The sequence below is a fragment of the Juglans microcarpa x Juglans regia genome, chromosome 2D (assembly GCF_004785595.1).
Source record: "Juglans microcarpa x Juglans regia isolate MS1-56 chromosome 2D, Jm3101_v1.0, whole genome shotgun sequence".
Taxonomy (NCBI): domain Eukaryota; kingdom Viridiplantae; phylum Streptophyta; class Magnoliopsida; order Fagales; family Juglandaceae; genus Juglans; species Juglans microcarpa x Juglans regia.
The window spans coordinates 34,148,052-34,219,780 of NC_054596.1; the positions used below are offsets into that span (position 1 = coordinate 34,148,052).

Below are 71,729 nucleotides of genomic sequence, written 5' to 3' on the forward strand. Positions count from 1 at the left end.
CACCCAATAGTGCCTTGATGTGAAGGAGAAATCCACTCCATCAACTTTCATCTCTCACAGCTGCTGCAGGCAGTCCGTGCCTCTCACTATTCTCCACTTTATGTCAGATATCCAACTCCAATCAAGGGTCTTTCAAGCCCATAACTTCCCCCTCCAGGAGTCTAAAGTCGTGCAATACACACTTCTCTCCATTTTACCACTTCTTTTCCCTGTTCTTAGAGAGAAACCCAAAAGTACTCTCTCGGGCAGATTTCTATGTATTTTTGCATGGCTATTTTTGACCCTTTATAAGTATTTTTTCATGATAACTCCTTCATAAAAGTTGTTCGTCTTTGAGTCTAGTTTTGGTGAATATCTTATTAGTCTCAATCCATACTCATTTGGTCAGTCAAAAATATTTTTAACCATGGAAAGGTTATTCTGGGCGTGAAACTGGAGAGTATGATATGTTTTGGAATTTTGACCAAGCTAATGGACATATCTTGGTCCAAAACTTTTATGGAGGGTTTCTAGCATGTGTTTAAAAATGTTCATTGAGTTTTTTTTTGCTTGAATAAAACTTTTGATGATAGATGTTCTTAGCTTTAGAAACTTGAAAACTGGAAGTGGAAAAATAGTTTTTGTTTTGTGAATGTTTGAATATTTCGTGGTTTAATCTTATTCCAAAGGCTTTGATATTTTTATATGATAATCCTAAGCCTCTTATATATGAGTTAGGATGTTATTTCGAAGATATTTAGTATTAGTTTTAAAGGTATGATTTTTCTATGCAAGAGGATTTCGGTTAGGCCTAAGATTTGATTTTTTTGGTTAGATCCATGTTTTATTGAGTTTTAGCTATGTGATTTTAAGTTTGAAGGTTGGATCTTCTTTAGGACACATTTTTAAACTATGAGATGTTTTAGTTTGAAGATCACTTGTGTTTAAGCCATGGATCAAGATATTGATCAAAGTTAGTGGAGAGAAAAGTTTCTGTTTTGGACTAAATTTAAAACCAAAAACTCCAAGTGTTTTTTTGTGATTTTTGGTGGCTTTTTTTTTTTATGATTTAAAGCATAGTTAATCTTAGGATGATGTTATGAATGTTTTAGAAGTAAGTTTTAAGACCAAAAATTGTGATTTAAATGTTTACTTTTTGTTAAAAAGTTTGGATCTTTTTACAAAAAGTTTGGTGTTGATAATTAGCTTTTCTTAATAGATATTTTAAGTGTTTTTTTTAACTTAGGATAGAAAGATCCTTATTAAAAATTTTTTGTTTAATCATGGGTTTTGAAGATGGAAGAAATTGCAAACAAAATCAAGAAAAATAGCCTATGAATGTTTCGGCCATTGTGAATTTTTTTATAGTTGTGAATGGTTTTAAATTTTTCTGAGTTGAAATTTGAGTTTAGGATAAAATTTACATAAGCAATGTAAATTTTGATAATTTTTGGAGTTAGGATGTGAAATCCTTAAGTTATAGGTAAAATGATCATTTTTCTACATGTAGAGGGTAAAATGATAATTTTACTCTAAGTTATCTCTTTTCAAATTTCTAATTGTTAGTAATTAAAGTTCTAACTTTTAGAATACCCTCTTACAGTTCCTCATGTTTCGCGCTTTAATCTCGTAAAACGCAACGATCGAGGTAAGTTAGCTCTTAACTTACTATCAGTTTACTGTGTATGTGTGATGGGTAAGAGAACTACAATTTATATTCGTATGTTGTTATATATGCCATGTCATCACATGTTTATCTATTACAGGAATTATTCTGTCACCAAAATCTTATCTATTATATAATATATTATGTCACATGTTATTATCTGTTGAAAGTACGTCACATTACGTATGCCATCTGTTACGTGTATATCATGTCACATAATATTCACTATCACATGTTATGCCATGTTACGAAATATTATATGTTACATGTTATGCCATGTTACGAAATATTGTCTGTTATATGTATGCCATGTTATAAAATATTGTCTATTATATTTTATGTCATGTCTATCATCTTACATTCATGTCACGTTAAGCTACATCAGGACTTCTGTCGTTTATATCACGTTCATGTCACGTCACTTTACGAAATGTCATGTATGTCAGTTAAGTTATTCATATCAATCACGACCCTAAGCACTAAGATGGGGTAATATCCTAGTGAAACTCCTTTGTTCACGCTGGAGTGTCTAAATAGATGTGAAATTCTCTAGGTTGACGAAATACAGTCAACATGTTGCGAATGAGGCCTAACTAGCTGGTCACCGGAGCGCGCCATGCAATAATGCCGATAGAGCCACACATTATGTTACGTGTGTCCACAACAAGTGTGACACAAACAATTCATGGGACCACAACAACTGTGGAGCATGAAGTATGGGGCCACAACAACTATGGAGCATACACTACGTGAGACACAACAATTGTGACACGTAGAATACGTAGGGCAGCAATAACTGTGGAGTACGCATTAACACACTCACAGCTGGTATAGACACCTGAGTTGTGATGCGGTAATCGGTAGGGACATACGGCTCAAGGGGACCCGTGTAGCACCCTTATGGTCACTTTTATTAATTAATTCTATTGAATAAGAATCCAAGTTCATGTATTTCACGTTCAAGTCATGTTTCACGTCATGTTATGTTCAAGTTTACGTCCATGTCAAGTTTCAAGTTCATCTCAATCATGGTAACTCCAAAAGACAAGAATATATTTCAAGTTCATGTTTATGTCATGTTATGTTCAAGTTCATGTCATGTTTAAGTTCACGTTCACGTTATGTTCCAAGTTCACATTGATGTTATGTTATGCTCAGGTTCATGTTATGTTCAAGTTCACATTCATGTTATGTCATGTTTACGTTCACGTTATGTTCCAAGTTCACATTTATGTTATGTCATGCTCAGGTTCATGTTATGTTCAAGTTCACGTTCATGCTATGTTCAAGTTCACGTTCATGCTATGTTACTAGTCCATGTTATGTTTTAAGTTCACGTACATGCCATGCCACGCCAAACTAAGTTTCAATTTCAGTTCAAGCTATGTCATTTATGCCATGTTGTATATCAAGTTATGATATGCTTACTTATGACTTTGATTATGCATTCATACTTTTACTGCCATACATCCATCATTAACCTGTGTGAAAGTTTCCTATTAACTTGCTGAGATTTATAATCAAATCTCTCCGTGGTAGTCCCAACTACCATTCCCCCAGAATGGTAGGCGATGTGTCAGGATCAGAGTAGGGAACAGACACTGGCAGACTGGAGGAGGTTGACTAGATGTCCTAGATGCAACCCGGAGCTTGCAACCTCCATAGTTAGGTCTTTGGATAGTATTCTGGCATCGTTAGTCGAGTTACGCGAGTTACTCAACGAACTAGTCCAATAATATATTTTGGCAATGTAATTATGGACTCAGGTCTTCGTTATTTTGAGATTACACTCTTCTGAGACCCGAGCTGTAATCGTGGATGTTTTAAGTAAGCATGGTTTATGTTTTAACTATTTGAGATATTATAAGTTTGGTGCATAGTATTGCTAAAAAAAAAAAAAATTATCCGCTGCGAATATTGCATAATGCTAGATGCATGTTAGGAACATTGCATCTTATATGTCATGAACGGGGGCAGGTAACCATGTGTTGCATGTCCCAACGCTTCATATGTCCGTCCAATCCCAAGTGGAATCTGGGGGCCGTCACACTCATATCCCTTTCTCTCCGTAGAGATATGACACACAATACTCTTGGACTTACGTTTTATATTGCTTTTCCTTTAAGAACTTTTATTTTCGAATTAGAACTTTGTTTCAATGCTTTTGTTACTGGGTTGTGCTTTAGGCTTTTGAGTTTGTGATGACTTCTTTTTTTTTTTTTTTCGTATTATGGATTTCGATTTTTCTTTCAAAATGGTGTTTTAGATTTTTCTTGAGTTTGTAATGGAATTACGTAGATTGTAAGAGAATGTACCAATTGAAGAGGTTTTTCATACGTTAAGGTGCAATAAAGATGGTCTCACAACAGAGGCTGCTAAGGAGAGGTTGGCCATTTTCGACTACAACAAGCTTGAGGAAAAAAAGGTACACCACTTCTATAATTTATTCTCTATTTGTTTCAAATGAAAAATATTTGAGAAACTTTTTCATTTCAGTTTTAAGCAAAAATGATATTCTTCTGGTGTGAGATATTCACTTTGAAAGTTTCCAACAATTTAGCTGAAAGGAAAATAAGAGGTCTTTCATTATCTTTACTCTGAGTTTTGCACCAATATAGAAGGAAATTCTTCAAAGTATTTACGAATGGAACAAACAAATTGCTTTGGCCTTATTGGTTGTTTTCATATTTTGAGTTCACAGGAAAGTAAGATATTGAAGTTCTTGGGCTTTATGTGGAATCCTCTCTCATTGTCCTTTTGTTAACCGTGTTGGCGGAGCCACATGGCAATGCCGGAAGTAGACAACCTCCTGTAAAAAGGATGGGTGATGTGGAGTTCAAGAATGGAGGTGGAGAGGTTAGGCCGTGCAGAAGGACAACAGGCTGGGAGAGAGAACGCGGAGGGGGAACGAGGGAAAATGAATTTGGATCTCAGCAAACAAAACACATCGTTTTATATTAAAAATAAATTAAATAAATGTTACGTAGATTGGTGTGTGGAGGTTGAAAAAGAATGAGAGATTAGTGAAATATTATTATTATTTTGAGATTTAAAAAATTGAACTGTTTATTATATTTTGTGTAAAAATTTGAAAAAATTATAATGATTAGATGATATGAGTTGAAATGACTTTTGTATCCAAACCAGGCCTTAGTAGCTTCTTCTTCTTCTTTTAAAAAAAATTATGAGTAATACTAAATATAGTCTTAAATTTTATTTATCTTTTTCGAAGAGTGTGGGGGACTTACAAACTCTAAAAATGTAAATATCATTTCTAATTAAAAAATTACATTTAAATAATTTTTTAATTTTATAATATTTTTATTCAATTTTTTTTTCTCATTTTCTAAAATCCAATTAAACGTCTTAACTCAAACAAATTTACTATTATTAACAGATTTCTGAAATACTCCAAGTGTCCAAACCATCCTAAGACTTTAAGAGTTTTCTAGTGGGTTGTCTAGAGGTCAATTAATTGTTGGTAGGGAGTTAATAACTTAGAAGAAGTTATTTTAATGTTGAAGAATTATCATGATGAGCCATTTTATTCTCATGATCTATTTGTAGAACACATCATCTATATAACTTAAAATAGTATAGTTTGATTTGTAAAATTTAAATTTTGAAATTAACATTTCAAATCAAATTTTACCATATATACATTTTACTAAATATATCATCTACGCCGATTTATAAATAAAATTTATCTATATCTACGTAATTCATCATCTTAACATACGTGAACGCTCCAAGAGTTAGACCGAGGTTTCAACCCAATTACCATCAACGGTGCTGGCACTTCGGCATCATTACACACTGGATGCATGCCAATCTTTTATCGTGAGTAAGTATCTTCAAATATCACCCATAATAATATATTAAATAAATGTTTTATTACATGTGATGAAATTATCTCGAGTAAATTTCCTTAATTTTTCTTTATGAACAAATTTCTAGACCTGATAAAGTTCAAGCTTGTGAGTCTGTGACCAAACCAATGATCCACATACAGACAGAGTCAGACCAGCTAAAAGCAGCGAGCCCACTCAGAGATAGCACCTGGTTTCTGATCTAGGATCTATCCTCTCTCTCTCTCTCTCTCTCTCTCTCTCTCTCTCTCTCTCTCTCTCTAAGTTGGTTTATCGAATACTAGATTGGGTTGAGCACCAACTGCGGCAAACACCTTCTTCTTCTTCAGCAATTTTCTTTTTCTTTTTCTCTTTTCCCTCCACAAAAAAAAAAAAGAAAAAAAAAAAGAAGAGGCCACTAGGCTATAGCCGAGCTTAGAATTGGCCACAGTATTTGAAAGTTGCGTATGTTCTGAGCTCTACCAAACAGCTCAACCCTCCATTAGTGCTGATCTTTGGCAGCTCGGAATTCTCAACGAACAAAGTAAAAGCGAGAGCCAATTTTTATTTTTGATGTTTTGTACGTACAAGCTAGTGCTTTTGAGCTAAGTAATTAAAAGGATGCATATAATATTATTAAGGATTGAAGAAGGAACTGCGGCACTTGCATTTCCATCCTTCTGGTTCATAATTGGCATAATGAAGTCCTACATGATCAGTGGTTGCGGGTATCTGTATTGGATAACAAGGAATGCAGCCTTCACATTTATGCAGACAGCTTGGCGGTCTTGACCCCAGCCTACTCAGCAACCTCATGTATTTCTCTTCTTCTCCATTAACTTCTTCTTCAGTACCACTTTCCAGCCCCTTGAGAGAGAGAGAGAGAGAGAGAGAGAGAGAGAGAAGAAAAGAAACCCAGATCAAGCAAGGAGACATACCAACAGATTCCCCACTTTGTACACTTTATATTGAGAGAGAGAAAGAGAGAGAGAGAGAGACCTGTTTTGAGCCATAGGCAGGTTGAGGGAAGTGTGGACTTTGGCCTGTTAGATCAAGCATAGGAAATAATCATTATAGCACGAAAGGTAAAAGAGTTAACATTTGTACAAGGAAATAGTAAAAAAGTTGCAGCAGTCTTGAAAAGGAAAGGAAAAAGGATTTTTGGTAGAAATAAGGTGGAAATCAGAGCAATGGGTTGTGGAGTATAAAGACAAGTGTGGATAGCTAACCGCGTTGAAGAAGAGCAGCATGATATGATTCCAAAGGCCTGATTGTTGTCACCAAAATACTGGTCATTATGATGATCTGCAGGGTACCACATATTAGGAAACAGCACATTGTTTTTTCCATCTCTTTCTTATAATCCCAACTGATGATGACTGCGATCTTCTCTTCTGTGTGTGTGTGTGTGAGAGAGAGAGAGGGTCCCTTCAAGACACTGATCACATTGAATTGGCCAAACAAGGGTGTTGAAATAGAAGAGTGGTGGAAGAGAGGACAAGAAACAAGCTTCCCAAGGCAAGGCAAGGCAAGGCAAGGCAAATGGCAGAGACCAGAATTAGCCAGAAAACATACCTCACATCCAGCGCTTCACTCTCACTGTCTCTACCTGTCCGAGAGAGAGATTTGCCTGATCTCAATCAAACTGATTCTCCCTTCTTGTCAACTTTTTGTCCTTTTTGTCTTCTTTCTTTTTTCCTCGCCCAATCGTCAAAGTAATTAAATAAACAAGGAGTTTAACATAATATTAGTTTGTCTGAGAAGGATTTGGAATTTTTTACTTTTAAATTTTAATAATATTAGGCCTAGTTTATTTTTTCAACTCATTTAATTTAATTTAATTGTTATGATTTTTTTAAATCTTTATATAAAATAAAATAAATAATTTAATTTTTTAAAATATTAAATATATATATATTCTAGTAATAATTTAATTTATTTTTAATTTTAATCTCAATACATCTCATCTTATTTGTAAAAATAAAATAAGCATAAATTAGTTCTTGGTGTTAGAAACTTCACGTTACTATTTAATCAACATTTGATAAAAAAAAATAAACACTTTTCATGTAAAGATTAATTTTTAAGATAGAAATACAATCCTTTTTATATTTACTAAAATCAAAAGTATAAAATTTAATTAAATAGGCAATTTTCATTTCATATTCTTTTGTGTTCTCTTAATTTCCCTCTTGGCCGCAGAGAAACATTGCTTTGAATCCGGTGAAATTTGGCATATTAAAGAAATATATATATTTTTTTTAAAAGAAAGAGATGGCTGATAAATTAAAGTCAGTTGTTTTGAGAAAGAGAACTTCTATATATATAAAAAAATTATACAAAATAAATTTATAAATTAATATGATTTTATATAATTTATTAGATCTACTTTATAATAAAAATAATTTTATAATCTGACGTACAACATCAATACACATCAGTTTATAAGTTTATTTTGATATAATTATTTTTTAACTAAAATATTTTCCTTTAAGAAATCATATAGGATGGTTTATGAGGAAGGATAGTTCTCTACTCTAAAGAATAAGTCAATCTCATCTTATCTCATTTATTTTTAAAACATCATTTTAATACAATATTTTTTAATTTCAAATATTTAATATTTTTCATCTAATTATTACTTAATAATTGTAATTTTTTCAATTTTCTAAACAAACAAATCAACTTTTTCAAATATCAAAATAAAAATAATATTAAAAATTATATTCTAACAATATTTTAACTTTATAATATTTTTATTAAATATTTTCTCTATTATTTTTCAAAATTTCATAAAATATCATGACTCAAATATATTTATTACTATTTACAAATCATTTCATTACTATTCACGAAATTTTCATCCCAATTTATTTCCTAAGCATTTTCTAAAAACTGGACTATCCATCAAGACAATGGATGTTTGACGATTGAATACACAAACTCTGCCGCCTGAGTAGCATCGCTCGGTATTACCGTTAGTTGTAGAACTAGTTTTTTTTTTCATTTTTCTATTCACATTTTTTTAATGTCTTTAAATCTTTTTAAAAAATAAAAAATACATCAATATATTTAAAATTATTTTCTTCATCAATCGATCAAAAAAAAAAAAATACCGAACAGTCAAATCAAGCGGTATAGTTTAAGCGAATAGAGTTTTCCAATTGAAAATAGTAATGCTTGATTGTAAGAATTCAAGTTAGCAACTTTAGCAAAATGAGTTTTCTCTCATTTGAATTTAAAACTCACTTCAATTCATCTCAATTTATCATTATAATTTTTTTAAATTTTTACATAAAATATAATAAATAATTTAAATTTTTTAAAATTTAAAATAATATTATTAAATTTTTATATAAAATATAATAAATAATTTAATTTTTATTTTATTATTTATAAATCATCTCAATTTATTTTTCAATTCTAATATGGATTGAGTTTGAGGCCACGTTTAGACGTTAACAATATTTCAAATCATTCGTAGAGGGTAATTAAATAGTTTATATTCTATATAAAAAATGATAATTTATAAAAAATAATAAATAGTAGAAAGTTAGCATTCAAACTTTTTAAAAGCAGCATGTCACTCTCTCTGACTCGTTGGGATATGGGATTCCTGTCGATAGGGTGGTTGGACTATATAAATGCTGCACAGAGGCAGCAGGTACAAGTACAGAGGATATCTGCAGTTCTTTTGTTTTGTCAACCTGATTTGGAAGAGGTGGAGTTACAGGCAGTGTGTCCCTCTAAAAACAGCTTATTAACCCAAATTATAGGCAATAATTTTTTAGTAAGAATGTTTCTCCATCTCTCGCATATCTAATCTAAAAGCAATATGTTAATTATCTCTAAATTAAAATTTAACTAATATGATGACTTTTTAACTTTTAATTAATAATTCAAAACTCTCACTCTAAATTAACTATTTCATTTTTGATAATAATAAAATATTATTATTTTTTAAATTTATTTTTAATATAATTTTTTTTTAATTTCTATAATTTTATTTATTTATTTATTTTTTCATAATCTCAAACTCTTCCCAACAAATCCCAATAATTATTTTCTTTTTTATTTTCACAACTCTCTCCACAAGCATTTTTAGTTGAGCAACAAGTTGTACTACTACTATTATCATTTAAACACTACCACTCTTATTTACAATCTAACAATCTATATTTTCAGCACTTACACAATTGTTGCCCAAAATTTACAGATAAAATAAAATCACAACTGCAAACAAAACTTCTTAAAACAACTACAAATCAAATCACAAGCTTTACAAACAGATAAAAAGAACTGACAACTCAAAAAGAAGCACTAGTCAGCTTATAGTTGCTGACCACTATTACTGTCCATACATAACAGCAGCTCAAGAAGATGCTGCACACACATAACAGCAGCTCATAATTGCTGACCACATTTCTGCCCACATAATAGTAGCTCAAAATTATGATGCACACACATAACAACGACTCATAGTTGTTGACCACTATTACTGCCCACACATAACAATAGCTCAAAAAGATATTTCATACATAACAACAAATCATAGTTGCTAACCACATACAACAACCTAAAAAATATAACAACGGAAGCATATAGTTGCTCTTCAAAATTTACAAAAATTATCACAAAATCAAGAAGTTTCTTTCACATATAGTTGTTACCCACAAAATATAACAGCAGCAGTACCCATGAGGCCCACATTACAGCCCAAAATACAACTCTTCCTCTGCACATAGTGGCTGCCCAGCCACTAAAACCAGCTAAAAAGTGTTCTACTATAATATTAAATAGATAACAACAACGATCTAAAATATAAACAAGAAATGGCTACACACCCCCGAAAGGTTGAGATGGAGATGGAGATGGAGATGGAGATGGAGATGAAAACCGTCTCTTAGATTCCTCAAAAATTTCTTTTTGAAGATTTTGGAATTACTCTCGCTGCATTGCATTCATACCAGCAAGATCCAATTTCATTATTTCCATATCAGTCCTCCTTTTCTTTTCGGCTACTAATTCAGATCTATCAGAGTTCGCTTTGCTGGCCTCTTGCCTTCTCTCTCGCATGAACATGTCTCTATCCTCGTACATCTGAGTTAAAGAGGCATGAAATTCAGAGTCCGAAGCTTCTGTAGCCTTCCTCATTCTCTCCCTTTTTTTCTCAGCCTTCTTGCCTGGAGGTCTCTCAATAATGATCTCAACGTTTTCACCTACTGTGTCATCTCCTACTGGAGTCGAGTCTGCAATAGCTAAACGTTTCCCAGGCGGTTTCCTTCTTGTTGACAACATTGACAAATGATGCTGCCATTTTGGTTGGTGTCTTAATAGACACCAACAGTGTTCCATGGTGTAGCTGGATTTCTCAATCTCTCTATACATGATTTTGGCCTTTTCAATCTAAATATGCCAAGGGAGAATGTGAGAATATAATTTCTCTAAATAATTTGCATATTTGAAACAATTCGAAATTTATACCTTGTCTTGCTCCGTTGCACCACTTGGATGCAATGATTCTACTTGGGCTATAGCAGCACAAAACTTATTTATGCATTTTTGGATCACTGACCATCGATTGGTCAGTGACACAACAAAACGTTCTGGATTGCTAGGTTTCTTATACTCATTGTAATATTCCAAAATTCTATCCCACATTTGTGTAGATTTTTGGTCAGTTCCTCGAATAGAATCAATGCTAACGTTGAGCCAACCCGACACGAGCAGGTTGTCCTCCTCTACGGTGAAAGACACCTCGTGCATATTTCTTACTAGGTGGTCTTTTTTCACCTTCCAGTCGTGTTGGTTGGAGTACAACATTATCATGATTGGAATGTTGGAGATACCTTATTCACCACTTTCCAATAGGGTGGTGAAGAAGGGATCTTCATCAAATGTGGCATCCATCCTTAAAGGGATTGTTATTGTACAAAATCAGACGTATATTATATGTAGATAATGAGTAAAAAGGCAAACATTAATTCAGTGAACAACCAAATCAAATGTAGTCTTGGAAAACAAAGGCAAACATTCAACTCATGGATACATATAGTTGTTGCCCACATTATCACAGCCTATGTAATCACTAATCTCAAAACACATGCAGTAAGATCACTAATTTAAAAACACATATAGTAAGATCACTAATCTAAAAACACATGATGTTCATATGAGGGAAAGAAATATATTGATATTTACAACCATTATTTTTATTATTTACTAATCTTTTATGCAAAGAGGAGTCTGCATATTTAATGTATTCTAGTGTCTTATTGTATCAATGTTTTCATTGGTTTTCCTTTTCTCCAATGACATTTTTACTGGCAATTTTCGATACAATACCCTCATTTGCTTTTCCTAACTTTTTACAGTTTCTATACTCATCAGATGTGAATTACTAAGCATATTTTTCTCTTCAGCTATTATATTAATTTTTTGACTACTTTAGCAAGCATGAATGAGATCTCATATTACTTCTTATAATTGATAATAAAAATAAAACAATGTATGTATGATAATATATCATTAGTTCCAGTTTCCAACAAAATCAAAAACACAATTAGCTAGTCTACGGTGTTGAAATCTGAGAAAAATCCACATTTGCCGTTAGTGCTGAAACATTGCTATATCTAATATTTCTACTCATAAAGAAAAGTTAATCTAAGCTTTAGCCTTTCGGAATGTCTCTTTGTTGCAAAAGAAAATTGAACTCATTCGATATGTAATAATTGTTTTAACTCAAATAATTAGGTAGTCATTTGACCATTGACTTCAATAAGTTTCTTCCTGTAACCAAACAAATTCAGCAAATATTTAAAACAATATATCCAGGTATTAAGATTCTTGTTAATATCATTTTCTTTATAAGATTTATAAGATTGTAAGATTTATGATCTAGATTAGGATTGTAATAACTATGTTGCAGAGTATACCTTAAGGGCATGTCTTTCTTAACGATTGAATTTAATGTTATGGGTATTAAGTGATTTAGTTATTGTTCAATATCATTTATCATATTTGAATTTCTTTAGCAGTATTCTTACTCTGGTCCTTACTCTTTAATAGTATTCCCACCAACACAAACTCCAGGTCCTTACTCTGTTTCAGCCATGGACCACGACCTATCTTTAATTCCCACCAACCCATTAACTACAACAAATTTCACCCAAATTTTAGCCATCAAGCTCAACCTAGATTCACCCAAATTTCACTCACAAATTTTATCCAAATTTCACACAAGGAATTTCACTCAAGAACATGAAAAATGAAGAGAAAGAGAGTAAGAGAAAACTCAGAGCATTGGCATTGAATTAGCTAAATGTCTTTTCATCTTTAAATTTAGCAAATATCATCCATATTTACTCTACATTGAATTAGCTAAATTGTTTTCATCCAAACTATGAGTTACAGTAAATCTATTATTCTTTTCAAATATGAAAAGAACTATAGCAAGTCTAAAAATATTTTTTGAGATTATTATATTACAGATATGAAATTTTTATTCATATGAGATTTTATCATCTATATACATATGAGATTATTATATTATAAATTGTTAGATTGTGAAAATGAAAATGAAAATGATTGTTAGAAGTTATTGAAGATTATAAAAATAAAATATAAATTAATTTAAAAAATATAAATAATAAAAAATAATAATATTTTATTATTATAGAGAGTGATGACTAATCCAATGTAGACTTCAAGTTTTGAATGATTAGCTAAAAGTGAAAAAGTTACATATTAATCAAAATTTGAAGAATAAGATGGCCAATCCAATGCTAATGCTCTCACCTGTGAAAATGGGCTTTGGTGTGAGCAATGCGAATGAGGAGTTGGTGAGGAGGAAGAAGTGGGTTGTCTTGGATTGAGTTGCTTATGGAGATGGGGACAAGCTGGAGAGAAAAAGTATATTTTTTAAAGAAGAAATGTGTGAGGAAGAAAAATATAAAGACCCATTTTTTAACAACAAATACCTGATCCAATTGGGAGAAAGAGAAATGGTAGGATCAGAGAGAGAGATGAGAGGGTGCTGGGGTGGTGCCTTCAAAACCAAACAAAACTGTCGTGTGTGGACAGTGGTGATGTTCAATCCAGTCGTGTGGCTTGAAATGAGGGCATAGAAAGGGCTCCATTGAAGGGATGCCGGTGACAGAGGTGATGCTGGTTTAGTCAGAGTTGAACCTGTGATAATGGATGAGGATATTACCGGGAGAGCTAATAGTGGCGATCAGTGTAGAGAATGAAAAGAGAAATGTGAAATTTTTCATACGTGGAAAAGAAACTAAAGTTGAGAGAGATAGGAGAAATAGTGGAAAAGAAACGAAATAGAGAAAAGAGAAGTGAATTTGTTGAGAAATATTAATTAAAAAATAAAATAACTGAGTTACAATATTAGTCAAATATGAATAATGACTGTATATAAAAATTCGGATGAAAATATTATGGCTAATTTAAAAAGTGATTCATTTGTTAAAAGGCGTACTAATGAACTCTAGGGTTTGTTTTTTCCTTTTCTGAGTGTGTTTTTTTATGATGATGTTTGATTGAGTGATTTGATTATTCACTGCATCTGCGTGATTGATGGTGGTGGTCAGATTCAGCTTTATCTCCACCTATCTAATTGATATCATTGAATTTTTTTTTTTTTTTTTCACGTTAAACATAAGAGAAATACTAGTCCCCCGCTGGCCCCTCCCGCTTGACGTGGAATATCCACGTGTAAGAATATTAAATATAATAAAAACAAAACTTGGCTACAGCCCTTACCATCGTCCCCCTCTTACCCGTCGTCCAAAAACTACCTTCAAAATCCCAGGTCTACAGCCCTGACCCATCATCCACTTCTCAGAATCCAAATCCTTCTTCAAAATCTTGGCTAGAGGCCTTCTTCCAGCCTTCTTCCACATCGTTCAAAAGGCACTTCCATCCCAGTTCCTTCTTCTGCATCGTCTCTCCTCTGCATCGTCTCCTCCGCATCGTCTTTCCTCCACATATATTTTTGAGGTTGTGATTTCTGAATGTATTTCCACTGGATTTATTTTTTTGAGTTATTATTATTCAGAAACTGGGTCTTGAGCTCGAAGCCTCAAATGCCCTCTCTGGTATATGCTTCTTTATTTTTTTCTATTGCTTTTTGTGTGTTTGGTTTTCGAATGAAAGAAATGACTTTTGATCTGTTTTTATTTTTTTACGAATTGGACTTAAAAATCTAAGTCCAACAACAAATTTCAAACCAACAAAAAATCTAAGCTATTTTGCTATTTTAGCCCGTCATAATTCTGATGGTTGTACGTTTGATCCTTCTAATGAGCTGCATTGTTCGTCCTCTTTCACAATCCATACCCCTTTTAGATAAAGATTCAAGAAGATCATTCGGCAGCAAACGTGTTCAATTTACGTGTGTTTCAGTTAAATAATCCCCCCTCATTTTCTTTTCATTTTTTTCTATTGCTTTTTGTGTGTTTGGTTTTCGGATGAAAGAAATGACTTTTGATCTGTTTTTATTTTTTTCACAAATTGGACTTAATTTAATTTGTGTTCTGGGTTTACATTTGTGTTCTGTCTCGTTGTTGGCTTATAGCTTTTTATAATTCATCTTGTAGATTCCTGGAGGGTTGGAGCAATTCCAAACTTCCCTTTATACTGGTAATTGTAGTAATGAACCATCTAACATTGTCCAGCGGGATAAATGCAGTGGACAGTTAATCTTTCCATTATTGGCTAATAAGCGATATCAAGTTCCATTGAATTTGAATAATTCCGTTGAAAATGGGTTTTGCATGAAAGACAAATTTGAGAAATGAAGTACTCCCATAGAGGGTAAAGCTGGTAGGGAAGAGTCAAATTTAACGATGCATTGAGTACGAATCCACCACCAGAGTTCACAAATGGAGCCTGAGAGCCTTGAAGAGGAAAAAGTTGTGGAAATAGAAATGAATCAAGTGTCTCGGTCTTTACCAGATACCCCTCCTTCGTTTGGTGATGCCAATGGCTCAGATGATGAAAGCTTTTATCGGGGCAGTGTGCATGTATGGTATTAAGAGTTGTAGATTTGATAATGATTTTGTCACTTATATTTTACTTTTTTTGGTATTGACCTTGTAGTATTCTGGGAGAGTGTAATCAGTTCCAACAAATACACATTCGCTGATTTTTTTCATTACGTTCTGTTGAAGCATGTTTTGTGCTACTTCAATTTTTAGCTGGTATTGTGGCAAATAGATGCAGCGTGTGATTTTGAATGTAGTATTGGAAAATTTTACTTTTCACCCAAAACAACCACCTATTTTTCAATTTAGTATTGAAAAATTTAAACCTACAAATATTTTATAGGCTGGAAAACCTAGAGAGAGACGACACCTTTACATGAAAATAAAAAAAAAAAAGACCAAGAGAATTTTTTCAGTCCAACATGATATGAATTAATACTATCGCAAAATCACTAATAATTTACAAAAAAAAAAAAAGAAGTAAAAAATGTGATTATCATTACAAAAAGTGATCACAATTTACAGGAAAAGTGATGGTCATTACAAAAAGTGATCATCTTCAATTAAGATATATTCATCTCCACCAAAAAATTGACATCTCCACCAATAATGAAAATTCCAAATAATAGTCATTACAAAGAGTACTTTAGCAATTTCCACAAAAAAAATCCAACTCCACCAAAACTGCATCATTTATAATTGAATGTGTACATCATCGTCTTGGTTTGCTAGATGCAATAAAGAAGGCAATGCCTAGACGTCGGAAATGTGATTCAAATTTCTTAGGAAGCTTCTTCATTATATGCCACAAGCAAAAGTGATGCCTAGACGTCAGAAATACCCTTGAAATTGCAATTTGCATTGCCTTATCTTGGTCTGTGATGATTGCATTTGACGGTTGGTCATTCATACACTTCAACCATGCCTCAAATAACTACTCAAAGGTACGTGCGTCCTCATTGGATATCAATCCACACCCAAATAAGATTAACTGACCATGGTAGTTTACACCAACAAACGGTGCAAATGGCATCTTGTACGCATTAGTCAAGTATGTTGTGTCAAATGTAATCACATCTCCGAATGATTCATACGCAACTCTACTTCGGGCGTCTGCCCAAAAACACATTCTTTAACTGCAACTCATGGTCCACATCTATCGGATAGTAAAAATCTGGATTTTTACTCTGCATATCTCGAAAATAATTACATAGAGCTTCAGCACCTCCAACCCCGAGGCGAAGCTGACATGCTTTGTCAATCTAATTCCGACACTCTTTCTCCCCGAATGGCACATTCTCGTAACCTCCCGCCTCAACAACCACAGATTTGAAATTTTTTGACACTCGTATACCTGCCTCGTCATTTATTTCAAGTCTCTTAGCCACGCGAGTATCAATCTTCTTAAAGCATCTGAAATGTCTTGCCTTTCCTGGACTACAAACTTGTGTGTGATCCAATTTTACTTTAGTCAGGGTATATCCACCTTCATTATTCAGGGACGCATTAATCCTAGCCATACACCCTACCTTTTATGTTCCTCTTGGCTTCAGAATATTTGCAGCCTTACTCTTGGATGTGCGTTCTCGCACACATACCAAGCAGAGCCAACTAACATTCCCATCGTCATCTGGTCTAGAATTTCTTTTACACACCCCAAACCCCTTCTACTTACCATACTTTATATAGTAAGACCAAACTTCTTTAACAGATGAAAATGTCATTCCAAGCTTAGGAGAGTCAATGGTTTTATCACACTCATTATCTACATGTCTTACCTCATCACACTCATTATTTGCAGGTCCTACTTCATCGAACTCATAATTTGCATGACCTACTTCATCATACTGATATTCTGCACCTTCCATACCAAAATCCATTGCAGGTCTAAACTGGAAATTATTTGACAAGCTACAACCATATTCAAATAAATCATCATTTGAATATGTTGTTCATCATACTCAAATACTAATAAAATTTTTCCAAATCAAATGGTTAGTATTTAATACACATACAATTTTGTTTTTATGTGCAGAAGCTGACTAAGGCATATAACACTTGAAGAGTGTGCAGGTGGGAATTTCCAGTTTTTCACCAAAATAAAAAATTGAGGACTCTTACTGCATTGACATAATTTTTCTCTCTGTTTTGGGTTAAATTTATAAATATTTTTTGATCATTTCCCGTGCACCATAATCAATACCATTTACACATTTATATTTACTTGCACCAGAACTCTTCCTGCATGCATCTCTACATATTACATATACTTTTTTTTTTGTGAATAAATACATTTGCCACCAATTGAATTACAATTTGCACAAAAAATAAGAGTTGGTTCATCTTAATATTAAGTAATCAAGGCTGGAAATTTTCCAAACGTGCACAAGCATATATAGAAAAGAAAACTAAGATTGCAGAGAACAGCAAAAACAAACAGCAAAGTCCACTTATCCGAACAAGATAATCAAAAGCTAGTCCTTCTAACTACGAAAAACTCATTATGCTATTTACAATCTTTTTGCCTGCAATCTTTCACCTTAGTGCTTGTGCTCATAAATGTGTTAATGGCATGGAGAAGACCAAATGCCTACCTACCCCAAAAACTAGAGACAGAGAGATACATGCTTTAAGTAGAATATGTGGAATGATGAATCAGGTTTGTAAAACCAGACCAGGGTCCACACAATTTTTTTTTCTTCTTCACATGGTCCACACAATTTTTTTCTTCTTCGCAGGGTCCACACAATTGATACAAGCGCTTCCAAATTGTTTTCTTAATAGTTCAATCCACTTTTTATTTTGCATGCATCGCACAGTCTTAAGGAATCGGAGTGACCCAAATTGGCGAGGGCTAAAATAAATACAAAGAACATCATAAAAAAAATCTGGAAATCACTAGCAAATTATTAAATTGAACCCAATATACAGTCAAATCCGACAAGATAATCACATACACAAAACCCTAATGTAAGAGGAAATGATCAAATGTTAATGGAAATACTCACATAATAATAACTAGGAAACCTCGAACTCGTGGTAGCTGTAGATGCCGGAAATGGAGCTGCGGACTGCAGCTGCGTGCCGGAAGACTGCTGCACTTGGAGGCCGATGTTGGACTGGGAAACTCACATGAAGACCGTTGCTTTTGGAGGCCAATGTTGCTGGAGAACTCACACGGAAATGAGAAAAAAGCAATAACAAGTCCCAAAGGCAATGAAAAATCCCGATGTTGAGGCCGAAATCGCTGGAACTCGCAGAAAAGAAAAATGCAATGAAAAGTGAAAAAGTTACGTTTTGTTCCTTTCCTCCTCCACCCACGTTGAGCGGAGGACTAAGCGGGGACTGTAGAAGTACTCTAAACATAATGTAGATAAACTAAACAATTACAAGAATACAAGATTTAATAGAGTGAGAGTTTTCAACAATCTTTTCAAAACAAATAAATAGCAGCATCAAAATAAAAAAAAAAAATAAAAGAAATGGGATAAGTCAAAAGCTTGACTCCAACCCAGTCCCACAAAGGGATGCCTCTCAAAACCGGTTTTAACATTGTTTAATAAACAAACTATAAACCTACGACTAAACATCGTAGTCGAGAGGAGTGTGCTGCATTTTGTTGATCTGGTCCAACTGAAGGAGATTATCACGACCATATCATCTTGATCGCCGGTTAGGAAAAACAGGAACATTGACAAAGAAAGGAGCAGGCAGATTCGAAAGATCCGAGGCTGCTGGCCATTGTGGTACTGCACTTGGCGGCTGGAAACTCATTCTGAAGTGGAGGTGCGTGAGGCCTATGCGCATTGTAAGCCGCGCGAGAACCCTACGCGCCACTGATCTGGACAGTTTTCTTCCTCCATCCAATAGATCGGCGGCTGGGGAGACCATTGGAGAGGCGTGTGGCGGTCGAAAAATGCCGGCAAGTAGCAGATTGGAGCAACTTGTTGCTATCGCCGGAAAAAGTTTTAAAAAAATTGAAAATAAACCTATGAACTAAGGCTGGGCGATCAGAGAGGGGGAGGAGACGAAGCTCCACCCCCCCCCCCCCCTCTCTGAGTGGCGACACTGTGATAGTTGGAAATGGAAAAGATGAAAAAAAAAGAGAGAGAAATAAGAGAGAGAGAGCGAGAGAAACTAGCAAACCGTGTTACTTGCACATCCATGGTAGCAAACCTTTCATTGAACTTGACAAAGAAAATAATAGTATAATTATTAAGTTCTCGTATGTTTCTTAATATAAAATTTTAATATTATTTTTATTTTAAAATTAAAAAAAATTAAATTAATTATTATTTTTTATATAAAAATTTTAAAAAATTATAATAATTATATGATTTGGTCAAACCAGTCCTTAATAAGTCTATTAAAGGTGCTCAGATATATATATTAATAATTAATAAAGTGATTATTAATAAATTAATAATTTTTATTTTTTTAATAGTTAAGAATGTATAAAAAAATATTAAAAAAATAAAAAAATTATTTGTACTAGTATACACATTTGGTAGGCACATTTAATAGTTACCCTAACATTGTCATAAAGAAAATGACAAGAAAAATCCGAATTTGTCATTAAATTAACGTGGGTTGATATGATAAGTCAAATTGTACAGTTATTTTTATTGTAAAATAGTTTTAACGAATCTCATAAAAATACATCAATTTATAGATTTATTTTTTTATAATCTCTTTGTGTATATAAAACCACATTAATTTATAGATAATTTCTCTACATTTTCAGCTTAGCATTATAATCATGAACCTAAGGACTAACCACTACAGCCTAAATGGATTTGGCATAGAGTACTTCCGACTAAAATATCTACATTTATGTGGAAATGTATGTATAATGGTTTATCTTTTGACCAAAATATTATGAAGTTGCATATATCTATGACCTCTAAATGTGAATGTTGTAAAATAGCTGGTTGTGAGTCTTTAATCACTCGCTTCTTTTGAGGGAGATTCCAGCTTTTGTTTGGAGCTTTTTTGAGGCAATGTTGGGTCTAAAATTTGAGTCAACTCGTACATCAGGTGGTAAAATCCAACAATGGATATCCAAGGCTGAGTTAGTATCACAGATTAATTTAGTGATTGGTATTCATCCCTCTTTAATAAGTTTGGTTATATAAATGTAAAACTCGCATGAAGGGAATTATTGAAACAGGGGAGCAAGTGGTTTATAAAGTCAAGAATATGTTAGCTCAAATTATCCACACCAAAATGCATAAGCCTTTCATCAAATGTTTAGATGGTGTGATTTTACAGCAAAGATGGTTGTACGTGAAAGAATATTCAGATTTTAAAGTGGATGCGCCCGGCATAAGGCTTTACTAAACTTAATGTTGATGGAAGCAGTCTTGGTAATCTAGACAGAAGCGGAGGTGGTGTTATTCTTCAAGATGTGGATGGTCAAATGATTTTTGCATTTGTCAGATTCTACGGTATACACTTCAATAATTTTGCAGAGATTAGAGCCCTTTTAGATGGTCTTAGATTATGTGCTCAGATGAATATAACTCATATCGAGGTTAAATCTGATTCAAAGCTTGTGGTTAATTGGTGGGAGAAAGATGGGAAAGTTCCTTGGCTGAGTCAGAGATACTAGAACAAAGCAAGATTGATGGCTCACTCAAGGGTGGTGAGGTTTTACCATTCATTTAGGGAAACAAACCATATTACTGACATATTAGCCAAACTGGGCACTTAAGGTATGGATTTCTTCTTTAATAATAAAAATAGTCTTCTGAAGGACGTTCTGGGAGCTATTCGCATGGATCAAACAAGTTTACACATACTTTATTAGCGATAACAAGTATGCTACAAATTTCTTATTTTGTTTTTTCTTACAGGTATGTAATGTTATTTTGGTTTTGTCTTTATTAGGTTTTTTTCATTAACATTGTATAGTGGGTTTGCTTTGGGTCTTGCTGCCTTTTTTTGTTTTTTTTTTTTTTTACTTGGGTTTGGATTTTCTTAATTATATGTAACCTCCAAGTATCTGGTTGTAACCGCGATTTTCCTTCGTTATAAGTAAGAGTTATCAAATTTTCCGTCATCTTCTTAAAAAAAAAAATTTTTTTTTTGTGTACATAATAGTTCTCTTACCAAATTGGTATTTAAATATGAAATTTATTATAATTATCACTATTTTGTATATATAATTTAAAGATTTTGTGTATATCAATATTAAATATATTAAATATCATTAATATGCGAAGACAAATCTTTTCCTTGAGATATGTACTATTATTTCCTCCAATTTGTGTTTTTACAAGAAAAATCAATGAAACATCAACCCAGTATACAGGAGCCAAGACTGGGAGGATAAAATACCTATTTGGCCCACTTAAGCCATGTAAAAATAAAAAATAAAAATGAAACAATGAACTACATGAATAGATAAATAAAATTATACATTAAGAATCAAGCAGCCAAAAAAAAAAAAAAAAAAAAAGGTGGCCGTTTACCTCACTTGCTTGAATTGTTAGCACTAGAAGTTCTATTTGGGAGCCACAAATGTTAATATCCCTGCTTGATTATCTTTGAGTAATTCTAGATACAGTTTTAGAACGTATAAGTTATGCACATTCCTTAAAAAAAAATGAGATCCACCATTAAAAATTAAATTTTTTTCATGTGTCTCAATTTTTTCTATATTTTAAAGGAAGTGCGTGGAACTTATACATCTTACAACTGAATCTAACATTACTCGTCCTTGTGGTGAATTGGCTTAGCTGGCTGCAGGAATATGGGTCCTGGGACTCATGCATGCAATAGGGGACAACCTCATCTTTGGGCTGGGCCGTGGAGAGGGAATTGGGCCATAGTTACAAAAAGGCCCAGAAGGCACCTTTGGCGATAGGTTAACTTGTTCCAATGCTTTGAATTGTAGATCTGGGGGGTAATCCCGGACGCACCCAATACGAGGTCCAGCCCTTGTAGCCCACTTGTTGGGTTTGGGCTTGGGCTTGGGCGAGCAAAACACTGGCTGTGAGCCTAATAATGCATTAGCATCATTAGCATTCTTATTTTCTGGTCGATGAGCAGTCGTGATTGTGATCTCCGATTTAGCATAACCCATAATTGGTTCTGGGTTTGACTCTTCACCAGTGACCGTATATGAGAGTCTGTCATCATCAATGGCACACCTCTGCAAATGAAGATCATTATCAGTTATTTTGTACCAATTATGTGTTTGATAAGGGTAAAAATACATGAATATATAGATGAGTAATGCTATATGTAGTCGTTGAGCGCGCAAGTACCGTGCAGCCGTTTTGAAAAAGAGTAAGGTTTACTATTAAAAAATTATTATTTTTTCATGTGAGTCCCGTATTTATTCACTTTTTTCAAAGTGCTTGCACGGCGCTTGCGCACTCACGACTGCAACTATAATTCCTCTGTATATATATGTGCGCGCGCGCGCGTGTCTATATGTAGTACCTTCACATTTGTAAGGTCAACATGGTTCTCTTCAAGGAAGCAAATGAATTCTCTGAAGTTCTCTTTTGTAAGGAGATAGTGACCACTATATGGCCAAATAGCCTAAAATAATAGTTTTCAATAGTCAAGCGATTAAAATATAACATAACAACCATTGAAGATAATGAAATTTCACGATGAATAACAACATTCCTCTATATGCAATATGCATGCATGAAAACGTACCTCAAGAACCCCATCGTGGGGGACTAATCTTCCGGCTGCCGTTGTGGCACCCCCGGCGAGGAAGCTCGAATGTTGAAATATGCCTTTCTTCTTCTGACCCACATACAAAGCTCTTGTTGTGCTGAGAATGAATATCCACTTGGAGCCTTCCACGGTTTCCAGAAGAAGTCCACTCTGTCTATATAGAAGCTTCCCATTTTCAACTATTACTTCATATGCTTCCCTTTCTTTCTGATATGCCAACATAAAAAACACATTGCAAGCATACATCAGATACATGTTTTGTTTGATCTGACATGTCTATGTATGCAACATGCATTTGTATATATCTTAGAGAATAAGATTACAGGATTGTTCGACAGAAATATTACTTACAGGTCCAAGATACTTGATGCATTGGCGCTGCATGACATTCTTGGCACATTTGTTGATATTTATTTCTTTGCCATCTCCAACATCCAACCTTTATGTCAGAAAGCAAAAGTTAATAGATAGATTGATCCCATGTGCTCCTTTTGGAGGCCGAGAAAAACGACAGCAAAATGATGAAAATTTTGTTATTCTATAGTTTCTTTTCCATGGGATTGTATGCAAGCAACTGAAATATGTTGAAATCACAAAACAAGTTGAGAAAGCTAAACAAAACATGAGATTCCAATCTATCTATTTTTTTTTTCCCTACAGTCACCACTTTCAACCAAACAGAGCAAAAAGAAAGAAGAAATTCTGAAAGAAATACATACCAAAAGAAGAAAGGCTGAGTGCTCTCGCTTGCATACCAGATATCATAGTACAACTGGAGATTGTGTCCATACCGATGGCGTGGGTCAATCTGTAGATAAAAGATGGAAAGACTGATTAGATTTAGACCAGTGGCTCTCCAGCCAAAGTTCCTAAGATACAAGTCCATAGCCGTATAATGTTTACTACACCCCTTCTTTGAATTGATTCTCAAACAGAAAAGCAATGTCGTGGGGTGAGTTCAAACTTTGATTTTCAAAAACCTGGATCCACCCGGGTTCGGGCCTCGGGTCTGACCCGAACCAACCCGGACCGGGTTCCAGACAGGGTTTGAAACCTAGGTTCCGGTCTGGGTATACCCGGGTTCACGGGTTGAAACCTAGTGAACACCCCTAGTTCAAATTCAATTTTGACAACAATAATGTACCTAAGTTTCAATGAAACTTTTCAATTTTTATTTGCATGATATATCATCAAGCAAAAACTAATATCATGACCACATAATTGCATTATGAATTTTGTTAAAAAGCATCTAAAAGGGTTAGAGAACTCACAGCTTCAAGCCAGTGTTGCTGGGCTAGTTTTTGAGCCTTCTCATCCTTGGACAATCCCTTTCCCACCTATATTCATACAATCATTAATTCTAATTAATATAGGGAAAGAAGAATGCAAAAAAAAAGAAGAAAAGAAAAAAAGGCAGGCTATGTTGAAGCTTGAAATTCTCATGGTTTGTACTGTTATGTAGTATCTTGGCTGCTCTAGTTCCTGCCCTTGCCCACCTTGAAACAGCAGTTTCTTGTTTCTCAACATTGAAGAATGACACAGAACTCTGCTTCAAAACCGCAAAGTCCAATGGTTTCCACCTACATTATGTCAAATGACCGATTCATCTAACCACTCACTCAAAATTCAGGTAAATAAAAATAAATCAAATGCTTAGATAAATTCTAAGAGACTAACCATAACTCCTTTACCACCACTGCACAATCTGCAAGGTTTCTTCGGGTCCGGTAACTCTTGTAGACCTTTTGGAGCTTAATCGCAGCAGCATCAAGCTCACTTACGGGTCTAGGTGATGAAAACACCGTTGTTTCAGGCAGAGAAAGTGTGGGAATTGATTTGTGTTTCAATCCATTGAAATTAAGACCATTTGAATCTATGTTGTCCTGGTGTTGAATTAGATCCTTGAACGAAAGAACCTTTTCAAGCACAACATTTTCCGGTTTGCTTAAAGCTGTATGTTCTCAATCCTTTCGTTCAAGGATCTAATTCAACACCAGGACAACATAGATTCAAATGGTCTTAATTTCAATGGATTGAAAAGACAGCTGTTCTCAATTTGTGGGAAAGCAAGTGAGAACTTGCTCAAATTATCAAGAAATTCAAGACAAGCAAGAAGTCCAGATAAAAAACAGAGAGAAAAAAAGAGGCAAAACTGCTACTCTTGTACCAAAACGAAAACAGGGATGACAATCCACCATGAATGATTAACGAAACTAGAAAGATTAATTATAAACCTACCTGCTATATTAGGTATCAAAGATGGTCCTTTTTCTGTTTGTTCCTACCAAGTTCTACAAGCAATCCTCTACCAAAAGTAGAAAGCAAGATGAGTATGACTGACTAGTTCTCACTTTGCCTGGCTTATATATATACCTTGCAAGGAAACAAAATTTCCACTTGACCTTCAAATACGCGTCAACAACTAGAAAAAGATGTATACTTGTGGATTTAGGTGTGCGATTCAATGAATCATGCGTTTTTTTTCTTTGTTCAACACCACGAGTGATTTGATGAATTCAAAGATCGATATTCTGGGTATCCTCCCTCTTGGAGGACAGATAAGTGGAACCCTTTATAAAGAACAAAAAGATCGCGTTCCCATCTCCCTGGCCCACTTGTACGGACCATACCATCTTACACAACATATATATACATAATGAGTTATGGAGGTTTAGAGAGAGAGAAGCGGTCAAAGAGAGCCTTTGCAGTCTTTCCATGAAAAAACACTGTAGAAATCTCCGAGACTCGATTTCCGTGTGTATCTCAACAGCCAACAAACTTTGGTGTAATGGCTTCTGTCATGAACGCGCTGGCCTCTCTAAACTTATTTTAATGCAGCTTTTGTTGCATATACTGTTGTCGTTTCTATCTCCTTTGTAGACTTTTCCGATATGCAGAAACGCACGCAGTTACTACAATGCCCATTTCCACTTTTGCACAGTGAATCATTAGTAATCGAGAAATGTTTTAGCCAAAAGAGTAATTTCCCAAGAGTATATTCGTAGAATGATGTAATTTGACGTGGTATATTAATTTTTCAAGTTATTTTTATAATAAAATAAATTTAACATATCACGTAAAATAAAGTCAATTTGTGAATTTATTTTTATAAAATCTGTTTATGATTCCAACATTTATCTCAATAATTAAGAAGATCAATATTGGTATTTTGGTAATTAGTAGGATAATCCATTAATACATCCATAATTAGGACAGCATCAATGGTAACTTGTGGTGAGGGAAATTAAGGACGTTCCATGCTGTTGCATAATATGTGGGTCAAAATCAATTTTCCTTTAGTTTTTGTCAAAAATCGAGACCACTACATCATGCGTTTTTGATTTGATAGGCCATTTTGGAATTTGGACTATGATTTTTTCTTTTCTTTCTTCTCCTCTGAGTGCTTTCAAACTAGGGCTTTTTTCTGCGTCAGATTAGACTGAAATGCATGGGTGATTCTTTATAAAGAAAGTTACATTTTGGACAGATTTCAAATTACAAAAAAAAAACTTTGTCTGAGCATTTATGGGTGCTTGTTGAAAACGAGGTTAACAATGCTGTTGAAGAAGGACATTCAATTTACGTGTTTCAACAGATATTGCAGTCTATAAATATCGTGGGAGTCGTCCCCGTGATTGACGAAAAGCCCATATGAATAGTTACAAATCAGCTTGACGCGTGCATGGAGGGAGCAATCTAGCTATGAACATTACTGTTTGTGGAAAGAGTCATGGTGATCTCTGATCAGGATCTGTTTGTTATTTTGGGGAAAATAGATGGACTTCACAGAATTTCTAGGAAAAACAAAGGAGAGAGGGCATTCAAGTAAATTCCGCTCTATGTCCATTTATCTTCAGTTGTCCCCAGTTCCCGCCACAGCTGTCATGGTAGTTTGACCTGTCGGCAGTAATGACGTGTCAATTTTTGGGAGCAACATACAATTGCTGGACAATTGCAATGGACCGTGCCTAATTATTTTTGTTATCACTTCAATTATTTGAACAGGGAAGACCCAATTGATAGTCTTATTTGTAATAGAAATAATATTTTTCAATGAGTAAATGTTGCGTATTTTTTAATAAAAATAAATATAAAATTTATTTTAAAAAAATTAATTTTTTAATAATAAATTAATTTTTTTTTTAAAAATAATATGTGATAATTGCATAACTCGTAATACTTATATATATATAACCTTAAATATAACAAGTACATTTCTATTCCTCTCGATCCGCTTCTATCGATCTCCTTCTTCCTTCTTTTTTTAAGATATAATTTTACATTTTAATACTTATTTTATTTTTCTGAGTTAAATGATCATTCATAATTTCATCTCAAAAATGAAAATAAAAATAAACATTTATTTGGACCTTAAAAAAGTGGAAGCAGACAATGTAGAGGTGTATGATGTTTAGATTTGAACTTCAACGAAAGAGTTAAGAGGAAATATGTGTATTGGTGGACAAAGTTTGTGGCGATACGTGAGAGCACCTAAAAGAAGTTAAACTGTAAAAGCATTGTGGATTAATGGACATTTAGAAATTTGTTAGTCAAAGCATATTATATGAGACAAAAAGAAGGAAAAGAAAAACCAAAAAGGGAGTCATTGATGATCTTCGGCGGCGATTTAAGGCTTGTTGCTAATGACGGTGATGTTGATTAGTATGATCAAGTCAAAATTGTTGGTAAAAGTAAAACACGTCATCACAAGAAACAAAGAAAAAATGGTATTCAATTATTTATGCAATTGAATAAATAATTGATAGTAATTAAGAGTTTTGACACCAAGAAAGTAATTAAGCGACCACAATTTTTTGACAACAAAGTCTGTCTTCAAGCTTTGAATGACTTGGTTGATGATGACTGAACTCGATCCGGTTATTATTATATCATCGACATAAATTAAAACATAAATAATGGATGTTTTTGTTTTAAAAATGAACAATGATGTATTAGCTTTGCTTTCATGAAAATGTAACGATTTGAGCTTGTTTGAAAGTTTAGAAAACCAAGCTCTTGGAGCTTACCGCAATCTATTCAATGATTTATGCAACTTACAGACATGATTTGAAAATTGGGGATGAATAAAACCTTGTGGTTGTGTCATGAAGACTTCCTCGTGTAGATCACCGTGCAAAAATGCATTTTGCACATTAATTTATTGTATAGGTCAGTCCTGAGTGACCGCAATTGAAAAAACCAATCTAATTGTAGCATGCTTTATAACCAAACTAAAGGTTTCTGAAAAATCAATACCTTTTTGTTGATGAAAACCTTTGGTGACTAGTCGAACTTTGTGACGCTCTATAGTCCCATCAGCTTTCCTTTTGATTCGGTAAACCCACTGACAACCAACAATATTTGCATTTGGTAATTTTGGAACCAATGCATTGATTTCTTTATTCATGGCTTCTCCAATAATTTGATTTGGATGCTTCTGTAAAGCAGGTTGGTTCTGTGAATATGGAGCTTTCGGCCAGCAATGCTCAAGGTAGAGGATGTTGAATAAAGTCATCAAATTGCTTGCGAGGTTTGTGAATATTGTTCTTTGATCTTGTTGTCATCGGATGTTGATTGGAGATAGCAGAGGCACATCAGATGGTGAAGATGTTCTGTTTTGTGGTTGATCTGAGACCAAGTCAATATGTTGCAATGGAGTTGTGGCATCCTGATTGGTGATAGCCTTAGCTGGACTTGTAGGAAGAGACAAACAAAGTGCATAAACATTTCTAATAGGACAATGGTCAGATTGCAAATCACTTGAATTCAGAGAAGGGGAGATATTTATGTTATGAGAAATTGAAACAGACTGATGTGGAGAGAGAGTGGAGAAACGTTTTCTTTGGAGTAAAGGAAGAGATTCTCATAAAAAATTGCACGCCTTGTGACATAGATTTTACCAGTAGATAAATCAAGGTATTTGTAACCTTGATGACTAAGACTATAGCCAACGAAGAGACATGTTTTGGAGTGAAAGTTCAGATTGTTTGAATTGTAAGGGCATAGATTAGGCCAACACACGCAACCAAAAACATACATAAAGGGAAAATCTGGCATGCAATTATAAAGAATTTCAAATGGGGATTTTTGCTTTAAAATGGGTGTTGGTAGCCTATTTATGATGAAGGTTGCGGTTTGGAAAGCTTCTTCCCAGTAAAGCATGGGTAAATGTGAGTGAGCTAACATGCTGAGGCCAACCTCGACAATATGACGATGTTTTTGCTCGATTGAATCATTTTGCTGATCAGTGTAAGGACATGCTAGCCTATGATTTATTCTGGTTTGTTGAAAATAATTGTGGAGATGTCAAAACTCACATTCCCAATCAGATTGGACAGATTTAATCTTGCGTTCAAAGTGTTTTTCAACATACGCTTGAAATTGAAGAAATATAGATTCAACATCGTATTTTAGTTTCATTGGAAATAACCACACAAACTTGGAATAATCATCAAGAAAGCCAACATAATATTTAGCACCATTAGTAGAAACAACAGATGCAGGTCTCCATACATCAGTAAAAATTAAATCAAGAGGATAAGAAGAAACATTAGAAGAGGATGTAAATGGCAAGTCATGACTTTTTGTCATTTGACATTCGGGGCACACTGAGTGCTTTTTATTGGACTCAACTGGAATATTGATAAATGAGATGACTTTATTGACAACTGGTGTGGATGCATGTCCAAGATGACGATGCCAATCACAATGAGAAACATGAACGGTAGAGAAAGCTTGCGGATGGTGAGATTGAGATGTGAATTGGTAGAGTCCATTAATGAGATGACTTTGATGATGGACCTTCCCCGAGTAATCCTTTACAAGAAAGAATTTTTCATGAGACTCAAGATAGACATGATTATCAATACAAAACTTTTGGATAGATAACAAGTTCTTATGAATTTCAGGAACTAGAAGCACTTGATTAAGAACAAAGGTAGAATTGGACGTAGAAATTTTAGAGGAGCCAGTTTTTGAGATTTGCAAACCTTGGCCATTGCCTACTTGACCTGATCTGTACCCTGATAGTCATCATTCCGAAGGTTCAGATTGTTGAGATCATTAGTGACGTGATGAGTGGCACTAGTGTCAGCATGCCATTCGGTGTCCCAAGTGCCAGTAGCAACCATAGCTTGTTTATTTTCTGGTTTTGGATCCTGGTAAGACAGATCAAACTGAAAATATCATTTTTGAGTTGAGTGTCCTGATTAATTACAAACCTGACAAATTACTAAATTGTAATCAGTACTAAGTGTGGTATTGTTGTAACTAGTACGATTGGAAAGACCCCGTCCCCTAGAGCCGCCTTTGCAACGATTTTGGGATGGATTGTATTGTAGTTGTGCAACATTGATAGAGGTAGGTTGAGCGGGAGATGACATCTGGTGTTGAGAAAGTCTGGCTTCAGTGGTAAGCAAAAACGAGTAAATTTCGTCAATTGTGACCTTTTTAGTGCGAGCCGAGATTGAGGCAACAAAGCTGTCATATTCGTGGCTTAATCCTGCAAGAACATAGGTGATGACATCTTCACAACTCATAGGTTGTCCTGCAACAGATAATTCATCAGTGAGTTTTTTAATAAAGAGAAAATATTCTGTGACAGTCTTGTTGCCTTTTGTTGCTGTTGCTAGTTGGGTTCGGATTTGCACAGTTCGTGCACGAGATTGGGATGAAAAATTTTCATCCAAAGCATGCCACATAGCTGACGAAGTAGTGTGATTTACTACTTGAGCAAGCACTCCTTCAGTAAGAGAAGATATGAGGGTACTCAGAATAAGATTATCTTGGCGCAACCAATAAGAGTAGGCAGGATTGGGTGTTTCGGAGATGACATGGGTTTCTTGATTGGAAACAGAGACAAATTTAAGAGGTTGGGGAATGGTACCATCAAGATATCCAAAGAGGTATTGGCCAAGAAAATATGATACCATTTGTGCCTTCCAAAGAATATAATTATCGGGGCTAAATTTGATAGTTACTATGTTGGACATAGTAAGAACGGAGGGAGATTGAGAGCGTTGAGTATTAATGTTGGTAGAGAAATCAGAAGAAGAGGAAGACATGACTTGTAGAAGTTGGTCTTTTGACGGCTAATTTGATACCATGTAAAGAAATACAAGATATGAAATGTTTGAATGAATTATATTTCATTGACACAATTAGGCTTCCAGTTTACAGCAGTATATATAAAAATAAATGTAACTGATTTCCTAAATATTTGCAACACGTCTATACAACTATACAATTATCTTTAAATATCAGCAAGAATCTCGTGGAGATAATTGCTGTGTTATCTACGGTTTCATGCAGGTATAGTAGACTTGATTTCCTAGTCTTCGGCATGATCTTTACTGGAATGATTCTCTTGATCCTCAACAGTGATTTCAAATCACAGGATCTTCTATAGGCTACTAAGAAAATATTAGGGAAACAAAATCTGGAAGAGTTGGAACTTATGAAGGCTTTGTTTTTCTAAGAAAATGTTGTGTTCTAAGAAATATACAAGCTCATTGTAAACATAGAATCTCATGTATTTATTTCTTGGCTCAGTTTTCCTTTTTTTCTTAAATCAAATTTGTGTTCTTTTAAATTTATAAAAACAGGGTTCCTAAGTAGTCAAAGGGGAACACAAATGGGTTGGTTGCAGGGAAAGGGAAAAATAGGAAACTAGAGGAAGAAGAAGAAGAAGGAAGGAAGAAAGAAAGGGGAAAAAAATATGTTCTTCTTGGGTATTATATGTTCCTGGGTATTGCTGCGGGCCAAGATGGATCGGGCCAAAAATCTCTTGGACGGGCCAAGGTGCAGGCCTATTTTAAATACAGGGTATAATTTATAAAAATAATATTACTTTATATAAATATCCTCCTTATAAAACATAATTATAAAAATATTGTAAAAAAGATTGTGCATGTATCATTACAAAAAAAATAAAGGTATTAACTCATATTTAGTTATTTAAGTTATTCTTTATTTTTTGAATGGAAACTGTCATTAATCATTTATTAGAAAAATTTACATCTATGATCGGATACATGCAGGGATATCCCCATATAAATCATTACCTCATAAACTAATTAGTGCATTTGGAGCTCTACCAATATACACTATTTCTTTTTGTGACCGGTCTGGTCTTTATTACTTCTGACACTCTTTATAGAAAAATGTACAAGAGACAACATTCTGTCTAAATAGACTCAATCTCATCATTAATAGAAAGAGAGAACTCAACCTCTACAGACAAACGTCCAAAAGACGAACTCATTTTTTTAAAAATTTTTACTAAACAATAAGAAAAATAGTAAGATAGATGCAAAAAATGACGGATTACAATTTGGACCAACTCCGATAGGTTTCAGAATCTAATGTGCCATATTGAAGCTGAAGTGGGCAGTTCTATAGCCATGGGAACTTTGGAGATGCGATACCATGTGAGAAGCGTGTATCCAAGTGATTATTAGAAGTCAATAAATTGGTTGTCGTCCACCTTAAGTGAAAAAGAAAAATAATTATTCTATATATTCTCAAGTCGGTATGTATAGTACGTTATCCACATCACTTAAATATTAAGATTTGATTTGTAAGATTCATATTTTAAAATTTATCTTTCATATCAAAGTATTTCAAATAAGCAATGTATGGTGCATAGCACTTAGTACTCAAAGGAAAATGTTTTGTAAGTTTTAGGATATGTAAATCCCAAACATTCTATTTGAAAAAGGTGAGCAAATTTACACTCATTTAAAATGGGTGTGTGTGGCTTGCACACAATCATTCATAATGTCTCAACCATATTAATATAGCTGCCCCATAAGGCTCAGCTTGGATTAAGAAACACTCTCAATACATCTCATTTCATCTCATCATTACAATTTTTATAAATTCTCACATAAAATATAATAAACAATTCAATTTTTTCAAATCTCAAAATAATAATAATATTAAAAAATAATATTTTAATAATATTTTATTTAATTTTTAATTTTTATTCCAACTCACCTCATTTCAATTCAGTATCTAAACCTATCCTAAATGCACCAACCCATATGCATGCATCTTTTTAATCTTTGCTACCTAGAAAATATTATTAGGCAGTACAGCTGGTAATTGCCGGCAAATTTAATTAGCCGCCTCAAACTTTCATGCTCAATATTTTTTTAATAAAATAAAAAAACCTATTTATTTTTATAACCCCTAATATAATTCGTTCAACATGAGTTCTAATATGCCTTTGAATTTTACCTTGAATTTGATTAATATATGCCGTGACAGATTTCATAAAAAATAAAAAACACAAAATATAATATATGTCGTTGACCCCTCCAACAATAATTGTGGGTGTAATTAAGGATGCATATTTTCAAACCATCAAATATTATTATAGAGAAAAAATATATACAATTGTGAATTATGTAATTATCACATAATTATTTTTAAAAAAATAAATAAAATATGAGACTCACATAAAAAAATTAATTTTTTAATAATAAATTTTACTTTTTTTTTTCAAAACGATTACGTAATGTTTACGCACTTTATGATTATTACTCTATTTTATATATCTCTGTCTAGAGAAAAAAAGTTATTATATATCCCATCACTTGTGAAAGAAGAAATTCAATGGAACATTCTGTTACTATTTGATCAGTATCTGTTTGACACGAAATATTTATATTTTCTTGTTGTTGGTCGTAGATATTTTAGACTTTTATTCCTTTTAATCTTGTAGAATTTTTTTTTAATGTTTTTTCTTGGTCGGATATTTGTAATTTTGTATTGTAGGAATTTCAAAGTTTGACAAATTCAGGCCGACAAAACAAAGCTCAAGGGGCTGCAATGTCAAGTCCCTGGAGTAAGTTACAAGTTGGATAGGCTAGAGACCGATATTTATTAATATTTTATACAAGAGATCAAATGTATTTTGAATGGATGAATTGGAGGATGATTTGTACCCTTTTTTTTTAAAAAAAAATTATTTATAATGATTAAGGAAGTAATTATTATTAAATTTATATAATTATTATTTTTTTAAAAAAATGTTTAAAGAAAAACTGCAATTATAGTGATTGATTAGTTGAAACTCTCGATTCAGTATCAGTGTCGTTTATATAAATTGCAACTTTACAAAGTCTTTGAAATCTGTCCATTCTCCTTAATTAAAATTTAAAGGTAAGGGTAAGATCCCTCCTGTACTTTATTATTTAATTTTCTACCTGAAATTAATTATAAAATATGGATGAGGATTTTGATTTTTCTCAACCCCAAATACTTGCATTTTTTGACTCTCTGATATTGAAAAATAAAAACAAAAACCTTAAATTTGAGATCCGAATTTCGAGTTATTATAATTTTTTGTAAATTGTTTTTTGGTTGAAATCGACTTATGATCGATGCCATGTAATGTAAAATTAATGAAAAAAAGAAGTAAAGAAAATACTTAAATTTTTTTTAAAAAAACTAAGATTTTAAGCAAATGAAGGAAACAAGTTACCAAAAGAAATAATAAATGGTATAATTGGAGTATCATTAAAACTATTATAAAGAAAAAGAATTTCTCTGGTCCAACAATGTAATATCCAGGATTGCTGTTGTATAAAGTAATTGAAAAATTCTACTTATCATTCTTACATCACACACCACATATTTATTGATTTGTTTTAGGAGTTATGCTATGTATTAGGTTCTCGTCTCATTTTCATCTTACTGTATTGATTTGACAATATTCACCAACCATTAGATAATAATAAGAGGTACATAATGTCTTAAGGAGAGTCTTTGCCACTGTCAATATATAAGAAACATCTAAGAATACTATCCATGGTTATATGAACAAAAATTAAATTGGACACTGCACATTGCACCATAGAATGCACACATTGATTTTGTGATCGATGCATTTTGATTATTCTCAAATCGTCTCGAGTGTGAAGGTTTTGATGGATATCATCTATTATTGAAGTCATTTGCCATATTGGCAGATGAGCTTCATTCGTGATTGCATCTATAATAGGTTGCGCACCTCCTTCCAGAACTGATGGCCTCTTGTGGAGTTTTTTGCCAATTGTGAAGCCAGAATAGCTGTTGAGGCTTCTCCTATGACTGGATTGGTTGTTGAAATTTTTGAGGTCTATATTTCCAATATATTGCCTTTTGAGACACGACATACAACTGAAGATGTAGAGAAAGAGTCTCTTATTTCGGCATCAAAGGAGAAACTCCATTGGTTCGGAGGTGGAGACAACCAATTTAATTTTTATGGACTTTTGATTTAAGCTCACATGCTTGTTTAAAGGCTTAGTACATCTTTTCCAGCTGGATTGTTGCTTTTCTAATCGAGATGGATGCATGATTGTGAACAATATCGTTTCGTTGCCTCCACATAAAATCAAGCATTATCACTGCAAAAATCTGAAAAAGGCGTTTCTTCGAGGCATTTAATTCTAGTATTTGGTGCTAGGTTGATTATCAGTTGAATGCAATCTGACATTGAATTTATCGATAGTAAGGCAAGGTATAATGGCCTGCTGCTTTGATGCCATAGTATGCGAGTGATTGAACATTCAATGAAAAGATAGATCATTGTTTCTTCCCCTTCGTTACACAGCGGAAATTTCCAGGTTGAAAGTTTGGAGTGACAGTGCTTAGTCTTGCCTTTGTTGGAAGCATATTCCATTATTCTTCAAAGTAGTAGCTCGTGACAGCATGAATTTTCAAACTCCAGAGTTTTTTTTTTTTTAATTTGGAGATAGGAAAATTTTGCAATGGTATGACATTTGGATCTTTTGCTGCTATGTGGTAGGTAGTTTTCACAGTGAATTTTTTGTTGTGATTAGGGGTCTAGATTATTGAGTCCTGTCTTTAGTCAAAGGAAGAGGAATTTTTTGGATTTCTATGATGCTATCATACTCAAACAGAGTAAGCATTTTCTCGACATTCCAAGAGCAAGGATTGTTAGCAATAATATATGAGACTATTAGGTGGGGGTGTATTGGAGAGGCTTTGTTTTGAAAATTTCCAATTTTGGCACTTAGAGATTGAATTGCTTTAGGTTGGGTGAGTCCTTTACAATTCCAAACCATTGTTTTCATTCAGCTTTTTTGGATTTTCTAGACATGGTTGAGTGTGACTTGAGGTACGGGAGGGACCTTAGATGCTTATTATATTTTTTAATTTTTCCTGTAGAGCCGGATTGCATTCCAATATCATGAAAGCCAAAGTTTAATCATCAGTGATGGGTTTGGGTATGGCTTCTGTAGATTCATTAGCCACACTTGTGGGTTGATTTTTTGTTGCTTTTTCTTCAGGGGTTGGGGGTCATTGAGCAAGGGGGAAGTGCTCTGAATTTTTGTAATTTTCTCAAAATTGAGTGAGGACGAGTGGGACACCTTTGTGGATGTAATTGGGCTATTGAAGCAGATGACATTTTCAGTGGTAGTAACTTTTAGAGTAACCCATGGACTTAAAAGATTTGGATTGCTTGGTTTAAAGGGGTTAGCTAATTGGGCTTTCTTGTTAAGATAAGGGCCTTGTAGAATAAATTTTGAGAGAGTGGGAATGGGACTCACTGTGACGGACTGAGAGGAGAAGGGCCTTTTGTTTGGCTATGCTTGATAGCCTTGTACTGCTGACTGTAGCTATCTCCATTGTGAACACTAGGAAGACTTCTTCTTGTTAGTTGAGGGAGCTGTAATATCTTCCTCACCAATTCAGTTAGATCTTGGAAGGCATAATTAGCCCCTATTGATTGAAGGTATGGGGTTGCCTAACTACTGATGGAAGAGGGCTAACAATGAAAAAATTAAATTCCTCTCTGATTGGATTGGATATGGTTGGTGTAGGTGGATTAAATTCAAAGGAGTAAATGTTGTGCAACATTAGCTCCTTGCCTTGGATTGCCCGAGAGTTCATCAGAATTGCCCGGTGCCGTGACTTTTCCGTTTGCTGGATCGGCGATAGATCCGTAAAGTCCAAGTTGGTTTTGTCTTAACTTGTTTTACATGTGAGTTCCATCAAATGAGGCTCAAAAAATAAAATTAGGGTATTCCTTGTGTGTTCTCCACCAATTTTCCTTTCCCCTTTGCATTTTGTGTTGAGAATTTTTAGATCAGGCTTTGATAGGTTGCTCTAGTTAGCGAGGTTTGCTGAGAGGAAGGGATGTTGAGGGTCGATGCTTTGTGTAAGGGGATTTTTCCCACAAGGCCCAAGAGGCCCTATTAAGCCCAGCCCGAAGCAGAAAGCCATTAACCTGCCCCACTAGGAGGCTCCTCTATACATGACCTGTAGGACGGATGGTGCTGCAGGGGATGAGACTCGTCGATCTGAGGACCCTTAGAGTAATGTCCAGTGCTCGAGTGCTCGCCCGCACAACATGCATGATATACAGGGAACTGTTGATCTACTAATAGAGAAGGCATGAATGGACCAAAGGGAAGGCAAACTGAGAGGAGGAGGTTGGAGAACCACGCCGCATTAATGGTTCTGCCACTAGGACAACATGCCACATTAATAACGCCGTCACAGAGTCACGCCATATTTAAAGACTCTGACAAAATGAATAGTACGAGGAACACAGACTTCATGAAAGTAGGCACGATCTGCTCCTCAGACTTGTAGTATAAATAGTAGATCCCAGGCATGAGAATAGTTTCTCTGATCCATAGACTCACTTACTTATTTGCTACCTTTCATGAATATTGACTAACTTTGGTATCGGAGGTTACCCGGCCCCAAGGTCGTCCTCTCAAAGCCGTAGTCTTTTCTACCTTGTGCAGGGTCTGTTTTCGAAAATTTGAGTTGTCGGAGTTTGGCCCAAAGGTGTGCATAACATGACGTTAACACTTTGGTTCTTCTACTTGGCTTGTAATTTGTGGATTTGTTTGAGGTAGTAGCGGATTGGGAATAAATTTTAGGAAGGTGTAGAAAATTTGTGAATGACCCAATCTTCCATAAACATAACAAAGATCCGACAATGTTTCATATTTAAACAAAACGCAAGTGTCCAAGTCGTAGGCTCTTGGGAGAGTGAAACCTTATTTTAGTGGAAAGATGATGTTGATTTCAACTTTTATCCTGATAAATTTCCTACATGTAATTCCAAATTGAGAATTTTCTTCTGCCTCTAGTAAGTTGACCAAAGTTTTTTCAATATGTTTAGCATTGTCATGAGTCATATGGCCTAGTGGAAGGCCGTGTATCTGTACATAGAAAGCTGAGTGGTTCAATTGAATTTCTTGCAATGTGAAACCAAGGTGGCCACGACTTAAGAATGAGCAAACTTCCTTTGAAGTTCCATGGGGCTTAGTTGAGGATTCTATGTTTGTCTTGAGGGGATTGAAATGTAAATAAGAACAAATATGCTTCCGGATATTCTATAAGGAATATTTGTATGAAATTCTATGCAACTTTGATACTTGCATGAATTGAAAATTTGTTCAAGGGGCGTGTTGCAACTAGACGCCCTACTAGTGCTAGCTCTAATATTTTTTTTGCGTTTTCCATTGCAGGCTCTAACTTGAGACTTGCCATTAAGCTTCAGTTTGTGATATCAGAGTAGGGCTATAAATGAACCAGTCTGTTCGATAGCCCGCTTGGTACTAGCTCGGTTAAACTCGAATCGAACTCGACTCGTGAAATAAAAGCTCGTTCATGAAAGTAGATACCTGCTCAATTTGTAAATGACACATACCCGACAAAATTTGATTCGATTAGGCTAAGGCTCGTTAAAGCCTGCTCGTTTATGCTTGAGTCGACTTGTTAGCTCAACTCGATTAAAACTCATTCATATATTGATAAATATATACATACACATGTGTATATATCCATATATATATATATATATTAGCTTATAATATAAGCATACCACTTTTATAATTGAATATATAATATGTAGTCTAATTACTTATTTCTATATAATGAATATACTTAATAGGTATATTTTTAAATTTGTATAATAATTAGTTGATAAAATTTAATAATTTCATATACTAGTATATGAGAAACATATATAAAATAGATATATGCTATCATATTAAGTATATGTATAAATAATATATGTAGGCATATAATATATTGTTATTTTGGATAAATATCAACTAGTTAGATATTAATTATTTATAAATTTTTTAAAATTTTATAATTCAATAGAGGTTCTACTTGTTAATTGTATAAATTCAATATTAAATGTTTTATTTTTTTATTTATTAATTATTATATCTTATTCAAAAAATAAAAAAATAAACAATTCGAGCTTGAGCTCGGCTCAACTCGAACTCGTTTGTGGGACGAGCTCGAATTGAGAGTTTAGCTTATTGAGTCAAGCTCGAACAAAGAATAAAAAAAAATCTCGAGCTCGGGCTCGATCTCGAGTATTTTGAGTTGAGTTGAGCTCGGCAATCCAAAGATTGGCTCGGCTTAGCTAAGCTTAGCTCGGCTCGGCTCGGCTCGATTACAGCCTTATATTAGAGAACCCAATTCCATTTAAGTTTAGATTGTGAATGAGTTTTGAGTTGGGATTTTTAACAGTAAAGGGAAGACTCCAAAGAGGAGTAAGGTTCATTGGAGAGTGAGGAGAGACTCTAGAGAGAGTGAGAGTAGCCAATAACCCTATAATCTGAGCAATTTAATTTAGAAAGCAATATTAAGAATAGTAGATGGCAAAACACCTTAAAATTACAATTTGCCTATAAAATACAAGCTTATTCCCTCGGTTTCATATGCTTGAGCACTTTACTGATCAACAGCACTACATGACTCTCTTCATCCTGTTTTCATTGTTTAGGTTGCAGCTTCCATCTTACTCTTTGCTAATATGGGAATTACTTGTTTGGCTATGAAGATGTATTATTAGTTCATTATGTTGTCTAGTGCCTACCAATGAATTCAACAATAGTTTGAAAGTTTGACCTATTGAAAAATCTCTACATCTACGCTGGTTTTTAACCCCTGCACATTTTCACCTTAGTTATTGTATTTTTCCTCTTATCTGGGTTATTATCTATACTCCTTTTATCATCAAACAATAACAATCCCTTACTTCTTTTTTCTTTTTATGGGCAACTAATTTCACGAGAGAGTGGGGATTCTAGACAAGAAAAATTCTTCTCAACAGTTACTATTTACTATTCCACACCTCATATATTATGAAAAACACCCCACACTCTATGAAAAAAAAACTACAGGTGTGGAGTGTAGGAGTGAATAGTAACTGATGCATAACATTCATTTTCCAGACAATCATCCCAAAACACTAGATATAGTGCAAGAAATTGAAAACAAATATAATGACGATTGTAAGATCAATCCAACTATTTGATTGCTTTGGGTCATTCATTAAGAGAGGTTCCCACAACAAGAGACTAAACACTGAGTTTGACTATTTCTTGGATACAATAGTGGGCAAAACTACTTTCTGGCAAAAGAAAGCACATGTGAACTTTTGAAAAGTGAAGAGTAAGCTAAACACCTTGAATAACTTACTAGATCGAGCTTCCGAATATTTGTACAGAAAAATAGACAAAGCAAAAAGACAACACAAATAACCCAAGCCTGAAGGAGCACGTGGTTGTGAGCAGTTGATATGGAGGCACATAGGTGGTTGTGTGTGGTGGATGTTTGTTCTATTAGTGGCACGTGTGCCACATACGCGACTAGTATCATCGTAACGAGGATAACAAGAGGAAGGTGAAGAGCATATGCGTGGTGGTCAGTGTGGATCATAGGGCAGTAGATAGGGCTACAAACATCTTCGTAAAAAGGTTAAAGATGCATAAAAATAGTAAAGAGAGGTTAACTAGAAATTAATATTTTTGGTGTGGAAGCCTTCCGCCTGTTGGTATTCTTTTTTGAAGGGCTACGGTGGGAGAGAGAGAGAGAGAGAGAGACAGAGAGAGGGTTTTGGTTAGTCTGTTTTAGAATAACAGAAGGCCGAATAGAGTCTAACATGGAATCAGGTTGAATTTGAGTATGAGACTATGAGATGAACATCTCTTACTCTTCTTAACCGGCCACTACTTGAATTTTTTGTATCAATTTGCAAAGTCGTGAACACTAAAATTAAATGGGCCCTACTAGATTTATAGAGATATCTTGCAAAAATAAAGTAAAAAACTAAAGTAATGTTATAATACGTTAAATATACTTTTAACAATCTAATGCATCACAATGAGCCAGATCAGTTTATGAGTTTTATTTTATGAGATCTCTTTGTGAACCAAATATTTCTCAAATTTATTACTTAACATTTTTTTTTTTCTTTCTAGGTGTTTTTGAGCTAATCTCGGTTTTTCATCGAAAAAATAAATGATATTTAAGGTAAGAAAAAACTCTTCCGAAACATGAGATTTTGAGATTTGGAACTATTCAATCTTGCACTTCTTCTTAAACAAGGAAACAAGGATGGAGACTAATGACTAATCTTGATTCATTGTTGGCTAAGGTGCTTAAAGCCAAGTATTTCTCTAATTCTTCTTCCCTACAATCTGATATTAGAGCTAATTCTTCTTATGTTTGGAGGAGTTTGTGTACAACAAATAATATTCTAAACAAAGGATGTTATTGGAGAATTGGAAGTGGTGAGAGCACAAATGTGCGGACTGATCGGTGGATTTCAGCAAGGTCAGATCCGTTTGGTGTTTAATGTTCTAGTTTGTTACCACCAGATGCAAATGTAAATATGCTAATTGATGCACACTCCAGGCCGTGGAATGTTGATTTGATACAAACGATTTTTTCTTACTATTGGGTGTGTGGAAATTTAGAAATCAAAGTTTGTTTGAGACACCAACTGACTCACTTGAAGCATCTGTTGATAATTGTCTTGAGTATGTGGCAAGTTTCAATATATCAAGCATTCTCAGCAAGTGTTGAGAAAAGATAAGATCCTTTTATGGAAACCTCCGACAATCTGTTATGTTAAATTGAATTTTGATGGAGCTCTTTTTCGGGAGACTGGAGTTGTTGGAGTGCGCACAATTGGAAATGGATTCTTCTAATTTTCACATCTTGAGTTCACTTGTAAGGAATGTTACGATATATTATAAAATATAATAATCCACCACTTCTTATAAGTTTAAAATTTTGAATCAAGTGGTGATTTAATAATATATTTATATAATAGTTTTAGGTTTACACACAAATCTTAGACAAGAAAATGTATACATTGACAAGATTTAGGCTGTGTTTAGATGTTGAATTGAGTTGAGTTGAGTTGAGTTGAGATGATAAAATATTATTAGAATATTATTTTTTAATATTATTATTATTTTAAAATTTGAAAAAGTTGAATTGTTTATTATATTTTGTATTTGAATTTGAAAAAGTTATAATGATGAGTTGAGATTAGTTGAAATGAGTTTAATAACCAAACGTACCTTATAATACGTTAGATTTATTTTATAATAAAAAGAACTTTACAGTTTGATCACGTAGTGTATAACCTCTATTAAATAAGATTTATGTGAAGTAAATATTTTTCGTAATTTAAACGACAGTGTTTCTTGGGATAGAGTTGAAATACCTTGTCATTCATTAGTTTATGGCTACCTTTGTTGAGTGATGCTAGTGTGCCATTGGTACAAATTCTGCATTTTTTTTATTTTTAAAAAATAAAAAAATATATCAATATATTAAAAATTATTTTCTTAATTATTAAATAAAAAAAATTAAATATATAAACGGTCAAAAAAGAAGAACAAACTGGACATACTAGCATTTTCCGTTACGCATCCGAGCGGCCTCGCACTTTTGGGTAGGTAGGCCGAATATTTTCTTGGTCGAGTCTGGCATACGCCAACCCACCTTTCGAAAAATATATACATCCCTTCCCCATTGTTTAGCGTACACTCGAACCGCCGTTCTAACTTCTAAGCAAAACTTTCAAACCATCATATCCTTCCAAATCTCAACCTCTGTGCCCACAAACTCTGATGGCGGAGTCCAGACCAGACCCAATGACACACTCTCTGTTAGGTACGATTTTCTCATTCCCATATTGTTCCTCATACCCTTATGGTAAAGGACAATGCCATTTTTCAAATGATTACAGATCATTAGAGTTGTCCATTTTCTTTCGTTTGGAAAGGAACAGTGTTTCTTTTCTTAGTTTTCTAGTACTGGGTTTGATTGGTGAGATTGCAAAATGAAAATCTGGAATCTTGGGAGAAATGGGTGGTTTAAAACATTCTGATGGAATCAAATGATCGGCGAAGTACGCATGTTCTATTGATGTTGAAAAGTCCGAGAATTAACTTATTTTGTGTCATAAAGGGAACCGATCTCTCTTTCTCGTGCTTTCATTTCTGGAACCATTCCTTTGATTATTGTCGTATGTACAGAGGCCAAAAATATGCATATCATACATATGTACGTAGGAATATATAATGGCTTTGTTTGCAAGCAGATAAAGAAGTAAAAGCACCAAATTTGTTTGGAAGAGCGAAGGAAGAGATTCAAGCAATTTTGCACTCTGAGAAATTGCCTCACCATCATAAGGAAACCCATGGCAAGAGAAATGAAATAGACGAGAACACCCCATTAGATGATGTTAGAGCTCCAAATGTGTTTGACAGAGCAAAAGAGGAGCTTGAGGCTCTCGTCCAAACGATTCATCACAAGAAAGATTCTTCAACCCATGAAAGGTGATCTGAATTTTCTTATTCTCCGTTGAAGTTAAATCAAGGAGCAAAGATTAGTTTTTTTTACATGCCTTGATTGCTTCTCAGTATTTTTTTTTTTTCCCTAAATATGTTTTTGCAGGGATGAAACTATTAAGACAGAGTCTAAACAGGATAGACCAGATTCTCTATCAGGTACAATATTTAGAGAAAAATTACCTGCCCTATAATTTTTTTAGGGAGTGTTCGTATAAACTAATGTGTCAAAGTCAGTTTACATGAAAGCCAGATGATTGTTTTTGTTCTACAATAAAATGAAAGCAGGCAATATGGCCTCATGATTTTATGGTTTTTTACTGCAACCGTTTGTATGGCATTCCTTGCTTTCTCATTCTTTCACATTTTCCATTATCATCCACGCTTCACAGTGCTTGAATTTCTGAATGCAACAAGTTTTGAATGATGAAATTTGAAGAGTTCTGTTATTGAGGCTGCGTTATGATTGGGGCAGCATCTAATTGCCTCCCTTCCCTCGTTCTTGGAATATTTTTTTTTTGGATTTATTAAGTTTGAGATCGTAGTTTCACTTTCCTTTTTCTTTTAAGAATTTCTCTCGTATATCTTGCCATGTTTCCGGGTCACACTTTTAAACACAATTTTGTAATGAATTATAGAAAACATGTTCAAGTCCCATGGTCTTTTATTCTGAATATTTTCATGTCCAAGAAGTTTATTTATGAATACTATACAAACCTCTCTAGGTGGTCTCTATTCCTGCTTGTATTCTATGAGCACCTTGTGGATTTCACTATTCTTTGTACTTGGCATTGATCATATCATGCCTTGATAAGGCTTTTCATGCCTTCCCCACATTCCTGCTGATTGGCTTCCTTCTTTGTATAAAGAGTTCAAAGCCCAAACTTAATTTTCTTACTTTTATGCTTTGATATTGTCTGAGAACAATATTAGCAGCCACAACTTATTGGGAGATGGGTTTTCTTCAATCTCTTATTTCTTGATAGTTTCTTAATTAACCATTCTTTATTCTATCAATCTCATCATGAACTACCGTTTTTGAAGTATGTATGAAATATTAATGTTTAACAATCTGAGAATTAACTATTTTGCATCATAGAAGGGAACCAATCTATTTTTCTTGAAGGCTTTTTTTTTTGGAACACTTCTTGTGATATTTAAGTATGTATAGGGTCCAAAACAAGTATCGTACATATGTATGTGGGAATATATCATTTCTATGTTTGCTATCAGATGAAGAAGTAAAAGGACCAAATTTGTTTGGAAGAGCAAAAGAAGAGATTTATGGCAAGAGAATTGAAATAGACGAGAACACCCCATTAGATGATGTTAGAGCTCCAAATGTGTATGACAGAGCAAAAGAGGAGTTCGAGGCTCTTGTCCAAACAATTCATCCCAAGAAAGATTCTCCAGCTCATGAAAGGCAGTCTGAATCTTGTTTTCCATTGAATTTAATTCAAGGGTTGAAGATTAACTTTTTGATATGCTTGGATTGTTTTCTCATTGTGTTTTACTTGAATGTAATTGCAGGGCTGAAACAACAAAGATGGAATCCAAAAAGGATGAAGTGGATTTTCTATCAGGTATAATATTTTGTGAAACATTACTTGTCATATAATATTTGTAGGGATGTTCGTATAAACTAATGAGACAAGGTCAGTTTACAAAATAACCAAATGATAGTCTTTGTTTTACTTTAAAAGGAAGACAAGAAATTATGGCTTCAGCGAGTCTATGGATTTTTACCGAAAATGTTTGTATGGCATTTCTTAGTTTCCCATTCTTTCACATTTTCCATTATCATTCAGGCTTTGCAATTCTTGAATTTCTGAGGGCAGCAAGATTAAATTTGATGAATTTGTTATTGAGACTGCTTTATGATTGGGGCAGCATCAAATTGCCCCCTTTTCTTTTGGATTTGTTGAATTTTTGTTTAACTTTCACCCTCGCTTTTCTTTATTTTTTAGTATTTCTGTTGTGTATCTTGTCATGTATTGGGGTCAAAGTTTTGTGCATGCTTTATGATGAGTTATTGAAAAAGTGTTCAGGTATCATGGTCTTTAATCCCTTTTTTTTTTTTTTTTTAAGAAGTTGATTTATGAACTCATACAAACTTCTCTCTCATTTCTTATTTATACTCTACAAGCAGTTTGAGGGAGTAAAATAGTAGTTATTAGATTACTTCCACCATTCTTTTAATTAGCCCTGACCACATCTTGCATCGATAAAACTTATTCTTCTCTGCATTGTTACTTGTTGGCTTCTTGTTTTTTGTATAGAGAGTTCAATTCTAAACTCAATCTTCTTGGTTTGATGCTTTTTATGTTGTCAGAGAACAATGTCAAGGGGCGCAATCTTATTGAGAGAGCCAAGGAAAAGATTGAAACGATCACACACCATCATAAATCATCACACTATCGTCATAAAGAAACTCACGGAACAAGGGATGATCTTGATGAGAGAACCCCAATTAATGATGTGAAAGGTCCAAATGTTTTTGAAAGGGCAAAAGAAGAAATTGAAGCCGTTGTTGAAACAATTCATTCCAAGAAAGATCAGGGAAATTCTGTGTCCTTACAAAAGGAAGGTGGGTTCCAGGCCTTTATTGGAAGAATGTTGGAAAAAGTCTGCTCTCCTCGGGGTAGTAAGAATGATTAGTTGTGAATTGTGGTGAACTTCAATTCTTGCATGTTTTTCTAGTTGTTCAATTTCCAAATACAACCACACAATAGACATGGAACCTGTTTATAAGCTGTTTGACTACTCACTCTGCCAAATTGACCACATGGATGCATTGTTTGTCTTTTGATTACTGAATTTTGCTGCCCCAAGAATGTATATCTGTTGATATTTTCCGGGTTTTATTTGCCAAATGTTTTATTAAGTTTTCTGATTGATCTGGTTATAGCAAAGTGTATATTGGGACAAGTTGTTACTTCAGTATTGGTAGCCCATTTGTTTTGTTTTGGATAATTTTACCCAATGCTACATCGTCTTGGTGGAGTCTATAAAATAAGATGAAAAATATTATCTTTAATACGTTTGGAACATGGAAGCAGGCTAGCAGCTAAGCTCATCTGATTTGAGTTCAAATTTAAGTCTAGCTTAACATCCAATCATACAACTCCCAAATTACTAAACATCTCTTAATTCAAAATCTCTTTATATGTGAGATCCACAACATTTTTCAACTCAACACTTTTTTATACTTAGGATTTATAATATTTTTCAACTTTTCATAAATACATCTAAACTTATCTTAATATCTAAGGACATACTCTCATCTTAGAGCTCCATAAAACTCACTACACCATCTTAACTCACTATTATCATAAAGAACTCAACTCATCTCAGCTCAGTTCAACATCCAAACGCAACCGAAACATCCAAACGCAGCCTAAATGAATTCTGCTGTTGTATTAGTGGAATAGTTCTGTCTAACTCATTCTCTAACAGTCAGACGTTAAGGAAGTTAAGACTTTGCGACTTTGTTTGGTATGCGTCTGCATCTTATCTCTCTCAATTGGTGCAGATTTCTATCTCAATCATATTGGTAACCATTTATTATGTTTTGGATAATCCTACCAAACACTGCAGCCTAAGACTATACAACATAAGATGCAGAAGGTTTTTCTTTTTTGAAAATGAATTCCGTGTTTCTATCAGTAGAGCACCTCTGTCATTGATAACTCATTCAAATAGTTCAAATTTAAGGAAGTTTCCCACTTCCAAGACTCTTTGGTTGTCTGCATCATATCTATCCCAATTTGTGCAGAAACATGTGCATATTTCTGTCAATCACAAACTTGCACGTGAATTACAAAAGTACTTCAGCCTCCTTCAATTAGTCTTATTATCCAATAGGGTTATACAAGAAACCGTTAAACCGGCTAGGACCGACTCAAACCGGCCGCCGGATCACGGAACCGGTAGAGAACTGGTTGGCCGGTAGTAGGAATTAAGCAAAACCGACGTTGGTCGGTTCGGTTTTGTTTGACCCAAGAAAAAATGTTGAACCAGCCGACGTCAGCTATCTTTTTTTTTTTTTTTTTTTTTTTTTAATGACGTAGTTTCACTCAAATAAGTTAAATGGTGTCGTTTTGGAGATACAGGTTGTAAAAAAAAAAAAAAAAAATGCACAGTTTTGAATTAGAGTAAAAGACCCCTACGAGCCCTTCTTCCTCATTCTTCATTTTGAAAGTTTTTTCCCTTCACTCAGATTCTCCCTAGCGGAAGCGACCCCCCAGCCTCCCTTTCCGATGTGGCGATGCTAACTCCCTCTCCTATGCGGCGATGCCATCTCCTCTCCAATGCGGTGATGCTATCTCCCTCTCCCTTTGGAGCTCTCAGAGCCTCTGTCTCAGCCTCTCAGGTCTCTATCTCTCATCTCCCTTTCGTCTCTCTCTCTCTCATGGGATATTTGATGAAATCAACTTGATGCTTATTGTTTGGATCTATATAGTTAATGTTTGTTGTTGAATTTATATTGTTGAGTGTTGAGAAATTTGTTGAGCGTTGGAACCAATCTTCACGCTAATGAACTGACGGCAACTGGTTAAAATTACGCTGGCTGGTTTTACCACTTTCTATTGACCCGTTACGGTCGGTTGCTCCACTCCTTTTTCACACAACAGTCGTCATTGATTTTGATCAAAAATCGTGTCGAAGGGGTCGATTTTCACCCCTATTATCCAATATAAAGATCCGGAGCTTTTGCCCACATCTCTCTTTCTCTCTCCGGGCCTAAATCTCGGAGTTGGGGTTCTTTTGCTAACTAGAGTTTAAGCCTTGCCATCCACTTCTTGTATACACATCTAAGCCTTTTTGTCGCATTTGTTGACAGAAAAAGGTCGAAAAAGCTGCACTTTCTTCGTGCATGTTAGTTTGGGTGCAAGTTGCATCCAACAGTCACTTTCAAATTGGTTATATTTATATGATCATACCTCCTGTAAATCAACCAATTCTTTGGTCATAAAGGAGGAGGATAAGATCAATGGAGTTTCCTGGCCTATCCTTAGATTATTATTAAGGAAAAAACTGTTTTGCCTCTAAAGTTGTACCGTTCAATTTAACCGTCCGATAACTTTTTATTTTTATTTATTTTTACTTAATGATTAAAGAAGTGATTTTAAGTGTATTGTGATATTTTTTATTTTTTTAAAAATATTTAAATATATTGAAAAAATGAAAAAAAAAATCAAAAAATAACAAGCGGTCAACTTGAATGGGCTACTTTAGGCTACAGAGTAGCCCGACTCTAAATATAATTCCATGGCTAGCAAACCCCCACCTTGATAAAATGTGAAATTAGATCTATCTTTAAACCAGTTTGAGCAAAATTGTCTTGTTTGATTACACAGATGAGACGAGATAAGATGAAAGTTGAAAGTTAAATAAAATATTATTAGAATATAATTTTTTAATATAATTTTTATTTTAAGATTTAAAAAAATTAAATTATTTATTATATTTTATATAAGAGTTTAAAAAAATTATAATAATTAGATATAATGAAATAAAATGAAATAAGATGGTTTGCGTAACAAAATGAGGCTCTAGTCATTATCTTAGATACTATCGTCCTTAACCATATGTATTGATATGACACATTTTAAATTGTTTCATATATCAATCACTTAAATATTAACTACAAAAATATAACCTTTTTAGATTTAAAGTATAGATTTATTTATTTTTTTAAATTAACATAAGTCAACTTTATATCGAATACATCAAATCCATCATACAAAATTACAAAATCACTCTCTCCAATTTTATTAACTTATTTAATTAGTATTTAAGTCACGCCGGTGGTCAAACTCAATAGTAGCACTAGTAATGACTTGTTCAACTTTATCTTTATCTTTATATTTACATAATATGTTTTTAAATTCATCTATATTAACTTATGCATCTTTAAATTTTTACATAGTTATGAATAGAGCTTCTTCAAGACTATTCACTCTCTAAACATTATTTTTAATTTTTTTTTCTCTCTCCTACCCATTAAAATCAACTTTGTGTAATTTATATTGAGATGATTTTGATATATGAAATTTATATTAAGTTGATGATATAAAATATTTTTTAATACATATTAATATTTATTGATAAAATTGGTCATTTTGATATATAAAATTAGTAATATTTATATATATGAAATTTGTATTTTTTAGCACATGGTGCTAATTGTAAAATATATAAAAATAATAATTTAATGAAAAAATTAAAAATAATAATATTTTATTATTATTTAGTTCAAAAATACATAATTTCATGTGAAATTTTTTTTTAATATGTAAAATTAATCTTTAAAAGATATAATTTTGAAAATATACGTAGATGCTAAAAGGGTCCCTACCTTTTTGGAGTGAAGAAAGTCCCATTCTCCTTAGCCGTACGAGCCGAGCTAAATCTCACGTTGAGGATACATTTAGATATTAAATTGAGATGAATTAAATTAAATTAAATTAAAATAATAAAATATTATTAGAATATTATTTTATAATATTATTATTATTTTAGAATTTAAAAATATTAAATTATTTATTATATTTTGTATTAAAATTTAAAAAAATTATAATGATAAATTGAAATAAATTAAAATGAGTTTAGGTTACGAATGATGTCTCGTGAGTTTGGATGAACAGATGATGTACGGACAACAACAAACGTTTCAGGATTTAGGAATTGAACGACAAGTCGGTAGCCTTAGTGATAGAATGAAACTACAAGCCGTTTAAGGTCAGTCTCCAACTTAACTCTCACGCGTCGAGTCGTCGTCAGAATTCGAGGCCATATTCCGAGCTGAACGGATGAGAACTCCCTTCATCTCTCGCCTTTGACTTCAACTTTCTCTGCAAATTCAAACCAAAGGTTCATGGCCTTTCGTCTCTCATGGCGAACTTAGTCGTTCGCTTCCTCTCGATCATACCTAATAATTGAAAGGCCTCAGAGGCCTTTTCATTGTCTCTTATTGTGCGAATCTCTCACTGTTCGTTTATCCAAAGCTTCCTCTCTCTTTTCGCTTCGATTCTATAACTCTCGCTGTCTCTCTCCTCTTCCCAATGTCAATAACTTTCGATTTTACGTAGCCACTGTCTCTGCATATCTCTCTCTGTCTCTCTGATGGATGCTAGGATTGGATTTTCCGATTCCAACGAAATCAGCAATGGCAGTAGCATATGCTGCGTCACTACCAACGCCGAAACCCTCTCCTCCGAGCCTTCACCACCTCCGGATGTCTCCGCCCTTCGCCGCCTCTCAGAGAACCTCGAATCGCTTTTCGACTCTCCCGGTTCCGATTACTATGCCGACGCCAAGATCGTAGTAACTGGTAGTAGCAGCAGTAACGGCCGAGAAATCCTCGTCCACCGGTGCATTCTAGCCTCAAGAAGCCCTTTCTTCAAGAACGTGTTCGCCACTTCGGCGAAAGAGATCAAAGGCGTCGCCGAGTTCGAATTAAAGGAGCTGGCGAAAGAGCATCAGGTCGGGGTTGATGCGGTGGAGGCGGTCTTGGCTTACTTGTACAGCGGAAAGGTGAGGCCGTTGCCGAAGGCTGTTTGCGTCTGCGTCGACGCCGATTGCCTGCACGTGGCGTGTAGGCCAGTCGTGGATTTCATGGTGGAGGTGCTCTATGCCTCTTATACGTTCCAGATTTCTGAACTTGTTGCTCTTTATCAGGTAAAGAATAACGTGCGTTTTTTTATTTGCTTGGGGACTTTTCTAGTTATGCAATTCTTGCTTATCAAGGCCTGGTGCTGGAGCTGGGCATGTTGTGCAAAACACACACACTTGCAAACAAATAAACAAGCACACGATCAAATAAACACAACACCCAATTTACATGGTTCAACAACTTGTCTATATCTCCAGAGCTGCAGAAATCTTATTAATCAGAAGAGATTGCAATCATTCAATCTCAACTCTCTCTCTAGGGCTTTTACTCTCTCACACAATATACACTCACTTGACTATTGTTCTTTCTAAAAAATATGCTGAAAATCGTATACAATAAGTCAAATATTACATATTTATAGTAAACGGTGTTGAAAACCCCAATTAGCAAAAATTGGGTCCTTCACTTGAGTGGCATGTCGAGTGTGGCTCGAGCCAACATCCAATCAACATTGATTTGAGCAGTGTGTCGAGCATAGCTCGAGCAAACACTAGAGTTTGTATTTCGCTCGAGCCCACTGTCGCGTGAGACTCGAGCAAACTCACCGGTTGAGCTTTGCTCGAGCCCACTGTCGAGTGCACCTCGAGCAAACTCACAGGTTGAGATTCACTCGAGTGCCAGGTCAAGCGACGGTAGAACGAACTCTCTGTTTCTCGATTTTCTAGTTCACAAACCAGGCTCTACATACAACTCAACAATCTCCCACTTGGAGATTGGTTCTCCACATGTAATCTATTGTTTCTAGCCCAAGCCCTACCACCTATGCAACTCACAGATCCCGTCTTCAAGCCAGAAAACACTGAAGTTGACCCCGACTTCAGTCTCTTATGTACATCGCCCTTAGTCAGCACATCCACTGAGCGATTCACAACTCTCACTGCACTAGGAGTATTCGGTCTCAAACCGATCTTGATAACCTCAACCAACTTCCCCAGGCTTACATGAGGAATGACAAAACTGACTTCCTTTGGCTTCCTCATATGTTTCGCGCAATCAAGCATACCTTTTTGCACTCTTGTATTTCTATGCACATCATTGGAGCCTGATGTTAAATACAAAGAGTTAGATTTCTTACCATGCTATAAGACCAGTGTACCTTTAGTGATCTTCCAAACTCCTCCAGAGAATGCTACTGCATAACCACTGTCATTAAGCTGTCCACAAAGATCAGGTTTTTCTTCAAATTTGAAACTTGTCTGACTTGCTGTAAAGTCCACACACACCCTATTTGGAAGTGTGATGGGCACATCACTCACTCCCACTATATCTAATGCCTCTCCACAAGACGTGTACATCTTTCCAAAATTACTAGCAACATAGTTTTATATGATCTTTTGATGTGAGGTGCTATGGAACGAAACCCCTGAATTCAACACCCAATTATCAATCGGACTGTGTACTACAATAGTTAGAGCACTAGCATTTGTTTCTCTATATGCATATTTAAAATCACATCTTTTGGAGATTGATTTTGCATATCAAGAAAAACTCCCACATTAGATTATGCATCTTTGAGTTAAATAATAAAATATTATTATTTTATTATTATTTATTTTTTTTCCTAAAATTATATTTTTCTTTCGGATTTCTTTCCATTGGTGTTGGGAGAGAGAGAGAGAGAGCAAGGAGAAGGAAATGTTTCGAGAGAGGGTTTGTTTCCGTTGGTGTTGAGAGAGAGAGAGGGGGAAGAGAGAGAAAAAAGTAGTAAAATAAGATTTGAGGAGTGAATAGTGCATCTTTAAATTTGTAGAAACACTATTCATAGCTATGCAAATTTTTGGATATGCATAATCCAATGCAATCCAATTTAAGGTCATATTATGCAAATATTTAGATGCATATGCAGATGCATAATCCAATGCTAGTGCTCTTAGGGCATCATGTATTTCTTCAGCCACTATATTCACAACATCATCTTCAGCACTTTCTTGATTCCTATAGTTTTTCTTGATGTGACCCGGCTTGCCACAACTCCAGCACATGATCTGCTGCCCAGATCTCGTCTTACTCTTTCTCTTGCTTTTGGAGCTTGACCTGTCATGTCCTCTGCCCTAATTGTCAACATTCAGGACCAATCCTGAACTCGAGAACTCACTCGAGTCTCTTTTACGTACTTCTTCTACAATGATCATGTCACGTATGTCGTCGTAGTTCAGTTTTATTTTGCCGACTGAACTACTCACAACCATCCACATGGCCTCCCAACTATTTGCCAGTGATGCTAACTGAATCAATGCTCTGATCTTATAATCAAACTCAATATCTACAAAAGACAATTGATTTGTGATCGTATTAAATTTATTCAAGTGTTGGGCCACAAACATACCTTCTGACATCCTCAGATTGAAAAACTTCTTCATCAAGTGCATTTTGTTATTTGCTGACGGCTTTTTATACATACTTGACAAAGCTGCCATGAGATCTGTCGTGGTTCTCTCCTTACTGACATTGTATGCCACTATTTTGGACAAGGTCAGCTAAACAATCCCAGAACTTGTCGATCTAACAGGGTCTACTTAACATCATCCATACTCTCCGGCTTCTTTCTCAATAGTGAAAGATGGAGCCTCTTTTCATAGAGATAGTCTTCAATCTACATATTCTAGTACCCAAAATAAGTGCCATCAAACTTCTCGATCTCGGGTGTTTTCACTTTCTATCCAGCCATCATTCTCCTTTAGATCCGACCTTGGCTCTTGATATCAGTTGTTGTGCAAAACACACACCAATAATGACAAACAAATAAACAAGCACACGATCAAGCAAACACAACACACAATTTTCGTGGTTCGGCAACTTGTCTACGTTTACAAAGCTGCAGAAATTTTATTAATCAGAGTAGATTATAATCACTCAATCTCAACTTACTATCTTTAGGGCTTTTATTCTCTTACACAATATGCACTCACTTGACTATTGTTCTCTTTAAAACAATATGCTGAAAATTGTACACAATAAGTTATATTACATATTTATAGTAAACGGTGCTGGAAACCCTAATTGTCAAAAACTGGGTCCTTCTCTCGAGCGGCGTGTCGAGCACAGTTTTAAATTTCGTACCGTACCGGCCGGTACGGCCGAAAATTTTCGTTTCGGCCGTCCGGCCGGTACAGGTACTATACCTGTTCCGTACTGGCCGGTCATACCGGCCTAAATTTCGGCCTGTACCGGCCTATATTTCGGCCGGTACCGGCCGATATTTCGGCCTGTGTTTTTTTTTTTTTTTTTTTTTTTTTTTTTTTTTCATTTTTTCAAACTACAAACTTATTTTTTAACCCTCAATTCAGACTAGACTATTTATAATTTATATATATATGTATTTGTATATAATTTATTTATATATAGACTATTATTTTAGAATATAATTTTTATATATATTTATATATATAATTTATTTATAGATCGACTATCCCGAAACGTTATCCCGAAACGCTATCCCGAAACGGTACCGGTACCGAAATATTTCGTTCCAGTGCCTTGACCGGTACGGTGTCCGGTACGGTATTCAAAACATTGGTGTCGAGTGCGCCTCGAGCAAACAACCCATCAACATTGGCTCGAGCGGTGTGTCGAATGCAGCTTGAGGAACACTAGGATTTGTGTCTCGTTTGAGCCCACTGTCACGCGAAACTCAAGCAAACTCATGGGTTGAGTTTCGCTCGAGTCTACTGTCGAGCGCACTTTGAGCGAACTCAAGAGTTGAGCTTCGCTCGAGCGCCAGGTCAAGTGACTGTCGAGCAACAGGCGAGCGAACTTTCTATTTTTCGATTTTCTGCTCACAAACCAGGCTCCATATACAACCCAACAGGGCATAGTCTACCTAGTGTTTATTTGGGTAGATCACAGAAGAGTCTCTTGTTCTTAGTAAGGTGTTTTTAGGCCACAACCATGAAGATCATACCAAATCTCTGCTTTCAAATTAACATGTATCTGATATGCATACCTAGAATTCTCTTACAAGTTATCATTAGTTCGGATGAATTATCTTTTCGTCAATACAGGAAGCATGTCGATTTTGAGCTTTCTCGTCCCGAGATTGATGCATCTACTAAATTTACTCCATCTTTTAAACACTTGGACCATTAGAATTATAAATTAAAATGTTCTGAGTTCTTATCACATTTAGTATGACCCATTAGTTTATACCCTGCTTAGCCACCGCTAATAGAAAATAATAGCTGTTCGGTTTCCCATTATGTTATATTTTTCCCCTTCGGATGTTCTCTGATATCTCTTCTAAGTATTTTATTAGCTCGTCTTTGATTGCAGAGGCAGTTGCTAGATATTCTTGAAAAGGCTGCAATAGATGACATTTTGTTGGTTCTATCTGTTGCAAACATGTGCGGTAAAGTATGTGAAAGATTGCTGGCAAGGTGTATCGAGAGTATTGTTAAATCTGATGCTGATACCATTACTCTTGATAAATCTCTTCCCCAAGATATTGTCAAACAAATTGTGGATTCAAGAAAAGAACTCGGGTTGGACAAGCTCGAAAGCAATAGTGTTCCAGATAAACATGTGAAGAGAATACATAGGGCCCTGGATTCAGATGACGTTGAGTTAGTCAGAATGCTACTGAAAGAGGGGCATACTACTCTAGATGATGCATGTGCGCTCCACTATGCAGTGGCATACTGTGATGCAAAAACCACAACTGAGCTTCTTGATCTTGGAATTGCTGATGTGAACCATAGGAACCAAAGGGGCTACACCGTGTTGCACGTTTCTGCAATGAGAAAAGAACCTAAGATCATAGTGTCCCTCCTAACGAAGGGAGCCAGACCATCAGATCTTACATTGGATGGTAGAAATGCGCTTCAGATATCAAAGCGGCTCACTAAGGCTATGGTTTATAACAAGTCCCCAGAGGAAGGAAAAGCTTCTCCCAAGGATCGGTTATGCATAGAGATACTGGAGCAAGCAGAACGAAGAGATCCATTGCTAGGAGAGGCTGCTCTTTCTCTTGCTATGGCAGGCGATGATCTCCGGATGAAATTGTTGTACCTTGAAAATAGAGGTTCGCTTTCCATTAGCTCGAATTTATTTTGTTTTTGTTCCTTAGCTTTTCATAGTCCTTTTTTTCAAAGCATATCTAGGTTACATTTTTATATGATTTAGCTAAGTTTCCTTTATATTTCCATCTCCTCTTTCTAATTTGTACTTCTCCAGTTGTTCAGAGTATCTTCAAAATTTTTTTATTTCAACGTCCCTTGGATTCGGATGTGAGCGATCTATTGCTGCAGTTCTAGCTGATCCATCCTGACTTTACAAGACTTCCTTTTGTAGTGCCCATTAGATGATAATAATGGGCATAAAAAGATCATCTTTCTTTTCTTTGTTTTTTTAAGCTTTATAGGCGAACACCATGCAAGTACTATTTATGCATGGTAATAATTCTAGCTGCCATTCACATGAAATAATAAACCTTGCTTCGTAATCAGCAAGATGAAGCTTAGTTTTTTAAATAATTAAATCAGTAAACGGGGTAACATTTTCGTGATAATTCAGTTTTTCAAACTTCCCTGAAGAAAACAAGTCTTTGTGGTGAAAGAAATGCTTAGTTTATATGCTTCACAGCATTGCAAGATGGCAGGTATAAGTCGGCATTATTCTTCTGCCATACAGAGGAAAGTGATAATTATCCATTATAATCAGTGGAGGGAGGCAGAGCGATCGATCATAGCCCTATCATATGCATGACTAAGAATAAGATGTTTTATGGATGCAATAACTGATGTTTAAGTGCTTATACAAGGATGTGCTTCTTTTGAAGAACTCGTAGATGCTGTTTAGCAATTCTTGACTTTGTTTCAAATTCTGCTTCATTCTTGTTTGACTTTCCTTTGCTTGCTCAGCATTAATAGTGACATATGCTCCACATATGCTCCATTTATCACCTCCGTATTTCTCAGCGATCAATCCTGCTAGTTGAACTAATGTGAAACATTGCTGTGATTCCTGTACCGTATTCAAATTATCATAAAGAGGCTCTTGGTCAGATTTTTTTATCCACGGTTTGAAATGGTTTTAATTGATCGATTAATTCTTGACAGTTGGACTGGCAAAACTTCTATTCCCCATGGAAGCAAAAGTTGCAATGGATATTGCTCAAGTTGATGGCACTTCTGAGTTTCCTTTAGGCATCAAATCTAAGAATTTGGGCAATGCCCAGAGAACAACTGTAGACTTAAATGAGGCACCTTTCAGGATTCAAGAGGAGCATCTAACTAGGATGAAAGCACTCTCTAGAACTGGTAATGATGTATGCCATATGCACCTGTATGATTATGTCTTTTGTTCCGCTTCTAACTTCAAGTTGAATACACTGATGTGCCCTTTCACATCAGAACTTTACAAGAACTGTACATGAGAAATATTTTTCCCAGATTATTTGAAATTAATTTCTGAAAGGGTAACTGTTTGGTCTATGCAGAAATTTTATACAAGTTCTCACACTGACATGGTTTAATGTGATCCATCAGATTGTATCTCTCTTTTTATTCTAAAGTAGATATAACGTATTATATTATATTACATTAAACAATGTCAGCATGTAAACTTGCATAAGATTTGTGTGTAGACCTAACACTTTTCTGAATGAAATGGGGAGAAAGTATTATCTCACTAATCTGATGTTTCTTAAAAACTGAGTTAATGAAAATCTCCTCTTCAGGAATCATTTTCTGCATAAGATGTTATGGTTTCCTAATCTTCTCTCCCCAACCAACCAACTCAATAGAAAAGCACCCTATATTTACTGACTTTTTTTCACATGGCAGATACATACCACTTCCGAACAATGTCAGAGAAAATCATCTTTGGGATTTGTTTTTGTTTTTTGGTTTGCTAATATGCCTGATTGTCTCTCTTGCTTAATCATGAGCAGTGGAACTTGGAAAACGCTTCTTCCCTCGTTGCTCAGAGGTCCTTAATAAGATAATGGATGCTGATGATATATCGGAGCTGGCATACCTGGGGAGCTCCAATCCAGAGGAGCGACTATTGAAGAAACAAAGGTATATGGAGCTCCAAGAAGTTCTAAGGCAGGCGTTCAATGAAGATAAGGAGGAGTTTGATAAGTCTGCCATGTCGTCTTCAGCGTCTTCTACATCCTTAGGGGTGGTGAGGTCTAATGGTAAGCTTACCATCAAGAAATGAGTAGTTGTCAAATATATAGATGCAAAATACTTGTTTTTGTTGTTGTACCATATAGTTTGTTTGAATCGTTTCAATACTTATCTTTGTTATCCATGTCATTTTTATTTTGTTTGTAACATAACTATAAGACTATTTAATTGTTTATAGGAAGAGGGGAACTTGAATGTTGCCTAGTTGACATAACTAGTAGTTGTTATAGAGATTTCGAGTGGTGATTTCCTTTCTGATGGTCTTTTCTTTAATTTTCCCCCCTCTCGAACTTTTTGTGTAACATGGAAAAGGTGATGAAAAAAAATGCAGTTCATGTACTAATTTGGAGTGCTATTATTACTGATGATCCTTTTTCTATGAACCTACTCACTCGCATGTAATTTGGTTTTCAATGTCTCGGTTCTTGACTTGGGAGGAATTTTAGGCGGGATTGATATTTTGATCGTTTTTTATAGGTAAAAAAAAATATTAAACCAAATAATTAGACATAATTCAAGTATACATAGAATAGAGAATACCTAATTACAAGCTGAACCAGAAAAAGCTGGAAAGAAATAATGATGTTTTGATCTTTTCAGTTTGCTTGAATTCTAATTGATGGTCAAATCATGCCAGCAGAGACTAGATTTGTCCCTACCCTTTCAGCTCCATCCACGCTTTTAGGTATGGGTAGCGCTTGAGCTCCCGCTGAGTGCTCTCGCTGGCTGTAACATGTATTTTTTTTAATTTTTTTTATATTAATTTTTTTAACAATTTTAAATATTTTAAAAAAATAAAAAAAAATTCATAATATTATTAAAGAAGACTTACTTAATCATGAAGTAATGATTTTTTATTTCACTTTGTGATTAAAGAAGTATTTTTTAATAATTTTTTTAACTTTCTAATTAAGAAAGTGTTTTTAATGATATTTTAAATTTATTTTATTTTTTAAAAATATTTAAAAGTGTTAAAAAAATTTATATAAAAATAATCTAAAAAAATATATGAAAACACTTGCTAAAGCTCTAGCGGGAGTTGTAGCATTATCCTTTAGGTATCTTGCTCCATTAGGCAACAAAACCTTATCTAAAACCCCACTTTAGTCACATCTTGCGGTTGCCCAAGAGACCGCCCACCAACTACACAAAATAGCCGATCTTAAACTTTGTGTTCGTCAAACATGTGACAGAAATTTGAGCACGTATGGTTGTGTTTGGACTTTCTAGTGTAAGATGAGTCAAGACAAATGTTAGGACACCTAAGAACCTCCACTTTGTCACACTTCGGGGAGCATAGGGATTTACTCATTTAATAAAGTCCATTACACCAGGGTAAAAGAAAATATGCAAATTTTATACGTTAAAACTTAAGACCCCTATGCAGTACTTGGAAAGCGTCTTACTGGTGATAAATAATAGTTCCTAATTTTTCTAGTTTTTACACAAACAACAAAGTCACAACAACGTCAATCCTTCAAAACAACTATATATGATACAAACTGATCGGCAGGCTGCAGCACCAGCTCAACCTTTTAAGTTATTTAGGTTTCAAGATGACCAAGCTGTTCAATGCTATGCTAGCATCGATCGCTATGAGACTTTTTACATCAAAGACAAGCACACGACCTTAAAAAAGAAGGAACCCTAAAAATAAGTGAATACAAAGTATGAAAACTGGTGATAACGATGGTATCTCTATTATGAGTGAGTAGGAAATTATTTCCTCTGCAACTTCCATCTTCTTATGAGAAAGACCCAAAGACCCTCTTTATCTTCAGCTAGCTTTCTTTACCTTCAGCTTCATTTTTGCATACTCTGGCAACCTGCTTATGTACCTATACCACAGAATTGTATTACACATCATGTTTTAATGAATTAAAGAGAAGGATAATCAGAGCAAATAAGCCACAGAGACATTACATTTGATCTCAAGGGATCGCCCCAATACAACCAGCTTTCTCCACCAATCCTATAAATCCACCCAAATCATGTTGCTTGACAATCAAATCCTCCAATTCAGAATAGAATTTAGAGTCATCATTCATATCTAACTCTTCATCCACAATATTCAAATTATCCCCCGGTAAATTCTCTGCCATGACATCACAAGCAGATGAGATATTTGGGTTTGGGCTGCTGCTACTTCTATACATCACATTGACATTCTGATCCTCAGGACTGCACAATACATCATCTATGGGAGCTGGAAATTGTGTTTGTAATGGATGGGTAGTATCTATATCCACAGCTTCTTCCAGGATTTTAGAGAGTAAAGATAGGGTTGTCACCAAGTCCCCCTGAACATGGTTTCTGCAATTAATGCTATGGCTGTTGTCAATAGCCTTTTCACGCCCATGGGATGCTAGCAGTCTGCGTCTCTTGACAAATTCACCTCCGTCCAGCTCTCTCTTTTGCTGCTTTGTCTTCTGGATTAATTGCTGAGCAAAGCTTGGGCTTTTAGTTATTTTGGTTAGGAAAATGAGCGTCTGTTGTAACCTACACTCTGCACCTCGAATCCGATTGCTGACAGCACCTAAATGATTCTGAGAGTCCTGCTGTTCCTGTCTAAGGTTCAGAATTTCCACTTTCAGTACGTTTTGATCCTCCCTCAGACTCTCAAGTTCAGCCTCAAACCCAGGTTTCTTCGGATTGACACCTACCGCCCCTTGTTTTTGTTGTTGATGCTGCTGCTGTTGCTGTTTGTTTAACCGACTTCTTCTTTTGATGCTCTTGAGCAAATGCTTCTTCCCTCCTTGAAATCCTTCGTTTGCAAACTTCCAGTTATCTGTATCAATCTTCTTGAAACCCTTGAAGCATTTCACCCCACAAAACCCCATAAAAAACACAGCCAATAGTAGAATTTTTAAATTATATCAACTCAATCGCAATTTGTAAAACCCACATAAGAGGCACAACTTTTAGCAGTTCCTACTGCTTATTATATCTCCGGAAAATTTTGGTTGAAATGGCAAAATTTAATCATTCAGATTAATCATGCACATACAGAATCAGACAGAAAAATATACTTATAATTACATGCTCGGATGAACAAAGAACTTGGGAATTGTTAGCGAGATGTAGTACTCACGTAGGTGTTGAGCTGGCGAATGAAGCTGGAGAAGTTTCTGTGCTTGAAATACCTTGGGAGCAGGTCTTGTGCGAAGACATGCTCGTCCCACACGGTGAAGCTGTCCCGGGTCTCGCTCCACGACACCACCCTATCGGTATCCGGGTCTTCCACCATCTCGAATATCTTCTTCAGAAACGGCGGTGGACCCGGCTCGTGCAGCCCCTCCATCGGCTTTGGCACTGCCGCCGACGAAGACGACGATGAAGGCCCATTACCACCTCCGTCACTGTCAAAACTCGCTACGTCCCGGTCCTCTTCCTCCTCTTCGTCTTCTTCTTCTTCTTTTTTTATATAGACCACCTCGATGTCGCCCACTTCCGAGACCTTTGTTCTAGTCGGTGGAGCGGTGTCATTTATATCATGGACCGGTGTCCTTATTGCGCTGGAGGACGACCCACCGTGAGGTGCACCGCCGGAATTAAAAGGATCGTTATCAGACGGCGTCGTTCTTGTTTCTTCTTCTTCTTCTTCATCGACGACTTGTTCTTTCATTGGCAATGATGAGAAAGTATGAGCACCGTCACTTTCAGTGACCATATTTTTTTTTGTTCCTCTTTGGGAAATATAAAGATTTTTAAGAACAGTACTGCCAAAAATGGCGCTTACCGAGAGGGGGAAAGAGAGTTTTGTTCTGTTCCTTACACATAGAGCAGAGCAGAGGCAGGAAAATGTCCAACAGAAAAGAAATGCAGAGAGAGACAGAGAGAGAGAGAGAGAGAGCTATTTTGGGAGGGAACGAAGGTGAGTCGCCACGCTTCACTCCTGAAGTTGTCGCCATTTCTAGGTACTACGCGGCTGTACCTCATCACTCCACCTAATCTAAAGTTTTTCATTTTTCTAGAAATTTATTAATGGACCCCTTCTTTATTTTTTATTATAATTTTTTATAATTTGAGTCTTGACCTATATTAGTCGCAGACGAACTTCGAAGGCCTGTGCCCGGTTGCCCTTCGGCAATCTATTTCAAATTTGAAGGAAAAAAATAATGTTTGAGAGCTGTAAATTAATCAGTCTATCGATAATTCGCTCAATATTTAGTTGGCTCGATATTTAGTTAAACTTAAATCAAATTTGACTCGTGAGAAAAAAAAAAGTTTACTTAAGAAAGTAGGTATCTACTCGATTATTTAATAATATATACTCGACTAGATTCGACTCGACTCGGTTAAAGCTCGTTAAAGCTCGCTCGTTTATGTTTGAGTCAATTCGTCAGCTCAACTCGATTAAAACTTATTCATACATTAAAAAATAAATACATACACCTTTATATATATATACATACGTGGATATATATATATATATTAGTTAATAATAAAAGTATAACATCATTTATAATTGAAAATATAATATGTAATCTAATTACTTATACATATTCACTTGTTCTTATATAATGAATATACTTTATAGTTATATTTTATAATTTATACAATGGTTAGTGGATAAATTTAATAATTTCATATACCAGTATGTGAGAAATATATATGAAATGTTGATATATACTATCATATTATGTGTATATATTAGTAAGTTATGTAGGCATATAATATATTATTATTATGGATAAACATCAACTAGTTACATATTAATTATTTATGAGTTTTTACAATTTTTTAATTTAATAGAGGTTCTACTTTTTAGTTGAAAAAATCTATTAAAGTTATATTTTATCTATCTAATTCCTTAATTATTAATTTTTATTCAAAAAATAAACAACTCGAGCCAAGCTGCTCGAACTCGAGTTGTGATCTTAGCTCATTGAGTTGAACTTAAAAACAAAAATTATATAAAAATCTTGAACTTCAACTTGAGCTCAAGCTCGAGTTTCTTGAGTTGACCCAAGCTCAGCAATCTAAAGACCGGCTCGGCTTAACTTGATTACAAACTTAATAGGAGGTAATTGCTTGTCTACCTCGACAACCAATAGAATCTATAGGGAGAGTTTGGTGAAGTGCTCTGAATCTCTGATAACGCAAATTGGTCAAATCATGTGGGAGCACCCAAGCATGTAAAGCATAGTGCAAGTTGATTAGATCACATAAAAGCTTGACTCCCGAGCATGTCATCAGGTCCCAATCAAATTGATGATTACGTGGGAGCTTAGCTCCCTAGCATGTGATCCGACTGCAAATTGATTGGATCACATGGGAACCCGACTCTTGAGTATGTGATATGACCCCTATCAAATAGGTAAGAACATGTAGGATCTCGATTTTCGAGCATGTTAGCAAGCATTAGGGGTGTAAATTCAAATTGGAAAACCGGAAAACTTTACCGGTTTTGACACGGTCCGGTCCGAGACCGGTTCTTAGAATGTAAAAATCGGCCGGTTCCAGTTTTAGGATTTTTCGGACTGGACCGGTTGATAAAAAATATATATAAAAAATAATATTTGTATTATTGTATATATAAGTTTTATACAAAATATTATATATATTAATATATATAAGTTTTATATATTATGTGTAATTATAAATTTTTATGTGAAATTTTTATATATAATATATATAATTATATATATTCATATATGTAATAATTTTTTATTATAATTTATAAATTATTACATAAAATGTTAATACTAAATTACTAAAAGTTTATAACTAATACCAATATATAACTTATAACTATACCAATAGTCAATATTAATACTATTATATAGTCTAATATATTAATAAAAGTATAAAACATATTTTTTTAAATTAGTTTTTTTTTTAAACAAATTTTTAATGACAAATTGTGAAACTTACATTTAAAAAAACAAGGAAAACTGGACCGGATCGGACCGAAAACCGGAAGTACCGGTTTAGGAGGGTAACCAGTACGTAATCGGTTTTGAAAAATACAAAACCGGTATATACTGGTTCGGTCCTAGATTTTGTCCAAAACCGGACCGGACTCGACCGGTTACACCCCTAGCAAGCATGTGATCTGACCAATGATCAAATTGCTTGGATCGCGTGGGAGCTCAACTCCCAAGCATGTAGAGCATACCCATTCTCCATAAGTATCTGATCCCCAATTAAATTAGTTGGATCATGTTGGAGCTCGGCTCTCAAGCTCAAGATTCATCTATTGAATTGGATCACATGGGAGAAAATTCCCTACGAGGCTAGCAAAGAGGTCTAGTACCTCGAGCAAGCAACAAAACTCACCCATTGGAGAGAAATAGTGTGAGCACTGAATTAAGTGAAAGTGTACACACCCCCAAGCAAAGTGTTCCTTGCAAAGAGTGAGCAACAACAATAAGCACTTCACTCGGGAGGTGCACTAAAGTCCTCGCATCCAGGAGGGCAAGTGACATCACTGAAGGGATGCTCATCCCCCGTGGGCAAGCAAGGCACTTTTGTTCGTTCCTCAGAAAGGCAAGTGCTTGCGCCCTGGCTAGTAAAGGGTATCCTGTCGGGACAAGTAACAACATCTCACACTCGGACAAAAGTGTATACTGCTAGGGTGAGCAAACAATGCTCCTCTTGAATGGTGACCAAAAGATCTCACTCTAAGAAGTCCTCCTCCCAAGGGACGAGCATTCAAAAAATCATTATAGTGATATTTACAAAGGTGCTAATCCTAAGGCACGCAAAATTTGAAATTGCTCACCGCTCAGGACAAGCAACAACATCTCACATCTGTTGGGCAAGCACTTTGCTCGCATTACATGCCTGGGTCAAGTTACATGGGAGCTCGACTCCCAAACATGTGATAGGACCCACGATCAAATAGAATGAATCGTATGGGAGCTCCCGAGCATGTAAAGTGTAGCGCAAATTGATTGGATCACGTTGGAGCTTGACTCCTGAACATGTAATCAAACCCCAATCAAATTGATCTTATTATGCGAGAGATTGGCTACCAAGCACATATCCAATTCCTAATCAATTTGCTTGGATAATGTGGGAGCTCCTTACCTTTATTCTTGAACCCTGGATGAGCAACAATGGTTGCATATAACTAAGTGAAAGTGTTCACACCTCCGAGCAAAGTGCTCTTCATGAAGGGCAAGCAACAACAGTGAGCACTTTGCTTTAGGTGGGCACTAAAGTCCTCGCATCCAAGAGGGTGAGTGATAGCACTAAAGGAATGCTCATCCCTCATGGGTGAGCAAGGCACTTTTATTCGTCCCTAAAAAGGCAAGTGCTCACACCCTGGGGTGAGTAAAGGGTATACCATTGGGGTAAGCAACAACATCTCGTACTCTGACAAAAGGGTGTCCCACTAAGGTGAGTAAACAACACTCTTCTTGAATGACAACCAAAAGATCTCGCCTCGATAAGTGCTCTTCCCAAGGGCGAAAAAGTTATGTAGTGATATCTGCAAAAGTGTTTGGCGCACAGAGCGAGCAACAACATCTCACACCATTTGGCAAGCACTTTGCTTGCATTACATGCTTAGATATCATGCTCGATTTCCATAAGTATCTGAGTCCCGATCAAATCAGTCGGATTATATGAGAGCTTGGCTCCTGAACATGTAAATCGTACAAATCACCAACATTATCTAATCAAGTCCGCAACAAGAATTTCTACCATAAATCTCCATCTCAAAACCATCAAGCTAACAACATGAATACCCACGAAAAACCTCATTCTCATAACCATCGAGTCAATGGTAGAAATACCCATAAGAAATCTTTTCATCTTTGACCCACAGTAATGGCACCACTGCGGGTCTCTAGTGAGAAAGTGAAGATATTTATGGTTATTTCCACTGCGGGTTGCGACGTGGTTAGATCCAATCACGTTGCTGTGGTCATCCATCTTTGCCGTGGCACGCGCCATAGTCGACAAATAAACATGGCTCCACATTTCTCTGAAGAAGAAGAAGTCTGAAGCAAAAGGAGAAGAGAAATAACAAAATAATGAAGAACAAGAATAGGGTAGATGGAGATTGGGAAGTGCGAAAGAAGATGAAACATGGTTTGGAGATTTCTAGTTGTTATCGGTTGGTTTGATTTCGATTAGAGATGTGTTTGTCTAATTTGATTTGATGTGGAGGAAGTTTAGTCAGTTTAGATCTATGGCAGGGGCATTTTAGCCTAGCACGGGTCTCTTGTTGGGGCAACTTGGTCGAACTAGCATTTGTAGTAAGGGCATTTCAGTCCAACATGACATTTGTTGAGGGATATTTTAGTCCAAGTTATCACATGAATTCCTAATGGGTAGAGTTTAAACTCACTCTTTTATTATAAATAGATATATAGGTCCCAATCAGATATTATAATTAAATCTGATTCATCTAAATATTTTCAATAACCCCACTGTTCTTGGCCAAAATTTTATTTTATTTTTATCAAAATGATAAAATCAAAATCCTTGTGGGTGCTTTGTTTGTGCAATCTATTATTCCTTTTGACATTCACATTTTTCACTTCCTTTTTTTTTTAAAAAAAAAAAGTTGCATCCTAACTATTAATGTCTAAAATTGCACAACAAGCCAAAAGGGAGTAAGGAATTATCCTCAGCCCACAATGGTGATTCGGGCTTCCATGCAGTGCTCTTCGCTTTCATTCATGAAATAAATAAATAGACACAGAGATTTATGTGGTTCGATATAAAAGGCTACGCCCATGGGTTGTTTGGGGGGGGGGTAAAACCAACTACGATAGATGATTTTACAATTTCTCATGACCTCACATATCACTCAATACAATGGAAAAATCTAGAATTTTAAGAGGTTGAAAGACGATGTTTCCCTTGAGAGAGATCTGGTGGAGTCACTATGTGTGGTGAAGTTTGTATGTAGAGAGCTTGTGGAGATTCCCCCTTCATGTGTAGAGATCTTCTCCTTATATAAAGATTTGTTTTCTTCCTTGGAGTGATAGAATCCAACTTACCTTATGAAGCCTTTTTTCCTTTTAGAAGTTTGAGCCAACTTCTTTTGGTTGATCTCTTCCCTTATTATTAGTGATAGGTTCTTAAAGGGCTGGACTCAATAAATTTAGTCCCTAACATATGCTCACGATTCTTAAGGTCGACTTGTTTATCAAGAAGGTCTTGAGAATCTTCAAATCAATCGTGATACCATGATAGAGGCATGTAAAAACTATAGAAAAAGCGATTTTGGGAACTAGTCCATGGTTTGTCATTGTTATGCAATGCAATGGCAATCTCCATGAACGGTCCTCAAGAAAAACTCGTGAAACTTGTAGTGAGGGCCTTCGAAAATAGGCCTCTGTATAGTTTGTTTGTAAGAATGTTTGAGTGATAATTGAGTGTACTAGTAATTGCAAGTGATTGTTTATCGTTAGTAAAGTGCACATATTTCCGTGATTGGTGATCATTTTTGCTTTTCGGTGCCATATTGGATTTTGCCCTGTGCTGCAATTTTTCAATAGCGCTTAATGTTTCCGTTTGGATGTTAATATAAGAGTTTGTTTGTAGTAACCAGCGCTTAAGTGGTCAATGAGCATGTTGACATCCTAGATCCAACTTAGGTGATTATTGAGCCCATCAACTCATTCCCAAAGGAAAATCACGTGAGACAATTGTAGAGCTCTGAGGCTCGTTCCCGAAGGTAACCCGCTAGAAGCGATTGTAGCAAGTGGAGACACTCTACTTGTACATGGAGGGAGGGTGCCTCAACCACGCTGATGTGAGTATAGCGGGAGAATGCCTTCACTGCGTTACTCTGGCAATGCGAGTGTACAAGATGATGTTTCAATCGTGTAACTCTGGCGATATGAGTGTAAAGAGAGGATGCCTCAACCGCGTACTCTATGATGCGAGTGTAGCGAGAGGATGCCTCGACCATGTAACTCTAGCAATGTGAGTGTAGCGGGAGGATGCCTTGACTACGTAACTCTGGCGATGCGAGTGTAGCGAGAGGATGCCTCGATTGTGTAACTCTAGCGATGCGAGTGTAGCGGGAGGATGCCTTGACATTGTAAATATGGCGATGAGAGTGTAGCAGAAGGATGCCTCGACCACGTAACTCTGGCGGTGTGAGTGTAGCAGGAGGATGCCTAGACCATGTGACTTTAGCGATGAGAGTGTAATGAGAGGATGTCTTGACCGCGTTACTCTAGCGATGAGAGTGTAGCGGGAGGATAACTCGATCACGTAACTCTGGCGGCGCGAGTGTAACGGGAGGATACCTCGACCGCGTAACTCTAGCAATGAGAGTGATGTGGGAGGATGCCTCGACCGCGTTGACGTTAAAGTTGAGGTCAATCGCTTTGTTGCAGCAAGAATGAGAGATTAATCGCACAAAAAAAAAAGAAGAAACAAATAAGTCAGATTAAATAATCCAAATCACAAGTTTGAGGTTTGCAAACCTGAGCCATTTTGTTTGAGTGTGGGGAAGGTTGGTGACACATGGGTGATGCCCGTTGGCAACTATGTTTTAACAATGAGGACACGAGATGCCCGCGTTACTAAATAGTTTATTTTGATGATAGAAAATTAATATGCTAGAGTGGTGCTGGAGAGGGTCTTTGTAGTCGGTGTTTCATGCCACATAGGTGATTCCAAGCGAAGTATATACTCAGGGCGTACAACCACTAGTTTTCCTGTGGAACGTCTAAGAGCTTTGTGGGAAAAATATTCTAAAAATCAATTTTGTTAGTAAAAATAAAATAGCAAGTTTGAAAGAAATAAACCAGAGTAATTTGGTTGTTGTGTTCATTCCTTCACTTCGGTTTTTTGCTATTGAGTATTTTTGTATAATGGGGGTTGTTCTCCATCCTTTCTCACCACAATTAGCTGCTTGTCATGCAGTGGTTGTTTGTTTGTTTATTGTTTTTTCCTCGCCATGCACGGTTGGTTGCCCGCCATCTTTGCTCGCTGCAATCAGCTGCCATCCTTGGAGTTGTTGCTTGCCATAAGCAGTGCACTGCTTGGCGAGATCATTGCTTGACACAGCGAGGAGCGGTGGGTATGGGTAGTGAACTAACACACTAGTTGTCGTCTTCACGGGTGCCCCTTTGCATCAAGAACTACAGATGGCAGCCTTTGTCTCTGGTTTGGTGGCCGGGTGAGCTTCAAAGCCAGATGGGACTTTGCAACGATGGAGGGGTGTTGCCGCAGGTAGTGGAGGTGGTGAGGAGCTCTACAATGGGAGAAGCTTTTGTGTTTCGTGGGCCTTCACGATGGTGACCGAAAATGATTCGAGCGATAGTTGACAGACGGTAAGAATGGAGACGGACGGTGGCGAGAAACTCCATTGAGGTTGGGAACCTAGCTCGCCGGCATCAGATGGTGCCGGCGAGCTAGGTGGTGGTCGATGGTTGGACCTTTGAGGTGTATGGTAACGTGCCACCCCAAAGGCTATAAAAATCTCTGACGGTGTGGGTAGTGGTTGGTGGTGGCCTTGCCAGCTCACAAATGTTGGTGTGGGGGCCTCCATCCACTCGTAAATCTTTGCCCGCACTGTGCAAGGAGTGCACAACGCACTGTTGAGGTGAGCGGCCGGTGGAGGGCTCTATTGTTGCGTTATCTCCGCTATGTGGGGTCGTAAGCTTCAAACCCTGCTGGCGCTATGGGGGTGGTGGCTGCAGATCCTACCTGTTGAAGGAACTGGTGCATGTCGTGCATCCCTTACGTGCATGTTGCATGTGCGGTATGCTTCTCGTGTTCTTCCTTTATTTATTTATTTTTTTTTTACCATTCGCAACAATGTTAAGAAAATAAATAGTAGGAAATAGCAAAGTTGAGGAGATCTTATCTGGTTTTTTTAAGACGATCTCGTGAGTCGGAGAATTTTTTTCTCCCAATTCCGATGCAAAAGATTTCGTTGATCCTACAGATGATGCCAATTGTTAATGCCTAAAATTGCATAACGGGATGGAAGGGAAGAAGGAATTATCCCTAGCCCACGATGGTGATTCAGGCTTCCAAGTGGTACTCTTCATGTTCATCCATGAAACAATAAATAACAAGTGAATAAAAATAAATAAATAAAGATACAGAAATTTATGTGGTTTGGTATAAAAGTCTACGTCCACGAGTTGTTTGGTGGCAAAATCCATTATGATAGATGATTTTACAATTTCTTATGGCCTCACATATCGCTCAATACAATGGAAAAATCTAAGGTTTTAGGAGGTTGAAGACGATGCCTCCCTTGAGAGAGACCTGATGGAGTCGCTAAATGTGGTGGAGTTTGTACGTAGAAAACTTGTGGAGAGTTTCCCTTCATTTGTAAAGATCTCCTCTTTTTATAGAGATTTGTTTTCTTCCATGGAGTGATAGAATCCAATTGCCTTGTGAACCTTTTTTCTTTTAAGAGTTTGAACTAACTTCTTTTGATTTATCTCTTTTTTGCCTTTTCTCTTCCCTTATTATTAGTGATAAGTTTTCAAAGGGTTTGATCTAGTCAATTTAGTCCCTAACGCTAAATTTCAAAGTATACAATTTAAACCTTAAAATACCAGTTTTTTTGTTTTTTTTTTCAATATGTACATCAAAGTATCAAGACCCTCAATTTCCATCTCATACTACCCTTTATTTTTAATTTTACCCCATTTTTCCTAAAATATTCTCATTGGAAATTTCTAAAAATAATGAAACTAAAATTAATAGAAACAATATTGGAAGAACAAAGAAGGGTAATAGGTAAGGGTGGCAATCCTTGTTTGCGGGTCATATTTGTGTCATCTCAAATCATAGATATTCGACTATATAGATCAATCTGAATACGACTCTTTAAGCTAAACAGATCATACATTCGAATCTTAACACAATCAATTTAAATAATGGATTGTGTAGTGTCACCCGTTTAATAATTAATTAAAAATGAGTCAACACGATATTACTCATTTCAACCTGTTTCATATAAATGGGTTGAATTAACCCGCATAACATATTCAACATGATTAACACAATTTTACATAAAAATTAAAATTCATATTTATTAGTAGCCATAATATCTCAAAAAAATAACAAGACTACTTACAAATAAAAAATATCAATATTTTTTAGATTTTAACATAAAATTTACATATAATAAAACCAATATTGCAAATCCAATAAT

The 71,729-nt window shown here is 35.3% G+C and overlaps 5 protein-coding genes, 1 long non-coding RNA gene and 1 other non-coding gene across 8 annotated transcripts; 2 read left to right on the forward strand and 5 right to left on the reverse strand.

The window, feature by feature from the left end:
* Positions 1-6,264: 6,264 nt before the first annotated feature.
* LOC121250826 lies at positions 6,265-7,091 on the reverse strand. Its single transcript, XR_005937858.1, has 3 exons — positions 6,723-7,091; positions 6,493-6,536; positions 6,265-6,360 (listed from the first exon to the last, which is right to left on the reverse strand). It is a non-coding gene; the product is annotated as an uncharacterized LOC121250826 (long non-coding RNA).
* A 3,343-nt stretch (positions 7,092-10,434) lies between these two features.
* On the reverse strand, positions 10,435-11,259 carry LOC121249455. The gene is made up of 2 exons (XM_041148166.1): positions 10,978-11,259; positions 10,435-10,803 (listed from the first exon to the last, which is right to left on the reverse strand). Exons 1-2 carry the CDS (start codon positions 11,257-11,259, stop codon positions 10,435-10,437), a joined length of 651 nt encoding a protein of 216 aa, XP_041004100.1.
* A 10,829-nt stretch (positions 11,260-22,088) lies between these two features.
* Positions 22,089-31,117, reverse strand: LOC121249456 (IQ domain-containing protein IQM5-like). The gene is made up of 11 exons (XM_041148167.1): positions 30,407-31,117; positions 30,197-30,343; positions 28,443-28,641; positions 24,864-25,137; positions 24,652-24,766; positions 24,458-24,523; positions 23,906-23,994; positions 23,538-23,625; positions 23,163-23,393; positions 22,938-23,039; positions 22,089-22,644 (listed from the first exon to the last, which is right to left on the reverse strand). The coding sequence occupies exons 1-11, from the start codon at positions 31,115-31,117 to the stop codon at positions 22,225-22,227; spliced, it is 2,442 nt and encodes an 813-aa protein (XP_041004101.1). The 3' UTR covers positions 22,089-22,224.
* Positions 30,589-30,727, reverse strand: LOC121251339. The gene has a single exon (XR_005938005.1). It is a non-coding gene; the product is annotated as a small nucleolar RNA Z247 (small nucleolar RNA).
* An 11,769-nt stretch (positions 31,118-42,886) lies between the features above and the next one.
* Positions 42,887-46,715, forward strand: LOC121250923. 2 transcript variants are annotated; one of them, XM_041150182.1, is made up of 6 exons: positions 42,887-43,148; positions 43,579-43,816; positions 43,935-43,987; positions 45,062-45,254; positions 45,359-45,411; positions 46,161-46,715. In XM_041150182.1, exons 1-6 carry the CDS (start codon positions 43,106-43,108, stop codon positions 46,484-46,486), a joined length of 906 nt encoding a protein of 301 aa, XP_041006116.1. In that variant the 5' UTR covers positions 42,887-43,105; the 3' UTR covers positions 46,487-46,715. The 2 variants fall into 2 exon arrangements, with proteins under 2 accessions (XP_041006116.1, XP_041006117.1); XM_041150183.1 differs by having other exon boundaries at positions 45,062-45,251.
* Positions 46,716-50,585: 3,870 nt separating this feature from the next.
* Positions 50,586-58,976, forward strand: LOC121250079 (BTB/POZ domain and ankyrin repeat-containing protein NPR1). The gene is made up of 4 exons (XM_041149003.1): positions 50,586-51,511; positions 55,776-56,523; positions 57,560-57,760; positions 58,393-58,976. Exons 1-4 carry the CDS (start codon positions 50,957-50,959, stop codon positions 58,662-58,664), a joined length of 1,776 nt encoding a protein of 591 aa, XP_041004937.1. The 5' UTR covers positions 50,586-50,956; the 3' UTR covers positions 58,665-58,976.
* A 1,115-nt stretch (positions 58,977-60,091) lies between these two features.
* On the reverse strand, positions 60,092-62,492 carry LOC121251125 (heat stress transcription factor A-2-like). The gene is made up of 3 exons (XM_041150450.1): positions 61,725-62,492; positions 60,557-61,443; positions 60,092-60,471 (listed from the first exon to the last, which is right to left on the reverse strand). The coding sequence occupies exons 1-2, from the start codon at positions 62,301-62,303 to the stop codon at positions 60,565-60,567; spliced, it is 1,458 nt and encodes a 485-aa protein (XP_041006384.1). The 5' UTR covers positions 62,304-62,492; the 3' UTR covers positions 60,092-60,471; positions 60,557-60,564.
* Between the last annotated feature and the right edge of the window lie 9,237 nt (positions 62,493-71,729).

Bases quoted from the DNA above. Each gene is read 5' to 3' on its own strand.
- LOC121249455 (XM_041148166.1), bottom strand. From the start codon at position 11,259: ATGCACGAGGTGTCTTTCACCGTAGAGGAGGACAACCTGCTCGTGTCG. The intron at 10,804-10,977 runs GTATAAATTTCG...CCAAAATGGCAG, and splicing joins GTGCAACGGAGCAAGACAAG to CATCATTTGTCAATGTTGTC.
- LOC121249456 (XM_041148167.1), bottom strand. From the start codon at position 31,117: ATGGTATCATATTTTCTTGGCCAATACCTCTTTGGATATCTTGATGGT. The intron at 24,524-24,651 runs ATACTACATAAC...GTATGAATATAG, and splicing joins CAGGAACTAGAGCAGCCAAG to GTGGGAAAGGGATTGTCCAA. The intron at 23,995-24,457 runs GTGAGTTCTCTA...TTTTATCTACAG, and splicing joins AGCAACACTGGCTTGAAGCT to ATTGACCCACGCCATCGGTA.
- LOC121250923 (XM_041150182.1), top strand. From the start codon at position 43,106: ATGGCGGAGTCCAGACCAGACCCAATGACACACTCTCTGTTAG. The intron at 43,149-43,578 runs GTACGATTTTCT...GTTTGCAAGCAG, and splicing joins AATGACACACTCTCTGTTAG to ATAAAGAAGTAAAAGCACCA. The intron at 45,255-45,358 runs GTCTGAATCTTG...ATGTAATTGCAG, and splicing joins TCTCCAGCTCATGAAAGGCA to GGCTGAAACAACAAAGATGG.
- LOC121250079 (XM_041149003.1), top strand. From the start codon at position 50,957: ATGGATGCTAGGATTGGATTTTCCGATTCCAACGAAATCAGCAATGGC. The intron at 51,512-55,775 runs GTAAAGAATAAC...CTTTGATTGCAG, and splicing joins AACTTGTTGCTCTTTATCAG to AGGCAGTTGCTAGATATTCT. The intron at 56,524-57,559 runs GTTCGCTTTCCA...AATTCTTGACAG, and splicing joins GTTGTACCTTGAAAATAGAG to TTGGACTGGCAAAACTTCTA.
- LOC121251125 (XM_041150450.1), bottom strand. From the start codon at position 62,303: ATGGTCACTGAAAGTGACGGTGCTCATACTTTCTCATCATTGCCAATG. The intron at 61,444-61,724 runs GTGAGTACTACA...AAATGCTTCAAG, and splicing joins TTCGCCAGCTCAACACCTAC to GGTTTCAAGAAGATTGATAC.